Below are 62,566 nucleotides of genomic sequence, written 5' to 3'. Positions count from 1 at the left end.
CGGTTCTAAAAGTAAAGGTTAATAATTTTAAATACGTGTACCGTCGCGTAACTAACGCATCAGAACCAATTCGCAATAAATCAATGCTACGTTTGGAGGGGATACGGCTGATAAAAGCACCGTTCATTTGTGATTTGATCCCCGTAGAGAAACGATCGAGAACTTTATGGTTTAAGACATTTATTGTTCCATTAAGGAATTTCCACTGATATGGAACTTACAGGCTATTTTATAAAAAGTGGGTAACAAAATTGCATCTTAAAGCGTACAGTAAATATAAAGTAATTAAAATAGGCTAATTAGGTAAGTATAGCTTATATATATTTCTAATTTCTAATACAAATATTAAATGAAAATTATAATACAAATATTTTATAAAAATGATAATACTAGTGGGTAGTTTTAAAACACCATCGCACCAAAATCATACCGAGCCGGGCCGGTCGACGTCAACAGTCGACGCGAGCCACGGTTGAGTCACAACTCACTACACAAGATTACGTCGATTTTAGATTTTATAGAACTTTGACTTAAAAAAATGAACTCCGAGGAAGACTATCCACTAAGATAAATATAGACGTCGATTCACAACGAACTACCAAGACATAAGCGGCGTGGTTAGCTCAACCACAATATTGACCTGTTTGGCGCTCCATGACTTAACTGACCTACATAGGAAGACCGCATTCAAGCTTGCCTTGCCATGTTGAACAGGCGCAGAAATAAAGAAATTAAGGGAGAATTGTGACGTTAGATGAAAGGTGGATTGTCGGGAAGGAAGGAGGAAGAGATAATCGCAAATGAACGTCATAATGCTGCTAATAGATAAGTCATGGTAACTGTTTGGTGGCCACTTCATGGTGTTTTTTTATGAAAATAAAGGACGAGATGAGCAGGACGTTCAGCTGATAATATCGGTAATTGATATACCCTGCCCATTACAATGCAGTGCCGCTCAGGATTCTTGAAATTTTCAAAAATTCTGAGCGACACTATTATTGTGCTTGTCACCTGGAGGCATAAGATGTTAAGTCACATTTGTCCAGTAATGTCACTACGGTGCCCCTCAGATCGAAACACAATAATGTTTACACATTACTGCTTCACGGCAGAAATAGTCATCCTGTGCTGAGGAGCCTCCCACTAGTAAACTACTGTAGCTTCAAAACATAGCAGCTGATGTATATTGTAGTGTTGCCCTATTCTCGTTTTGTTACGAGCGCCCTTGTGTCAAAAAGTTAAAGTATCGTATTCTTCTAACACAAATTTGTGATGAAGTTACGTTCCGATTTAGGGAAATTGTATGTTTCTCGTCACAAGATCGAACGTTAATTTTAGGCGTATTCCGCAAAATAATAATTTTAACGGTTTGACAACTTAAAATGTCAATTTATAGAGCATATAACCGAAACAATATGTTTTTAAAGTGATAACCCTCACCTCTAGGATTAATACACAAATAAAAAATTTGAAAAACAAAATTTTATGAACGATGCGGGACTGCGATGAAGCCACAACCTGAGAGTTGAACAAAGCAAACAGAATTTTATAGCGAGGCGGTACTCGAACGGTTAGCTCAGTTGGTTAGAGAACCGGCCCGGAACGCCGGAGGTCGTAGGTTCGAGTCCCGCATCGTTCATAAAAATCTAGTTTTTCAAAATTTATTTGTGTATATTACCTTTTTAATAGTAGTAGAAATATTTAAGACCAAGAATAATATGGGTAATATCGAGCGAGTTTGTCATTCTTATGTCGTTGACACGTAGCTCCGATACAGTTGTGGTGCCGTTAACATTCGGGAACGGTAAATGAGACGAATGCGAATCTAGAGCAACACGTGGCTAGGATTGGAACTTAACAAAAAAAAAATATTGAATGAGGCGTTACTTTGCGGAAATCCATAATTATACAAATGATTGAAGTTTTCTTAAGTGTTTATTCCGCCAATATTTGTTTTTAAAACAATTCGACACGTGTTTCTCGTGCCAGATTTTGGCGAGACAACACGTCCTGAGGATGCCTCGTGTAGAGGCGAAACACGTGTCGAATTGTTTTAAAAACAAATATTGGCGGAATTAACACTAGAGAAAACTTAAATCATTTGTATATCGGAACTTAACGACAACGATTTTGAAAAATACAAAATTTATGAACAATGCGGGACTCGAAACCGCGACTTCTCGCGTTCCGTGCAGGTTATCAACTATAAAGTAGATCCTGTAGATGAAGCCTCAACCTGAGAGTTGAACAAGACATACAAGATGTATCAACGAAACGTCACTCGAAGGGTTGGCTCAGTGGAAGAGCACTCGCACGGAAGGCGAGAGGTCGCGAGTTCGAGTCCTGCATCGTTCATAAATCTTGTTATCAAATCTAATTTGTGTAAGTAATCCCAGAAGTGAGGGTTACCACTTTAAAAATAACAAATTGTTTAGGATTTAAGAGGATATGGCATAATAAAAATATTTTTTCGTATTACAGCGCGAGGCACTGAGAAATCGAGCGCGGCACTAAGAAAAAGGTAAATTTTGTAATTTCTTTGTTGGTAAATTATTAGATTTTGTTTTCAAATAACGCTACTGAGTACAGTAGTATAGAAAATTAAATTCCTTATACAATAACGTTAATTTTATTTCAAAATAATCATCCAGTATGGAGCTGGCTAGACTGGCTAGAGATATTAAAAAAAAAAAAAAAAAAAATCAACTGACTTCAAAAACAATAGTTATATAATATGCACAAAAAATTATAAAAATAATAATTTTTGTACTATCAATAATCTTATTCTAGTTACTATTCACCCAGTCGAAAGTTCTGGAGCTACCAAACATAAAAATAATACCGATGAATTGATAACCTCCTCCTTTTTTGAAGTCGGTTAAAAATAGAATCACATTTAAGAACGAATATAATAATAATAATAATAATGGCTTTCACGTAAAAACGTAATGATACTGACCTTACAAAAGAGTTGTTTGAATTTTTCAGTAAATAACGACAATTGCCGATAACCCGATATTCCAATGAACAATAATTTATTGTAAATATATTTTTGAACATATCAATACTTTGCGTTTCTCCTAATCGGCTCTAAAAATTTTGGTAAAATATGGTATATAAGAGTTTTTAGATCTCACCTTTGGAAAACGCGTAGGTATATCAGAGTTTTCCAAATGAGCAGAGTCCTGTCACCAACAAACTTATTTATTTACATTTATGTGGGTAGGTTATGGCTTGGAAAATATGAGATATAACTTGATATACTTTTTAAATACTGTTATAAAAGAAAGAAAAGAGGACGCTGTAACAATTTGTATGATGTCATGATTTATATGTATGATGTATCAAACATATAAATTCTAAAAGAGGTATTTAATTGGTATCGATAGAGCCCACTGACAGACAGACAGAGTAACAAACATCGAAGCATAAGTAATTGGGTTCACAGTTCGCTAACACTAAAAATGTTGATGTGAAATAGATGATTAGTAATTTTAGATTAAATGTATTTTTATTTAAAACTAAAATCACATTTTTATCGATAATGATTTATTATGAACATCATACCTTCCAAGTTCAATTCAAGTATTCGTGTATAAATAAGGTGCGGTTACTCTCTGAATCTTGAGTGGGTCTGCATCTTGGAGTGCTCAAATTCAAAGTCAAAATTATTTATTATAATAATAATAATAATATAATAATATATCTTTATTAAAAGGTATACACCCAGTTAAAATTACAATAATATATGTATAAAGTAAAATTATATAATACAATTAAATTTAAAATTAAATAAATTAAAATACAATTCTGTATTCAGGTCTATTTATTTCCTATTAGCCTCCTGGTGCACTGAACGCCAATGCTTGTTAATTGAGCAATCCAGACACCCGGCCAGCGTGCTCAGGATCTCATTCTTGGATTCTCGCAATCGGCTCCAGAATGTTGCGATACGCGATCTCATGATCGCAAAGAAATCCGGTACTCTGGCCTCGGCGAACATGGCCGACGCGCTACAGAACCGAGGCAACTTCATCAGGATACGATACGCATCATTGTATTGCACCCTGATGTTGATGATGGCACGCATGGTGTACTTCGCCCAATGTTGGCATGTATAGAAGCTTAGACAGTAAGCTCTACAACAGCGTCACCTTCACTGGGTCAGTACACTTAGCAAAGCGACGCGACAGCATATTACACCTAACAGACAAAGCACGTCTCTCCCGTTTAATATCTTCGTCGTCCTTGAGGTAGTCAGTCACAATGTGACCAAGATATCTGAACCGCTCAACCCTCTCGAGTTTGTCTCCATCCAAGAAAACCTCGGGGATCGACTCTGGACCTCTGCCTGAACGGAACACCATCGCAACTGTCTTTTTAACGTTATATTTTAAGCCGTGTTCTACGGCATAGCGTTCGCAGATCGCTAACAGTTTACGGAGACCCTTGATTGAGGGACTCAGAAGCACCATGTCATCAGTGTAGCTAAAGTTATTCATACACGTGGAGCCTATGTGACAGCCGACCCTGGTGCCTCTCAGTTCCGCAATCAGTTCATTCACGTACAGGCTAAAAAGGTCGGGAGAGCTCAAACCTCCTTGGCGCACGCCGCATTCTAGCTTATATTCGCTAGAGGTCGCTTCGCCCCATCTTACACTGTTTGTTTGGTTTCCGTACCTATTGGTGAATCTGTTGGGATATTTCCCAACAGATTCACCGTTTTCGTTGGTACATTCGAGGCGCGTAATTTCTCCCACAGTAAATTGTAATTTACGAGGTCGAAAGCACGACTCAAATCGAGAAAGCATGCGTAAACAGATGTTGCTCTACTGACGTAATGGTTGATGGTTGCTTTAAGACAGAAAATTGCTGGGTCGGAAACCAAACTGAGCATCATTTACCTCGATGCCTTCCTTCAGACTTGGATGAATCATACTTTCCAGTATTTTCCCTATCACAGTGCCTAGCGAAATCGGTCTGTAGTTTTTGTCACTAGAAAGGTCTCCCGTTTTGTTCTTTGGGATTGGAACTACCACAGTATTCATAAGCTGTTTCGGTAAATAACAAAAATTTATACAACTATTATATAGGTTGGCTAAAACCCCATATATTGACTCACCAGCATACAGAATATGTTCCAGACTAAGTCCGTCGAGACCCGGAGATTTTCCCCTCTTCATCTTTCGAACCACCGTAGCCACGTCATTAGTAGTAAAACATACATTGTCAGTATCACCAGTAAGTCGCTCATTGGGCATACAAGCAGTCCGGGCCGATATCGGGTTGACCCTGAAGTGATATGAAAATAAGTTGGCAATCTTACTTCTGTCATTTTCACCTTCGACTGTCATAGGTACATTGTTTTTGTAGTTTAAAGAGTTTGTCGATCGCCAGAACTCAACAAAAATTTTATCGGACCTCTGCATTGCTAATACGTCTAGTTCTATTCTCTCCTCATTATTTTGACACCACTTCAGTTTGTTCTTAAAGGTCTTACGACTTTGCACCATGTTGTCATATAGCTCACCTCTACTGGGCTTACCACTACAGCTCCACCACTCATAATACACTTTAGCCACTTGATGAATATCTTTGACATGGTAGTTCCAACCAAAGATTTTCTTAGGCGTCTTCAGTGCACCAGTTAGGCTACCCACACTAATTTTAGCGCCCGTCTGAAGTACAGAGACTATCCTATTATAATATTCGTCAATTTTATAGAAATGCTGAGTACACTTAAAAACTAAGCAGTTATTACAATGACTAGATATATTTGGAATCCTTAAATTATCACAGCAATACTTATTGTAAACATCAATTTGAGCATCCCGCCTATGCCCATTTGATACCTTGCAAGGAGTCAAAGGCCGTTAAATTAACTTTACTTATAATAGCACTCATCTCACAAGTTATCACGAGGGGCAAGTGGTCCGACCAGTAAACACCATACTCGACATGCACGGTTTTGACAGTGTCGCGGGCTGCACTAGTCGCCACACAGTGATCGAGCCACCTCCTACTGCCATGCGCCTCACTGATGTAAGTGTGTGTATTCGTTGGTAACAATTCGATATCAACACATAGCAAGGAGTGGTCCGAACAAAAGGACTGTAATTCACCTCCAAACCTGGTACCCGGGTGCGCGTTAAAGTCTCCTAGGACATAAACAGCTTCTACACTTCTTTCTTCAATTAACGCCGCCATACCGGCCAGACAATCTGTGAAATCAATCAAATTCTCTTCCGAGTCCGTCGGTAGGTAAACTCTTAAGATCAGAAGTTGACGACAGCCCAAATTAATTTCAACAGCCGCCAACTTTTCGTTCGCACAGGGTATCACAGTTACGTTTGAGAATACCCATTTTCTCCACAGAATTGCCAGGTCACCATACGGACGCCCCTTATTGACATAAAATCAACAGGATGCTCGTCAACGTCAATCACGAAAATTACAATTCATATACACTTTACCAGTGGGAGGCTCCATTGCACAGGAAGCCGGCTAGATTATGGGTACCACAAAATAAATATAGATTACCATCAGCTGAACGTCCTGCTCGTATCGTGACTTACTATCATAAAAAATGCTAATTTCAGAAAAGTTTACATATATATATATATATTTTAAAAATAATGCAATTCAGTAAAACAATACAAGGTTGAACCATAAAATCCATAAAAAATAACAACTATACTACTATTCAATTCCACATTGTAATATCGTTTACGTAATCATCAACACTGTAATAAGCCTTTGACATGAGTCTGGGTTTATAAATGATTTAAATTTTTAAGTATTGCATAGTTTTTATCGCGGGCCTTGAGCGTGGAGACCGAATCCAGAAATTCCGTAACGAAAATAACCTAACACTTACCTACTAGATCTATATAGATATTTCAACACTATCATTACAGATGCCGTGGCACAGCGATTATTACGTATGCTTTTTGTGCTGAAAGTCCCAGGTTCGAGCCTGGGGTACTTCTTAATTTTTTTGAAATTTCTTTATTTTTTTATCACGTTTTTTTTAATTTTTATTATTATGACAGGCATTTTTATTTAGTTTCACCTGTCCCATTGTCTGTCTGTAATCAAATCATGCAAACTAAATTTTAAATACTTCCCGTTTGCTTTTTTTAAATTAATTTTATCAAAAAAAAAATACTGCATAAATAAAATAAATAAATAATTATAATTGCATAAGTTGATAAAAAATGCTATGAATTATCTTTACCGCGGCAGTCCCCGAGTGCCACATGTCTTTTTTTTTATTGATAATTCAGATACACGTTTTGGTAATTAACTGTAAAATTTAATACAATGGCATGCAAAAGAATTGTTTATTTTACAAAGCCTTTTAGTGGGTACTCAGAGGGTTGCCGAATACCATACTTTACGTCAAAAAAAAGCGGCCAAGTGCGAGTCGGCCTCGCCCGTGAAGGGTAGTAACATAATATAGAAGTTTTTTTTAATAATCATAATAATAATAATCATATTTGAGTTTATTGAATGAAAGGTAAACTGCGGTTTTAGATTTATGACGTATTAAAAAATACTACTTTCTAGATCTCGTTGAAACGAATTTTTAGTGGAGGTTTGGATGGTAATTAATGTACATGATATATTTTTTTTTAGTTTTATCATTATCCTATTTTAGAAGTAATACACGCATTCTACCATAACTATTCAGTTTATAAAAAAAGGATATTAGAAACGTTTATTCTTCTATTTTTGTGTAAACTTAATGCGGTTCCTTAACTTACCAAGTTTCAACAGTATAGTTCCTATAGTTTCGGAACAACGTGGCTGTGACATACGGCCGGACAGAGATACGTGACCAATCCACAAGGGTTCGTTTTTTGCTATTTGGCTACGGAACCCAAAAAACAACACATCAAGCATCAAGTTGACGCCTGGCATGGTACAACAGCCACTTTGTGGAATCAATTACCGGGTTCAGTTTTCCTGAACCGATACGACTTAGAGACCTTCAAGATTAAAGCCTCTTGGCTGTTTGCCTCCTATTACATTCAAAAGAACAAAAAAAAAATATTATTATACTCATAATGTTTCACACTAGCATTTAAAAGAAGGTTCATTCAGCTTAGAATATTTATACAATCATGTCGGCCATTTGCCTTGACCTTTGAATAATTCTTGTGCTTATATTACTATAACTGTTTTCCGTTTTATGTTTTCGCATCTCCATAAAATGGAAAGGTACCCGACAGTGTATTGGTCTGACCGTCTATCACCACTCAATTTATCAGAAACGCGTATATTGTATCGTACTAAATAATGTTGGAATTATTATACAATTTTAATTAAGCTGGCTTGAGATATATCCAATAGCAAGACCGCAAATAGCAATCATCATAACTTCAGCCGAAAGACATGGAGTATTGCAGTCATCTCTGGTCTGGCGCACCCCAGTATCTGCTCGATCCATTTGACCGCGTGCAACGTAGAGCAGCTCGAATTGTCGGGGACTCAGTGCTCTGTGAACGGCTGGATCACTTGGCGTTGCGTAGAGACTTCGCTTCATTGTGTGTCTTCTACCGCATTTATCACGCCTTCCTGCCGCCGAATTCCACCTTCGCACGACACGCCACAAGTTAGGATATCATCCCCACCATCTGAATGTGTGGCGGTCCTCCACAGTGCCGTTTTCAAGGACCTTTCTCCCTCGTACTACAAAGCTGTGGAATGAGCTTCCTTGTGCGGTGTTTCCGGGACGATACGACATGGGTACCTTCAAAAAAAGCGCGTACACCTTCCTTCATAAAAAGACATCCACTGCTAGACAAAAGCCTCCCCCAAAGATCTCCCTGACAATTGCTCCTGCGCAGCCCTTTCAGTTCCATTTCAGTATTCCAATAAGCCAGAGCGCACTACATTGCATGAATGCTGTTTTTACGCCAAAATGATAAAAATTATCCTGAACTGCAAAATGACAAACGGTGGTGTCTTCTAGCTTTTTTAGGCGATATAACTGAAAAGCTTAACAGCATATATCGAAGCTTGCAAGGTGGAAACAAAATAATTTCACAAATGGGAAATACAATGTTTGCTTTCGAAGAAAAAATAAGTACTTATTACGAAGAACTTCGAAACAAAATACTGCAAAATTTTCCAACCCTCAGAAGTGTTGTTGTGCGAACAAAACTATTTGATAATTTCAAATTATATATCTGCTCTTACAGACGAATTTAAAAGGAGACTTCAAGATTAAGAAAAAATATTACTGCTTGTAGAAAATCCCTGGCATCTAAAGAGGATAATTTTTTCATAGATGCCCTCAGTTTTGGATTGTAAATATGCAAACTTGTTTAACGAGTTGATTGAAAAGAAAAATTATACAACTTAGCAGTTATTTTTAAAGAGAAGAGAGAGAAGGACGCAATTGGCGCTTTCAGAGTTAAAAAAAAATGTATTCGTGCAATATGCAATGCACACTGGATTGATAGCTGCAAGCCACTTTTTATCAAAACGAAAATATCAACACTGACCTCTTTGTATATTCGGGATATGTGTGTATTTGTACATAAACACCCGGAATATTTGACAAAATGAAAGATCACTCTTCTAGGAACACTCGATACCCAAACAAATTACTTGTGTCCAAATTTGAATTGACACTCTGCCAAGAAAATGTTCATTACATGGCGATAAAAATATATAATAAGTTACCCGACCATTTAAAAGACATGACATGTAATAATCTTAAGAATAGGTTAACAACATGGCTAACAAAAAATTGTTTTTATTCAATAAATGACTATTTAAATTTAACGAAAATTTACATAATTATAAAATTTAACATGAATATTACTGTTTTATTGGAATTATAATTGTATCGCTTAGTTTATGGTTAGGTTCAATTTTGTATAAAATAAAAGTTTATACTACAAATATTTGCATGCCTTGTAGGTAGAATAAGAGAAACATAATCTAAATAAAATAAGACCGATTGTAAAACTTACCTTATTCAAATGCAAATTTTGTACTGTAAAAAAAAGTGCTAAAATTCTGCTTACGTTGTTTGCATCGATATATCTTTGGGAATCATCTTATTCCAAAATGAAATGTGCAAAGAACGTATATAGAAACCGACGAACGGATTCTCATCTCGATGACACATTAAGGGTAGGAATGCCAATAATTACGAGCCAGATCTCGATAAAATAATAAAAAATGTTTCCAATATCATCGTTCTCACGAACATGACAATTAAACATAATATATTTTTTATTAACACTCAAATAACAGATGAGATTTATGTTGGTAGCGGCCCGTGCTACACAAGTAAAATCTGAAATTGGCTCAAGAAAAAAAAAGTTTGAGTAGCTGCTCCACACGTATTGTAGATCATATAAATTTTTGAGTTTCAGTTTGACTAAGTAAGGGGGGTACCCCTAAAGGGAATAAGGAAATTGTTTTTTTTTTTTCTGTTTTTGTGTGAAAATATTAATGCGGTTCACAGAATACATCTACTTACCAAGTTTCAACAGAATATTTCTTATAGTTCTGGAAAAAAATGGCTGTGACATACACGGACAGACAGACAGACATTACGAATTTACAAGGGGTCCGTTTTTTGACATTTGGCTACGGAACCCTAAAAACAGTTCAAATATCAGCATATCCAAATTTAAAAATGATGGAGTGTACGTAGTTCAGGTAAGTGCCCCTTAAAAATAAAAAAATTGTGTAACTAACTTCACGTTTTTAATCGTTTTGCTAAATAATTACATTTAATTGCTAAAACTAAATGATCTTGCCTCGTGTTCGCGTCCGTTTAATGAGTAGACTTTGAACATTACTGCCACGAAATAACGTATTAATTAAAATAAATGTTTTAATATTATCTGTATAAGTTAATGTATATATACAACGGCGCTCGGAAATTTTTTGACGACCTTTTAATAGGCGATTGGGAATCTAGTTGTTTGTAGTAGGTAAATGACTTCATATCTATACATATATTATATTATAAAGAAGTAAAGTTTGTCAGGATGTAGGGGGTAATCTCTGGATCTACTGAACTCATTTTGAATATTCAGATCCCAATAGAAAGCTACATTATTTGTTAGTATCATACATATTAACCCAAAATATGAAAAGAATTTTCATGGTAGTCAGATTTGCAAAATAAGTCGGTGAAAAAACGGCCGAACGAAAACGTTTCTTACGAACGCTGCTTTATCTAATATATAAAATTCTCATGTCGCGGTGTTTGTAGTTAAACTCCTTCGAAACGGGTTAACCGATTCTCATGAACTTTGAGTGAATATTGGGTAGGTCCGAGAATCGGACAACATCTATTTTTCATCCCCCTAAATGTTAAGGGTGGTCCACGGATTTTTTTTTAATTTGTTTGATTATGGGTCAGCATTAAAAAATACATACAACTTCAAATTTTCACCTATCTACGATCAACAGTTACTTTTGTATCGGGATTTTAATATCGGCAATACAATGCGACGTTTGCTGGGTCAGCTAGTATTATATAAGATTGTTTTTTTGTGTGATTGGTGTGATTTGTGTGTGATTGTGTTTTGAAGTGAAAACTTCTTTATCATCGTTGCGATTTGAAAGTTGATGAAACGAAGAAAAGCGACAGTAAAAAGAGACAGACACATAAATTCATAAGATTAAACGTGAATGATGAAAATGAGATAGGAAGCATCATACAGTGTTTTGGTACCAGGCGATCATAGTTGAAGAAGAGATTGTTATATGTATGACACGAGTATACCTTAATTAATATATTCTGACGTCATGCGCACTGCGTATTACTACAAAGACACCAGGAGAACATAAATATGGTAGCGGTGATAGTAATGTCTTTCATAGCGGTTGAAATCCTGTGTGTCATCCTAGCAACACGAACCAGGACTTCATATGCAGTTTAGAGGTTCATGCACAATGCAGGTTTCACTTCTGATATGTGTACTTTGTAGTTTGTACGTACGCATTTTTTATAGGTTTATTATGCATGTATTATGTTAGTACTGGTAAATGCGAGCAAAGTCGCCGTTAACAACTAGTATACTATAAATACCTATTTGCCTCACTTTGTCCCTGTATATCCTAGCCAAGATCACCAGGAAACGTAAATGTAATGTTCGATTCAATTTAAGAAGACATCGTCCATTAATTTTGTAAGTACTTTGGATGGTAGCTTTATATTATTTTGGCGAGAAATGCTCTCTGACATATTATAATGGAGGTTGTACAATGCCCTTTCACCCAAGATGTCAGGTATTCTGTAGGTTATGATGAATCAAAGCCCTTTATAGCTGCTATATTCTCATATCTTTAAGGTTCGATATATGTGTTAATTGCAGTCACAAGACATGATTAAAGGCGATGCCCTCCAATCTATACATTTATGTCGCAAATGGCCAGGTGAATCACCCTTTATTTTAGCGTAACCAAAATATCTTAGTCATCCGTTTCAGCGCCGGTATTCCGTAAATAAGAGACAGTGGTGGCATAGTTCTTTATGTTTATATGCTGCTGAATCCTGAGCGGCACTGCATTGTAATGGGCAAGGCGTACCATCAGCTGAACCTCCTGCTCAACAAGCTTTAAAAAATACAACATTAAATAATTAATAAATATATTCCAGTCACGGACGAGTAAAAAAACAAGTACTTCGCGCCGTGATTTTAGCACGTGAAGCACCGTTATGCAAGTGTGTGTGCGGTTACGGGGTATATCATTTACACAATTTTTTCTCCTTTAAGTAATCATATATGGCCACAAATACTTTTATAGTATCATTTTTACACTTTTTCACAACGCACGACGGCATTTTTAAAATATTTCATTGCGACGCAAACTGATCTGTCAGACGATGGAAAATCTCATAATGGCGACCAATCGGCTTGTATTAGTGTATGTGTGTGCGTGTATCGCTCGGGGCTATCTATTTACCGCCTTGTTTTGGTGCTTCACTGTTATGTAAGGTCCTTCTTTTTTAACTCGTCCGTGATTCCAATAAGTTCATAAAAAAAAATCAATAAATAAATATGTGTGGGTATTTATGTACGCACGCAAGTATACTTCTCTGGCGTAACAAAACAAATATCTGTATAAAAATTTTATTCCTCATCAATTCTTCGTAGTATTTTACGTTTGTAGAAAAAACAAAGTTGTAGTTATAAAAGAAGCGCAGATGATTCCTGCGCTTCTTTTATAACGCAACTGGTAGGAATCCATAAACGACAAAGTTCTCATGTGACAAACATAAATATGTTATTAAAATTCTGTTTAAAGCGATACAATAAGAATAATTAACGTATATATGGCGAATAAGATTGCTTATTACTTAAACAAAATTAAAATATAATTTACAAAATGTAAAAAATCTAATTACTGGTTTAATAATTAAGAAATAAGTAACTAAGTAATGATAATATAGTACATAATTGTACTAATTTATTACAATCTTAACCTTCATACTGTCTTCGCGTCAATTTTGACCCAATGACCTTGAATGAAATGAAATGAAGATTTCTCTATGGTTAAATACTTTTGAGATTTGATGATTCATAACTTTTACCAAAGTTTTGAGGTTATTATAGTAAGTATACAATTGTATAGAAATATCTTTAATCTATCCTGCTACATTTTTTTATACGCTCACGGTCCTCGGATCAAACTTCACCAATTCACTGCCGACCGTTAGTTAGTTAGTAAACATTACTGTGTTTCGGTCTGAAGGGCGCCGTAGCTCGGGAAATTACTGAGCAAAATATGAAACTTAACAAGTTATGACTCAAGGTGACGAGAGCACTTGTAGTGCCGCTCAGAATTTTTGGGCTTTTCAAGAATCCTGAGCGAAACTGCAGCGGCAGAGCGTATGAATTACCATCAGCTGAACACCCTGCTCGCCTCATCCCTTATTAACATAAAAAAAAACCTAACGTCGATGACGTCATATCGTCGTTTTGTTACGGTGTGCAAAACAAGCATCACTAGGATATTATTAATAATAATAATAAGCAAAGATTTATTTTGTCATTATTATAGATTGATGTAAAGGTTTTGTGTTGTGATGCATATTATTATTATATTTATAATAATAAAATCAATGAAAGAGGTTAAGTAAAAAGTATTAATTTTTCTGACAATACTATTATAGCGACACAGAACAACAAAATCTACAGAAGTATTAACAACAAAAGTCAAAACTTAACAATGAAATCCGGTAATGAAACTGCAAACCGTACTGATAAAACTGGATGAGCGCGATGGGGTAAAGGGGGGAACGGGGAACTTCACGGTCCAGCGAGGTCTATAGATAATGTGGCTATGTCGTAGACAGGTTTAAGTCAATAATTTTTTGGCATAATATCTGTCATAGTCTTAAACATCTATAAAAAGTCATAATAAAACAAATAACACTTATATTTATTTTCATATAAATTGATAAATTTCGTAAAATTGGTTCCTGGAAATGGATTTACAAATGTCAGAATAGGTAACAATGAAGTTTGAATGGCGAATCGTAGCAACAGTTTTAAGGATGCCATTTACAAACAGCCGACGTTCTGCGGTTCATCTGTCGTACAAAGTATTTGGAGAAACTGACGTGGATCCGGATGAACCACCTATATTTCTCTTCCACGGTCTGCTTGGCTGTAAGAAACATTGGGATGCCTCGGCAAAAACGATGGTTAATGTTATGTAGACGTAGTAGTAGAGAAGTTAGAAGAGTTTATTGAAAGAAGATAGTGTAAGATGAGTTCTTAATGTATGCACAAAACTTTCTATTAGGATAATACTCAATATATTTATTGCTTCTTCTTCTTCTTCGTCGGATTACTCTTCACAGAGCAGTCGTGGTCACGTCGAACAACGAACGATTCTTGCCAGTCATCCCTATCCGTTGCTTCTCTGGCACATGTGTTGAGGGGAGTGTTGGTTAGAGCTTTGATCTGGTCTGTCCAGCGCATAGGGGAGCGTCCTTTTCACCTAATGCCGTTGCCCTTCCCTGAACAAAAAGTCTCTCTATGGCATGCTCTCCACGTCGCGTGGCATGTCCGAAGTATCTGAGGATACGCGCTATGACTATAGATGAAAGCCTTTCTTTCACCTTGGGTTCAAGTATCGAGACGTTTTTGCAGCATTGTGTCCAAGATACTCGCAGCATTCGTCTCCAACACCAGATTTCTAGTGCGTCAATCCTTTGACTCTCTCGTTCTTTGACTGTCCATATTTCGGCACCATATAGTATAGGAAACACTAGAGATCTCACTAACTGGACTTTAGTTGCTTTGATGATATTCATTGCATTCTACAATATTGTATGGTGTATATATCCAAAGTAGTACAGATATTGGAGACCCTGCCGGAAACAGCAATTTTGTAAGACTTAAATGTCTTATTTTCTATTCCTTCGTTAACACATTAATCATTTAACTAAACATGGAATGTTCTTAATAATTTTAATTTTCTATACACAATTAGTTTTTTTATCTCACTTTAATATTATTATTAATTTGTTATAACGGTATCACATAAATATTCATCTACAGAAAAGATTGTTGGTTCTTTCGGACTGCTTAAGCTATCACTATTATTTCCCACTACTATACTTCCTCCCATTAACAACCCAATTTCTCAACATAAGCGAGCAGAGATACGCAATTCGATCATTTTAGAGGCAATCGCCACAAAAATAGACCTGCATGTTTGAAATTGAAACCTTTTACCTGGTATAATTTTTGTTTGACAAAGAGTGCTGACACGAAATAAATCAAAAATAGCAACAGATGGTATGTGTCAATCCTCCTTTTCCCACTACTATGCAGTGATAGTAAGGATATTGTTACAACTTAAATTATGCTTTGCTCAGCGATTGCATTCGTCATCTAAGTCTCAGCATATCTGTTTTGATATCTTGCGCTCATCAAACATAACAAATAGTGTTACTATTCGACTCCAAACAGTCTTGTCGACAAATTAAGGTGCTGCTATGTCATTCATCTCGCCAGCATCATGATAAAAGAATCTCCCAGCCTAGCGAAGCTCTCTAAATAAAGCGGTTCACTCGATTTTATGAAACGTGCATCGATTGATATACTGACAGATGACGGCTATAATCTTGTTAAAACGGAGATAGCCGAAATCCACTACGTTTTACGGCCGTTTTCAATAACCTATCTATCCTTACTTTAACTTACTAGAACTAGACAATTCTATCCTCTTACGTTTAATCACATTTCAATAACCTATCGACAGATAGCATTGAACTATAGTTCTATATTGGAAATAACTATGGATACATAAGATCTTGTCACTAACCTATCCATAACTAGAGATACGTTATTGGAAACGGCCGCTAAGCAACTGTTCGCCCACATTGTAATTAGTATTTCAAACCTATGTCAAATCTCACTGTACGTTTCAACCTAGATTAAATTTAAAGGTAAGTATGACCAGACGAGCTGTTGTTGGTGTGGACCTTCGTAACCATGGCGACAGTCCACACGTTTCTACGCACAGATACAATGATATGGCTGAAGACATTCTTCTACTGTTTGACAAGCTGTCCGTTAAAAAGGCGTCGGTAGTAGGACACGGAATGGGCGGAAGAGCTATTATGTATTTATCGTTATTAGCTGTAAGTAAGTAACCTTTTGGTATTCTTAATAGCTCATAATATAAATACAAAAAGTATTTGAGAAGCCGTCAGCATAGTAGAAATTTTTTATTCTATATTAGATCAGTGTTAAACTTTGACTTCTTTTCATAAGCTAGTAATAAAACCGCTGATAGAAAGCCAAAAGAAACTTCTATCTTCTATTGAGAAGTTTAATGAAATGGGTTTAATTACTATTGTCCTATTCAATAACATTCAGAATTCAAATCGAAATAGATTCATGTCTGCGGAATATGCACTTACAACGTCATTATTTGACAATTCTGCCCTCGAGTGTCTCATTAAGTAGTAAGATACTTTCTCTCGAAATTTCGAGCAACTGATCACCTGCAGACGCAAATCTTATTACAAACTGGTTATTATCATTAAATTCAGATAATACTTCACGCTGGCCCCCAGATTAATGGCCTATTAAGCGCGAGTCCTCTTCAGACAGGACATTTCTATCAGCCCTTATCAGGTACAAACAGGTACAGGTTTAGTTCTTGTATCAGCTACAACAGTTTCCACTTTATCTATCAGGGCTTATAGCTTACTAGCTGACCCGACAGACTTTGTTCTGTTTATAGTAAAAAAAAACTCTTGCGGATGGAATTTTGGAAAATCCGTTCTTAGCTGACCTCTACTCGGTGAAAAGAATATTCCTACCAAATTTCAATTCTACGCCTTATGGTTCCAGAGATATCGTGATGATATCTCTATATCTCTATACGTGGATATCTCTTATTTATATAGATTGACGCTGAAATACTCATACCACTACTGATGTAAATTAAGTAAATTTATATAATTCAGCGCTAAATCATGTAATCATGCCGTGGAGCTAGAAAATTAGTATTAGTATTTAATATTGAGGGAGGGTTCAACATAAATAATTTGAAATAAACTTTTAATGAATCATGTAAGAAAGTATTTCACGAACCCCATGTAAAATAGAAGTAAAAAAAATTTTTAACAAAAAATTTAACCGACTTCAAAAACACGTATTTTTACACAATCTTATTAATTAATCTTATTCTAGTTACGATTATTGTAATTGTCGTTGTTTTATTTTGTTATTTATTATTTTATTTATTGATTTTTAGTGAATTTGAAGTACACCAACCAACGATTTGTCAAAATATGTGTAGATTTACTAAATTTTCAATGCAGCAATGAAAAATCTAAAAATAAATGTAAATGTATAATCCACATACGTATAGCAAATTTAAGACTTTTATGGTTTTCTCATGGATGCCACTGTCAGATCTGGACCAAATTTCAATGGGACAATAAGGGAAGCACCAGCTTTCAAATAAAAAATGTATCATCAAAATCGGTTCACCCAGTCGAAAGTTTTGAGGTAACAAACATAAAAAAGAACCTCCTCCTTTTTTGAAGTCGGTTACAAAGAATAGCGTGATTAAAACAATATAGACCAAACGAAAAAAAACGTTAGTGTATGTCATTGTTAAATTTTGTTTACACGCAAATTTTAGATGCAAACGGCTGGCATTCGAGTCAACAGGAAAAAAGTAAAAAAATCAGAATTGTACTAATTGGCCTAGACATATTTAAATTAGATAATAACTAGCAGATATTTTCTGTAGTCCACAGAATTCAATGATAGTCATTTAATCGTCGTTGGCAATGAAGCAACATGATTTACATAGCGGTATCAATGTCTCTAGCGGAGATCAATAATAATTTGTTTGTAGATAGAAAAACCTTACAAATGTAGGAAGATTCGCTCATCAATAATATCTCACATCGTGCTGTGGTCACAGGAAAACATCCAGATTGATAAATTCGTGTTATGGCTTTCATGAAAACGCTCACGAGGCGTTGTGGTAGGGTGGTTGTGGCAACAAACTGCGCACAATGTTTACACGCTGTACTATGGGGCGACCAAATAGTTTAATACCTTTTATTAAAATGAGTTGTTAGAGTCACCATTCAGGCTAGATTAGTCCAAAGACTCCTCCGTCTTCAGTACAAGTTCCCCCGCGCCGCGGTATACCGTAGATCGGCGCCATTTTGGCGCGCGCGCAGCATTTATTTTAGCGCATTTATCTTACGTGTAATAATAGATAACTTATAATTAGGATAATATGAGAGAATATATGAGAAAACTATTGAAACAAGCTATAAGACCATGCAAAATAAACTATCTTATAAAAAAAATGAGAGTCAGAACTTGGTCAGGGCGCAGTGTGCCAAACGACACTTCCGATTTTAGTGTATATGAAAGATCTAGTGCCAAATGGCACTACTCAATTTTTAGAGGTTTGATTAGCTTGTGTACATAAATTATCAAATGCAATAAATAATAAAATTAATAAATAAAATAAAGGCATTTATTTCTGGCATAATGAGACCCATAGTTATAAAAAATATTAGACACTGTAAAGGGGTGCCAAGTTAAAAGAAACATTAATGTAACTAAAACTATATATTGCATATATTCGTGCAGTCATTTTTTGTTCTTGTCCATGTGAACAGAGATACTCATAGCTTGCTGCGAAAACGTTATCCGCAGCTGGCAGGTGTAGTGTTTCTCTCCCTCTGTATACATTTTCAACATAAGTTACTGGTAAACATAACCTTCAAACGTGTCTGTGTTTGACAACTGACAGAAATGACAGATAGTCTATGGATGAACAGTGCTGCCAGTCGTTAAAGTAAATTACCAAATAAAGAAAAAAATAAAATCTGTGACCGGATCAGAATAAAAGGGGGGTGCTCATGTCTCTCGACTTGCCATGCCCTTTTACTTGTGCTCATATAAGCTCTATGGCGTTGTATTGGCAGTGATATGTAGGAATCCTCAGGACGATATGACCATATTCTCCTGCCATTTCACCGATCACAGACCGTTTTGGATTCTTTTTGGTTTTTAATACTTTTATCGTTCTATTTTTAACATAGGATCGTCCACATTTTCTCTAAATTTGCGTATCCAATTATTAATTTAATGTTCCTTATTGACAATATGGCGTTGGCATTTTGTCAATTTGCCGAGAGTGGTAGATCAGGTTATCAGTAAAAATTATTGTTGGTTCTTCCAATGATGAATTCTTGAATTTTATAACTACCTAGGTAATAATATTTTTTAACAACGTGTATGCGTTATTATATATTAAATACTAGCTGACCCGGCAAACGTTGTTTTGCCACATAGAGTTAGACCGTTTCTTGGACATAGCAACGTTACTCCTTATTACATCAGCTAGCTGCCAATAAAAGTCCCGTCAAAATCGGTCCAGCTATTTCAGAGATTAGCCGGAACAAACAGAGAGACAAAAATTTTAAAAAAAATATTTTGGTGTAAGTACCCTATATATATTCATATACATGTAGTAAAAAACGGATATTTCAATATTACAAACAGACACTCCAATTTTATTTATATGTATAGATGACTCATATATTTATACAAGTGCGAATTAAGTAATAAAATGTAGTACTATTAATAATGTTTAGATATAATTTATTATTATAATTAATTTAGATTCATATTCTAAGTTTCATGGGAACATCATTTGGCATTGTTATTGATTTTATTAATTTTCTTAAAAAACCTGTTTTGTGTTTTTTTTTAAATGGCGGTGAATAGTTAGTATGTATTTAAATGGTAACGTTATTAATTCTCTAGACATCACTTAAAATTACTATTTTTATCAATCACGTGTAGCGAACGAAAAATCACAAACAAAATAAGAAGCGACAGGGCTTTGCAAACAGAAACAACTGAAGTGCAAGCAATAAGTGGCGGTCAAATATCACAAAAATATTGAATGTTTTGTTGCTCGGGAAGACTCTCTTGTTCATAAGCATTTACTATTAATAGTGCCTAATGGCATCTCCAATAGAGCCAACTCATAGTTGAGCCCTGATGTGTGCTCATCACCTGGCGCCAGTCCCAACGCCAATGTATTTATGCTTAGATCATCAAATACGTCTAGATTGACTATGACAGCTGTGAAAACGACATAATAAATTGAATTTAGAACTAAGTGGTCTAGATGAAGAAAATGTGGATCATTTGTTCTTCATTTGTCTTTTAATGCAATCCTCTTTATACATTTTTATACCTGCTGAAGTACCCCGCCAAACTTCCTTTAAATGTCTCCTCTCCCTAGTTTTCACTCCTTTTGTAAATATTTTGTGTAAATATATTAAAAAGAATAAGATTAATTATATTTGTGCATGTCCCTTTTTAGTCTAACAGCTTGTATATTTGTTTCAGGTACAAAATAAGAAAATAAAACTTGTTTATATCTTTAGCACCGATCACTACCAATGAAATTAGAATACAAAAATTCTCTAAGCTTGGTGGTCTACTTTAACGTGACATTGTCAAACTTGTGGTATACCTTCCGCAGGAGCCATAGTAGGAATAATAGAATAGAATAGAACTAACCTCTATTTTGAGCAGTTCACGCACACTAACACAAAATGAAATACGAATCGCTAGTGTAAGAACTTATGTTTGTTTTGATTACGATAAATTGTCTGGAAACAGGTGACTTTGGATAAAAAATCAATACTTTTGGGATAATATAAAAATTTTTTTGAGTCGAACTTGCAGATTATATTGAAAACGTTAGGTGAAAAGTAATACGTACGCGTGGAAGCTAACACCTGGATTTATATGTTAGTTACGGCTTTGGCAGCAAGACACACTACACCTAACCAAAGTGTTATCTATTGTAAATGGGAATCCGTATATCACACCAAATATGTTTGAAAACAATAAAATCACAAATATACTATTCGCAAGCTAATCGTCAACCAAATAGAGCTGAAATGAATGAGAAAAAGAGCTGTCATGCTCTTTGTTTGTTTCTCTCAAAGTTGACATTGAGACAAACAATAAAATGGGTTATGCGATAGAGATGCAAGATCAATAGCTTTGTCCCATTCTATCTCAGCCTTAGTTGTATATCGCTTGCCCTCTCTATTTGTTATGAAGTTATCGACGCTACTTCTGTAGTGTCTAATTTCTTCTCTCTTTTAATTCTGTAATTATAAGGCTATTTCGGATTCAAAATGTGGAAGTTAGTAAAAGAATTAATTTTTATTTTTAAATTTCAAGCCTGATAGAATATCCGGGCTTCTTGTTGTGGATATATCTCCGGTGTCCTCGTGTATACATTTCACCGAGCATATGCTAAAAGTAATGATGGCTATGGCAGAATTTTCATTCAAGAAACAAAGCAAAGTTGACGAAGCGAAGCACGAAGTCATGAGAAAGCTGAAAAATGTTGTGAGCGATGAACTAATAATGGACGCAGTACTTTCAAATGTTATTAAGAAAAAGGAGGGTAATATTGGCTGGCGATGCAATGTTGAAGTGATGATCAAGGATTATCGTTATATCGCGACATTTCCAAAATATCGAAACAAAAAATTCTTTGGGCCAACACTTTTTCTTGGAGGGCAGCTGTCTGAATACATTCCGTACGTACCAACATTATAGTTTATTTACGTTCTTCAACGCGTTATTCGGATGTAAACAATCCCTACTAATATTATAAATGTGAATGTAAGTTTGTTTGTTACGCTTTCACGCCTAAGCAACTGAACCGATTTTGATAAAATCTAGTACAGAGATAGACAAGAGCTTGGGAAAGGCTATCTTGTATCGTGAATAACAGGCTTGGCGGGTTGGAAATGGGAGTTTGTATGATAGTTCGCCATTATCGAAGATAACATCATGGAACTTTGTATTTAGGAAAAGGGAGATGAATGTTGTATAGTTGGTAGCTTAAAAATGTACTAACAGCAGTTTGTTGTGTATTATTTTCAAAGTGAGTATATTAAAAAATACCTACCCAAAGTTACTATTGCACGCGCACGAATTCGCGGTAGCTAGTAGTCAATATACAAAACTTTGACTTTTATATATACCGCGAATAATGACGTCATAGCTTACAACAACAATCAAGCTCTCCAATTGTTTAAGTTCTTCAAATTCCCACTGGCCAATAGCGTCGCTATTTCAGTAATTATTTGAATGTCGCAGAAATTATTGCTATTTAAAAAATAGTCTTGCTTAAAATTCAATTATGATTTACAATATTGCAAATTGCAAGTCAAGTTCGTTAGGTAAAGGGTAAAAATCGGACCATATTTTCATAATTCATATTGGCAATTAAAAACTAGTTGTGTATTAAACACTAGCCCCCTTATTCATAATGGTCCGCTAACTTTAAACAGCCGCTTAGAAGTGTTTTTTCTCATTCTGACTTAGGTCAATAGAAGAAGACAGACTGAGTAGGTATTAGCAATGCTTTAAGTTAGCAGCCTATTATGAATAAGGGGGTAGAAAGATAGCCTTAGTCGACGCGGCGTGTGTCATTTTAGTTACGATTGTTGACAGCAAAAAAAATATATTACACATTTCCTTCTAGACTATTGAATATTTACATAAGTGCTTTCTATTTAATCAATAGAAGCAATTGCCAATGACACAGCAGGCAGCATTATGCCAACTCAATGGACTCCCCTAGGTAGCTCTAGGACACACATGCTTATTGTGCGCTATTATTGTAGGCAAAGAATATAAAATCCGCAAAATCAATTAAAGAAATAGGGACTCTTGCGGTCATACAAAAGGTGTACTCATTCCAGATCGCACGGCGCAACTAAGGTACATTTCTATACACCTAGAAGTTGCCTCTCTTGCTATCGCATTACTCTAACCTCTTCTGACGAAATTAGGGTTTACTTCTTTACCTAAAAGTGTACTAATAAGGTCATGTTATAAAAATCAAACCAACATCAGCTACATCATATATAAGAAGACCACGAAATAGTCAAACCTACTTAGTATATATGAATGGTAATTTCATTAAAATAATAATCACTTTAGATTGTTTCAGCGTCTTAGGAAGCTTAAAAAAATTAAATTCGATCGCAATGACCTTTAATATGCATTGCTTTATTTATGTTTCTTTATTTTTAAAATATTGGTCGGAACTGTGACAAGTAGGTGACAACACAGCGCGCGTGCGTCTCTGCTCGCTCATGACTCATGAGCCCCGACTGGCTACCTTACTCTGTAGGTCTACTCGCAAAATCGACAACGATATATACGGAACGATCCGACAATAGCACGAATATATCGCACCTACCCTACTCTAACAAATGTTCGTATTCCATATCGTTTGTCGTAACAACATCGTAACCATAGACTAATATTTTGATTTTTTTACGATGTTAGTGTGAATGAATTATGCGCAAACTATGTATAATCTGTGCTATGTCGCTGCTAAGTGTCAAAAGTCAAAACATAGCTTTAGATAGCTTTAGATTAGGACCATGCCAGACTCTACACCACCAATTTGCATCGTTTACACAAAATGTAAATCTTCCAAAATTATGTAATCAATAGAATATGACCATTTAAAATTGAAAAAATATTACAAAACTTGCGGATAATAAAATGAAAAAAAAGTAACTCAACCCTTCTCGTCGACTTCCTATTTCTCAGGCGGCCATTTGCATTACTTTCTACGCATACACGATCAACAAAATGACTTAAATTACTTGGTAATTAATCCTGTTGAATAGTAAATCACATATAATTATTTTAATTTTATTGATTAAGTATGTATATTGTATGGCAAATATATCTATACAACTTGAAACGATAATAGCAACGACAGCTTAGAAGGTGTCGTTGAGATTATCGTAAGAGTGACGTTTGATTGTTTGTCGAATTCGAATATTCGTCTGTGACATTTTCAACTAAGAGTAGGGTTAGACCGATAATATCGAAATATGTTTTGTTCGTAAATTGAATACGATGTAACTAAGAGTAGGATTCGACACGACCAATGCCACGAAATATCGAATACTCCTAAAATCGATAATATGGATAGGTCGCCGCACGTACTTACGATTTCGCTACCTACACGGGAAGTGAGACAGGCCTGCTGCAGGTATTAATTTAATGTACCTACTTCAAATTGACGTAAGGTAATCCAGTTCATATTTTGTGTTAATTTGGACATGTACTTTACGGATATTTTTTGGATATGTACGGTTACCTTTTACATTTATTTTTGTGTCTTAGGTGTATGTATGTTACCACAACAATTTGATGTCACAAAATGTGTTGAATGATAAACGAATATGTATACTAAATTATTGCAAGAATTTGGCAATGAAGAGGTCAATTAAGAATAATTTGCAAGTGAATGAAGGTTATCTTTTTAGTAATTCGAATGTTTAAGTGGTGACTGGTGAATCTATCTAACTGGTCGTAACGGAGTACGGACCAGACTTGACCGGTGCGCGGCGTGCAGTAGTGCCATGTGACATGTCGCTATGTACGATGGTTTGCAAACCGGTGAAATAATGAGCAAGTCACATGGCTATTGAACAAACTATATATTTATATAATAATTACTTTCCACTTTTTAAAGCGTGTTTTAGGTTTTCAGCTATTATTAACTTTTTCAGTATTAAAAAATGAACAGTAGGATGTATTCATAATTCAGTTAGGTCAATTTCGTTTTATGACGTATGAGTAGCTATCGATAATTTTTTAATTAACCTGGTTGTCCTATTTGGGATACAAGACTAAGGTTTTGAAAATATTTTATTGTCATCGGTCCTTGATATGTGTGCAAATTCTTCAAGTAAATCGGACGGTTTGAAGTTGGTGATTATCAGGTGCTAAGGTTCTGTTACAACACAGATATATACCCACGTCATACAGGCGAAGCATAGATATATATGAAAATAGGAAAATGTATATTTCTTTCATATTCTTATGTATATTAAATGTATATTATTTCAAAGCGTATCAAATTACCCAAGCCGGATAATATTTTACCCTCTTATTCATAATAGACTGCTAACTCAAAGCATTGCTAATTCTCACTCTGTCTTCTTCTATTGACGACATTTTTCGATTGGAATTGAGTTCCATGCTTCGACAAAAGCTTCGTAGAGATCTTTTTTACTGGAGTTGCGTTTGTTTGGAACTTTATTTTTAACGATATACCACATATTTTCAAAAAGGCTTACACCCAGACTATTTGCAGGCAAGTCTAAGACGGAAATACGCTGTTCCCTAATAAGATATTTGACACTGTTGGCCGTGTGTTTAGGATCATACCATGAATGATCCAGCCCCAGGTTACAGGCAAATGGTCGTCAAGGTAGGGAATAATTATGTCCTATTTTTTGGTACTGAAAATGATTCTTCAATATTTCGAAAAGGTGCAACTCCACATACGGAAAAACATATTTTGTTTTTACAGCCACCGTGCTTAAATATGTATTTATAAATGAAAGCATTGTTTATTAGACGTCTAACACAGCGCTTTTTTTCATTCTTGTACCGTCCAATTAACATATTGTTTCTCTAATAATAAACGCTTCTCTCGGTGTTGCGTGGTAAGAAGCATTCCCTTTAGAGAAATCTTCCCAAACAGTCAAGCTTCCACTAATCTTTGGCGTACCAGTTTTGACGAGACGTTTCTGGGGTCATCAGGCGGAAAACCTTCATTTTTAATCTGGTTGGAGACTTTAAATGGGTCATGTTTAGCAACACTTACGGTTAACATATCTTCTCTGGTCATTCTAAGAACATTTTCAATAGTTCCGTGTCTTCTATAATGGTCAATATCATAAAAAACTTTCCTTACAGAACATTTAAAATGGTCAGCTATTCTCCTATACGTCCACTTTTGATCGAAATGCAAAGTAACAATTATCTGTCTAGTTGAACCGCCAAAACTCTATTTGTGCCCATTTTTAACAAAACTTATTGTACACAAAATTCCAATGTGATGTTCATTTGCCGCCAAATCCGTATAAAGGCAAAGAAAGAAGTTTTTTTTTAAATTCCAAAATGGAACAAACCATGGCTGCTTATCTAAATCGTTTCTAATTATCCATCCAAGCGGTCAGTAACATAAAATACACGTAGAAAAGTTTAAACGCTTTTTGTGATTAAAGGTTACATATAATTTGGTTTTTTATATATTTTAAGATTATTTTAATTGAGTGGCTATGTTCTTGCCTTATCATTTATTCATTTTTGGGATTAACGTATTTTTTCACGAATATTGCACGTTGATTTTATACTTCCAGAATTCATATGAAGTGTTTGTAATAATATTATAATATAATAATGATAGTTTGATGCTAGACAATTATATTATTTTATTTATTTGAAAAATAGCCATAGAAAATAAATTAAAAGATTATTAATTATGTGTACTACACACGTCGAAACGAAAGTTATCTTTCTAGGGTTTTCGGTTCCAACATACAATCATATGTACCACAGCTTGTAAAGTCTACAACACAATGAACACAGAAACCTAACGCGGATGGTCGAACGCTCGAAGGCTTAACTTTCTAATAATTTATGTTAATATATATGTTTCATGTTTCATTTTAGGCCAGATGATCTAACTGGTATACGAGAGCTATATCCTCGCGCTGTCATCTCATATATTCCACAATCTGGACATATTCTGTATTTAGAGGATCCGAAGACTTTCTTGGAAATATCTATAGCGTTCCTCAAAACGATACGTAGCATGTAGGACCGTCTTATGAAGTAAGTTTATATCAAAGTTATTTTGAGAGCTACGTACTAAAGAACTTAGTTAAGGATTGGTCTCCGCTGCGCTCCAACTAGATACCGCCCAATACGACGCTCAAGTGGGTGCGTACTCGAGGCAAACTCGAACAATATGTGACGTTGACGTGCCAGATGTTCTGTTAAACTTTGCTAATACTTGAACTAAAATACCTGGTTTCTTAGTTAAATTTTGTAAAATTAATACTTTACAAATTTAGTGATCACATATCATCCGTAAGTATTTTGTATTTTAATAATTTCAATGTAAAATAGCACAAAGCGCATGTTACAAAATTTGAATGATGTCATTGAGTGTCAAGATGCCACGCACACAAGCATCTAATAGTTGCCGTAATAAAAAAGCTGCGGTAACTAGCGGAGACTAATCTATAATCTAAGAACTTCCTATTAATTTAAATATACAAAATATTCTTTAAGTCGAACTTTATATTTATTAATATATATGGTCCAACCACAGAACAGATTTTTTTTCTCTTCCGAGGGTCCAACCTACCTCAAAATTATTGACATGAAATGAATTTTTATTGACGTAAAACATGGCGTGATGTGTCAATTGATCGCAAGAAAAGGTGTTAAAAGATATTTACGCGCATCAATTATGAGGGCATGGAATGAGTTTAATATGTTTCACGATTGCTAAATTACATTCGAGACATTTTATTCATATTATAACGAGAACTGCCGTTGACTTGGCCTACAAAGTTCACGGCAAAGGGAGTTTCAACAACGATACGCCCGTTATTGTGATACATGGCTTGTTGGGTATGAAGAAGAATTGGGAGAGTGTATCGAAAAATATAAATGAAAGTATAAATCGGAGTGTTGTCGCTGTAGATGTCAGAAATCACGGTCATAGTCCGCATACAGCAACGCACACATATCCGGAATTAGCAGCTGATATTTCCAAGCTTATGGAGAAATTGTCCATTAAACGGGCAGATATAATTGGACACAGCATGGGTGGCCGAACCGGTATGGCTCTGGCCTTGACCGAGGTACAGTATCAACAAAGTTTCATGAACTTTTAACCCGTTATTATTACATTGAACTTTAGTCATATTTAAGTGCTTCATTTTCAATTCCTCATAATTTTTATGAGTTGTTTTACCTCGAGTAAACAATAATGGCGAAACACGTTATTGTTGAAAAGTAAAACCAAAAAAAAAGTGTATAAAGTTTACTATGCGAGGCACTAAAGGGTTATATACGAGGTGGACGCGCAAACTTGTATCTTCTTAAATTGAACAAGGTTCCTTAAAAAATATGTAAATATATCTTTATATATATAATTCTTGTGTGCGTGTGTATGTCACTAAACTCCTCCTAGACGGCTGGACCGATTCTAATGAAACTTTCTGTATGTATTCAGGTGGATTCGAGAATGGTTTAGATTCACAATTGAACTACCTCCTAAACGGCTGGACCGATTTTGATGATATTTTTGTGCGTTCCAGTGAATTTGAGATTGGTGTGTGTCTTCAGGTGGATTCGAAAATGGTTTAGATTCACAATTAAACTACCTCCTAAACGGCTGGACTGATTTTGATGACTTTTTTGTTTGTTTCAGTGAATTTGAGATTGGTTTAGATTCTTAATTCCGCCCATATAATATAATTCTCCTGCTCATGTGTATGTTAGTGAACTGCTCCTAACGGCTGGACTGATTTTTCAAATTTAAAACATGTGTACAGGACAACGTCTGTTGGGTCCACTAGTACCTATATAATATACTAAACTACAATAAAAACATGACGTTGTTTCCACGGTTACATAAATACACACATCAAAAAAGTCTAAGCAACATGTACTAATTTAAATTTTAGGATGGTTTTTTCACATTATAACGTTGTATTTTATTTTTTAAATAATATTTTTAGGGTCCTATGATGTAAAAATAACAGCTGTTGTCTTTATATGTTCTTTTAATAACAAAAATTTACAATATTAGAATATACTGCAGAAACTAAGGCACATACGCAACTAAACAATTTTTTAACAAAATGAAATTTCTAAACAAAATGAATTTATTGTGAAAGAATAGGATAATTTAATATAAAGTATGGCCTCCTCTGCTATTCAGAACTTGTCGGCAACGATTCTTCATTGAATTAATGAGACTGTTTATGTCAAATTGCGGTATTCGCTCCCAATGGAATTGTAGCAAATCCTTCAGCTGTTGGGTTGCTGTCACTCCGTCCTAGTCCATCAAAACACGTCTCTGGAGCATGTCCCATGCGTGCTCGATGGGGTTGAGGTCTGGCGATTGTGCAGGCCAGGGCAATACCTGGAAGTTCTCCGTTGCCAAGTATTGACTGGTTCGCGAGCTGTATGTGAACGCGCATTGTCATTTATTAACGTAAAATCGGAGCCAAAGGTTTATGCAAATGGATGGACAGCGTTCATGTTTCCATTTACAAAAACGAGCTCCGTTCGCCTGTTATTCATAATACCCGCCCATACCATAACTGTTGAGCCGCTGTATGGATGAACTTCCTGAATGCACCTGAGTCTTTCAGTATTTCCGGGCCGACGGTACACTCGCACCCTTCTTGTATCGGGCCTAAACCCGAATCGCGACTCACCGGAAAACATAATTTTATCCCATTGTTCCTGGGTCCATGTTCTGCGTTCTCTACACCATTCATTTCGACGAGCGCGATTTCCGTGACGTATCGGTGGGCACCTAATTGGGCGTCGAGCTCGTAGGCCGTAATCATGCAATGATTTCGCACAGTTTGGGGACTTACATCAACACCACTTGAATTTTGTAGCCTCAAACTTATATCTCGAGCGGTTAACATCGGCTGGCGTCTTGCAGTGAGTGGTATGTACCGGTCTTGGCGTGGTTGTACTCCTTTTACGGCCTGAATGCTGTTCAGCGGGTTTCCTTGTATTATTGTAATATCATGCATGTTGCTTAGACTTTTTTCATGTGTGTGCGTGGGAATTTCAACCCTATTAATGCCTTACGACTGACATCTTATTGTCACAAAGGTTTTGCAAAGTTATACATGCAACTACTCGTTCAATCGCTTACACCCAAAGATATATTATTATAAAGGTGCCCCTCACCAAATTTTTATGATATACATATTTAATACTTAAGGCCGGCAGTACATCTCTTGACACTTGACACTTCCCAGCCCGTGAGTCTCTTACCCCCTTGCCCCCTTTCATATAAAAAAAATACAGGGGCACGTGACAAAATCAGCGTAGCAATTGTGTCCACACGTCCGATAACGCTGCAGTTGCTTTGCTTCTTTTGGATGAGAGAATGAATTGCGGCGATGAGTTAATATCAGTAGACCCGCAAGATAAATTTCTTATTCCTTGAACTACGTGAAAAACATTTATATTGACATTATATTCAATTTATTGCAGCAATCAAAAGTTAATCGCCTAGTCGTGGTGGACATATCTCCAGTTTCAACTGCAGGTGTTCTAAACAATTTCTTTCCGAAGCTAATTGATGTCATGATCTCCATCGACTTCCAAGATGTTGAAAACATCAGCCAGGCACGATCTAAGGCTAAAGCAGGGCTCGTTGCATCGGGGATTGTCGAAGCCGACACGTCTGGATTTCTTCTCATGAACGTTGGGTTCAAACCGGATAATACCATAGGTTGGCTATGCAATCTACAAGTCCTGAAGGATTATTTTACGGATATAGCAAACTTTCCTAAGGATTTACTCACGAAGAAATTTGACCGTCCAACTCTTTTTGTTGGCGGAGGCGAATCAAATTATATTCCGTTAGTATGGCTTACTATAAAGATAAATAACTGTAATAACAAAAATTAACTTAAATTAAATTATGTTAATTTTTAAATTAAACTAAACTAAAAAGAGGGTAATGATTTTTTTAAAGTTAATTTAACAAATTGTTTGGATTTGAAAAAGCGACACCTCAAGTCATTTTCCCCATAAGCAAATATCCCCAATATTAAACAGGTATATATATATATTAAACAGGTTATCAACTGTAAAGTAGATCCTGTAGATGAAGCCACAACCTGAGAGTTGCACAAGGCATACAAGAATTATCAACGATATTTCACTCGAACGGTTGGCTCAGTGGAAAGAGCGCTCGCACAGAACGCTAGAGGACGCGGGTTCGAGTCCCGCTATGTTAAATTTATTACAAATGATCAGTCCAGAAACTTTCAGGATGACCTACTTCTACTATATAGTAGAAGTAGGTCATCCTGAAAGTTTAATTATATAATTATACTATAATTAGATATAAATACATATTTTAGCATATTTAAAGTATAATATTATGATATATGTATTATGTAATATCATATTATAATAAAAATGTGTTTGTCCAACACACATAGGAACAGATAACGCGCGAGTTGAATGCAGAGTTCAGGAATGGGATAGTCATGTGACCTAATTATAATTGATGACCATAATCATGAGTGTCGATAAATTTTAAAAATATTTCAAGATTACCATTTTTTACCACTAGGTTATTTAAATTATTCTATTAATTTTGTCATAATTTTATCCTAATAGTACAGGATCCCTGGTAGTAGCTTCTTTTTGACGAGATGTTGGAGAGGGATAAAACCTTACCTTTTTTGGACAAATATTTTTTTACGTTATTTACATAAGTAATAAGTATCTCGATAATTAACAAAGAATAATTCGGTTAGTAATATATTTTTTAATTCGTCAAATCAACATATTTCGTCCTTATTATTAATTTGATCTAAAATTTTCGTTCTGTCTTTCTTCGACACTCATGTCCAAAATATTTTACTTATCGCCATTTCTCGTGCTTGGCGATGAATAAAAACTCGTTTTTGGAAGGGAGCTTGATGGACTTGGAACAGCCTAAAATCCAAAAAGTTACACGGGATCGCAACAACGTATTTACGCCATAGCACGGTAAGCGACGACTACGGTACAACACTACACTGCATGCGTGCGGACAGCGGGAGGAGATGTTCCCGCTCTTTACCCCACGACTGCATTAAACTCGCGCGCTAACTGTAGGTTTTTTTTGTTTTGGAAATCAAGCAATTTTGATACAGTCTGAAATCGAAAAGCTTTACACCTTCACACGAAATTGTGATACCCGGCTAGATTGTATGCTAGGTTATCCCTATACATACAAAATGATCATAATATTATGACACTGGTTTACAAACAATTGAATGAACCTTGTCCATTATTTATAAGCAATGTAATGCATGTGTGTGCTTTATTATCATAATTGTGTCAGTAATATTAATCTTTAACCTTATATGCGCTTTGTTCTATAATAATAGGGGTTAAAGTATGAATTTGCCATTTTATTGTAAATAGGTACTTCGAATTGACATAGAATCTTCATGGCTTAAGATTTTTGAGTGAAACTTTTTTCAAATGTTACCTATGCAGCTCTTCTTTTAAAAAACGTACAACATTCGATTATCATCTTTCAGTTGTTTTTTTTATTTAGCTTAGACAAGAAAGATGGATACTTCCAAAGTACGAGTGTCTTTTTGAGTTCCGACGCGAAACTTACGCGGCAAAAACAGCTCGCAATATGAATGTTGCGTTTGGAGTGTGGACTGCTAGTGAACGCACCATCCGGTTTAAATGCTTTCGTGATGGAAACTTTGATTTGAAGAACGAACCAAGTTGAAGAACGCCCACACAGGAGAATATCGATGAATTGGAAGCCGATCCGAGCCAAACTTCCCAGGAATCAGCGGCATGATTTAACGTTACCTTACCAATAAAATTAACTTAGGTAACTATTTGCGACACATAAAAAAAATGAAAAATGTGTTTCCTTGTTGAATCGATACAGAAATGAAGGAATATTGAATCGGATTGTGACATGAAAAGTGGATTCTTTAAGATAACCGTAAGCGAAAAATGCAATGGCTGACCCCACGTGAAACGCCGCAACAGTGTAACTGTTTGGTAGTCTCAGCGTGGTGTTATTCACTATAGCTTTCTCCGATTTAGTCAAGCACTAACGGCAGATGTCTACTCTCCCGAACTCCGAACAGTGATAGCAAACTAGCAGCGAAGCAGCCCCGACTCATGAATCGATAGTATTCACCATTATTGCTCCATGATAACGCGAGACCTCATACAGCACGAGAAACGGTCTTCTCTACAGATTTACAGTGCAATCAGAAAGCATACATCACCCTCCGTATTCGCCAGACTTTGCTCCAACGGACTACCATTTTTGTCGTGATTTGGACAATTTTTCACACAATTTGTCGAATCTAGATCACCACAATTCTATTGCCAATTGATTTGAAGAACGAACCACGTTGAAGAACACAGGTGTATATCGATGAATTGGAAGCCAATCTGAGCCAAACTACCCAGGAATCAGCGGCATGGTTTAACGTTACCTTAACAATAATATTAACTTAGGTATTTGCAACACATAAAAAAAAACAGAAAGCATTCATCACCCTCCGTATTCGCCAGACCTTGCTCCAATGGACTACCATTTTGGTTGTGATTTGGACAATTTTTCACACAATTGTCGAATCTAGATCACCACAATTCTATCGCCAAGGCAACAATGTACAGATAATAACAGTTAAATATGTTCATTAAATTTAATATGTTAGTATGTTAAATTAAAAATCGAAATTCAATTTCGTCGTGGTGTCGGTGTCGTTATTGCGCATTAATATATGTAGCATATTTTGTTAAAAATTTTGATGAATCTTTATATGAATTTTATATTCATTACGATGATTGGTTTTTAGCATAATATTGTGACTGGTACATATTTCATTTTATGTACTTGTTGAAGGCCCATCCGTCAAGCGCAAGAATTAAGTACCTACCTAATGGAAGAGCTTTTTGCTCTCTCAGCATATCTCAGCACACCATTTCTATCCAACTTGTCGTTAATGCTTTAATTTACATTAAAGTAGTTATTCTATGGGAATCAATTTTAAGAATATGAGAAAATGACTTTTATTATTTGCACCTGAAATAAAACTAATGTAAAGATATTTTGTTTCGTTATTGAGACATTATTATAGCTCTTTAATATATGTTTTACAGAAACCTCCGTAACCCACATTTTCCAGACTCTCAGGAGGGTTATGGCTCTTTTCGTTTCGTTATCTTTGAATATTTGTGCAACAAAGATTAAAACAGCCTTAATTCAATTTCAGACATGAAGATTTACCGGGAATAAGAAATCTGTTTCCAAATGTCCAAGTTAAATACGTGGCTAATGTGGGCCATAATGTTCACGCTGAAGACCCAAAATCCTTTCTCAACATTGTCATACCATTTTTATCTAAATCTTAGAGAAAATATTATTATTTTATTTATTCTATACCTATGTAATTTTGTACGAATGGTTGCATGTAAGATATCATTATATTTATTATTTTGGAATAGAGTGGTTTTGTTGTTTAAATACATAGAAATCTAAAGGTTATGTACCTAAATTAAAAAGTATAATTTGGCAGGAGTAAAAGGTAAAAAGCAAGCTGATAGGGTCCCAGATGATAACGATAGTACTCTTATTAAAGATAGTGGTATTTTTCATGAAATTAATTATAAATCAAATAAAAAGCTTAAACGAAATGTGAAAATTGGCCGTTGACAAACAAATTGTCCTAGTAATTGCCATCCCACTGTTATCAGTGCCCAGTGATAATCAACCTTTGTTTTTTTAGAGTTAATGACGGCAATCGTGCCAATAATAATAATAACAGCTCTGTGGCTAGTAAAAACTCCCTGAGAAACTGGGGAAATATCATAAAATCTGCTGCTGATCACAGGCTATATATACATCGAATAAACGACATTGATACCTTTAATTTTGGGACACTTTCTCCAAAACATTCCGAATTTGGACGTTCCAATTTTCTTTTGATGGTACCCATGTCGTATCGTCCTGGAAACACCGCAAAAGGAAGCTCTTTCAACAGTTTTGTTGTTGGTGGAAGAAAATTCCTTGAAAACCGCACTGTAAGGAATGGCGCATATCCTGATGGTTGTGATGATATCCTAATTTATGGGGTGTCGGCAAAAGGTGGAAATCGGCGGCAGGAATGGGGTCCAACAGCTCTTCAGACCATTGCCCGAGATAAATTCGGTAGAAAGCAAGTAATCCATTTACAGAGCACTGGATACCGACAGTTTGAGCAGCTCTGCGTTGCACCCGGTCAAATGATCCCCTGATAACGGGGTGCGGCAGACCAGAGATGACAGCAATACTCCTTATTATGTAGCCGGACCTACACTTTGTAGAGCGCTAGAATGTGGTCTGGCTTGAATTATAGCCGTGCTCTATTTATGATGCCTCAGCTCTTTGGAGCCAATTTGGCTTTGCCTTCCAGATTTGGCAATTGCTCAAGATTTCGAGACCCGTTTTTCCGATTACGCATTGATGGAAGCGTTGCCGAAGAACGGACAAAGTCAAAGTCAAATAAACTTTATTCAATTTGGCTTAAATTAAGTGCATTCGAATCGCCACTAGAATAAATATCTCTTTTAAATTACTGAGTGTACCATGTTTTCAGAGAAAGTAGAGCTAGTGAGAAGAACATACAAGAAACTCAACGGCCACTTTATTCAATCAATAGAGTATCTTACAATGGCCGTAACATACAAATTAGTTTGTAAGGTGCTGTAAATAGGTCGGTGATATAAATGTTTACGTATAACTTAGAAGCAAAGTCAATAATTTATATATCCCAACATGCGTTACTTGTTTATAAATTATAAAGCAATTGGATGGCACCAAAATATGTTTAAAAAAAGATTTTAGATTCCGTCTCCCGAAAAAAGTCTCGCGAAACTAATTAAGTTTTGTTTTAAAATGTATATTAATTTATACAAACAATAGAAAGAAATGTTAAAATGATACCTTTTGAAATTTTGGGGGATTTAAAATATACGGAGACCAATGAGTATTATATAAATGAGCTGCCTCGCTTGCTAAATGAGCTGCCCTTCAGTGAGCGGCAAAATTTAAATACTAAAAACATTAATTATAGAATAAAGGATTACCTATTACATAAATTATAGCAGCTAAGAGAATTTGAACCTGCTAAGTCATATTTATAAGTTATATTTATTCGTTTTTAAGTCTTTTAAAATATTTTCACTGTCTTCATTTAATTTATAGCATAAGTTGTTGTTGAGTTGTGACGTATTATTAAGTGTTATTAGCATTACTTGTTAACCTTTGTGGTTTTTTTTAGATGCTAATTTGACCTAGTTTTATATCGGTATATGTAATATGATAAATAAATTTAAAATATATATATATATATATATTAGAATCACGAGCTAGCAATATTTCTTCGTATGACCGTTTGCATTTTTATGTTAAAATAACAGTCACTATTTTTTTTTTTTTTAATTTATTTAGTGGCACGGGATGCAAGTCCATAGGCCTAACAGTCACTATAATACATAGTATTGCCATAAGGCACAATAATAATATTGTATTAAATTTTATCCAATTCTTATTATTGACACTGCTACATTTTTAAACAGCGCCTATATGAATTACTAACTTTATTTTCATTTTATTTAATTGTTATTTTTAAATTATTAAAAATAATTTAAAATTAAGTATGTTGAACTTTCAAACCAAGTTTTTGTTTAAAATGTTGGTTAGCACTTCATTTTTAATTTGTTTCCCTCTTTTTATTTTTATATTGACGATGAAGCCATCAGGTCAAACGAATATATATTTTCAGACAAGAATATGTAAAAACAATATATTTTTACAATACGGCGATTACAAGAATTAACGCTCCTCAAGTATATATTTTTCTGTGTTTAGTATCCTATTAGTATTTATATTAATTCATTTCTCTTTTCGAGCATTCATTCTTTGGTAGAACTTAATTTTGAATATATTATGGTAAAACTAACATCACTTCTAACAGTTCTATTGCAGGATCCGCGTATTTGCAGTGCACTAGCATTGCAGTCTGCAGAGAAGATTAGTGGAATACGTCAACTATACAGCCTTTTACTGCAACTGCACGATTGAAAAGACAAGCATAGCAGTGCACATGCAGTTTTCAGAATTATTGCCCTGCAGACTGCGAATGATATTATGTAGTATACTTATATGTGTATAGAACATTTTTTTAAAGGATTTTTGTTTTATTACGCGAAAGAAAAATATGTTCTTGCGTTCGTACATAAGTACACTCACAATTTTTTTTTTATTTTATTTGTCACATGTTACATCCACATAGTCGCGAATAGTGTGTTTTTTGTCACATTCTACTTACTATCTAGTAACAATATTACTGGGTAGCATTTTATAACAATTTCAGAAGAAAAGGATGGATTTAGCTAGCTTTAGTATTAGAAAAATGTAGTTATTTGATGACAGCGAGATTATTTCAAAGCGACATTCTGGCTGAATGCGCATACTGTGCAGTGCCAAAGAAATAAAAAAAAACCTTTGACATTGATAGTTTCACTGTCACTTTACTTTTTTTTTATTTTTTCATTTTACAAATCAAAATACCATTGAATATTTGACTATTGACCTACAATCAAAATTCAAAAAAATAGTATTTATAATACGATCTAAATTTACAGTTTGTAATATAAAAAAGTAATACTAAAATAAATTAAACTATCTCTATAACTTATAAAATGTTAAATGATCCTTTAACTAGTATAAGTTCAAAAGCCTAAATTATTGATACAATTTTTGAACTAAATTTTATAAGATGTTATTTACTAGATTAAAACCCATATTCTGGTCTCGTTTAAATCAAGATTTAATTTTCAAAGTATCCAGATGTCTGAAATGTGATTCAACATACGCAGAGACTGTTGAAGTAGCATACTCAACTTATGAAAGTACCGATGTCGATACTTCTAAACAACCACCCTTGGTAATTTTGCATGGCTTATTAGGATCAAAGAATAACTGGAATAGTATGAGCAAAGCAATCCATAAGACAACTGGACGGAAGATCATTAGTATAGACGCTCGTAACCATGGAGACAGTAGACATTCACCACAGCATTCTTATATTCATATGGCCCATGATGTTATGAAGCTATTAAGAAAACTAGAAATATCTAAAGTATCAGTTCTTGGACATAGCATGGGTGGTCGAACAGCTATGGTTCTGTCGCTTCTCTGTGTAAGTTGTACGTAGATTTTCAGTCATTTAATCAGAATAACCAAAATATAACTCTCCATGTTGGTACTTTACACAATTCATAACAATGTTAAAATGGCCATATCTAATAATTTTTATAGCTTGTTTTCTATTTATCTTAGAATTATTGTGAAATAAATCTAAAAATTCCTGTTCAAGTATTACTTATCAGGACCATATGATTCCCATCACAATATAAAATTGCAAATTATTATTTTATTTAGTGATAGTGTGTAACATTAGTGTTAAAGTCTCTTTCAAGGTTTCTCATTTTTGTTCTCAAATATTTTCTATAAAAATACATAAATTATACAGTATATATATCAAACACTAGCAGATGCTAAAAGATTTTATTTTAGTATTTTATTATTATCTTTTATTTTACTTCATATGCAACTGTACATATTAAGTTCACGAGTTTAATTCACATCACATCTGTATATCCTCTAGTACAGTGTCTCCCAAACATTTCTCTGCCATGGAGCGGTAATTTCCACACAGCCCCTTTGTTACCTTACTTTTAAACCCAAGCCAAAATAATATACATTTATCAATAGTAAAAAGGTTTTTTTAGTACTAAATACTTTATTATACCTATTTAGTCACAAAATTTTAGTGTGAAGAATGTAAATGGACTTTTTTTAAAATTTTGCATCTAGGTATTTTATTTTGATAGCCCGGTACCAATTTGCGACCCAGTATATGGGAAACCCTGCTCTAGTGTTTGGAAGCATAAGCATCCTGAAAATTAATAATTATTAATTTTAATAAAAAAAACTATAGCCCAATGTCTATTACAACTGAGAACCATCAAGATTACATCAGCTTTCATTCATACCTACCTCATACGAATCATTCATTTTGGAGCTATGATGCAGGAGTAATATGTTAAATTGCAACCTTTGTAACAACCCTCTTGTGCTGAGGGTTATATAAAAACAGTAGCAATCAAATTCGTTTGTGAATGCTTTTATATTAGTCTTGCATGTAATGATGCATTATACCATTCCCAATTATAAAATTTAAACACACAAGACAAACTTACAATATTCTTTACAATACCAATGTTACAATGATATAAAATGTTTGTTACAGTCGGACCTAGTGTCGAGTTTAATTGTGGTTGACATATCACCAGTAAAAACCAGTCCACAAATATTCTCAATGATGAACCTTTTTGATGCAATGGCCGCTGTCTCAATACGATCTGACATTGCCATGTCAAAGGCAAGAAAATTAGCTGATGATCAACTCAGAAGTATTACACCGGATGTCAACTTACGAAACTTTCTGATAACAAATCTGATACAAACAAATGCGGGAACGTACACATGGAGGGTTAATATTCCGGCATTGAAATCCAACTTCCAGTCAAATATTTCTAATTTCCCAGTTAGCTTAAAAGGATTACAGTATTGTGGACCAACTTTATTCATTGGTGGATCTCTCTCCGATTACATTGGGTAAGAAATCAATCACATGGTACAATTGTAGTATCACACCCTTCAACTACTTTTCTCTTAATGCCATGCTTTGTATCAGAATATTGGGTCTCGAAATCTCAAGTGTTTGCCAATTGCGCTGTCATCTGGATGAAACAGCCAAATTTGGTGTGGGCATCATTAATAGAGCATGGTAATATGGAATATTGATGTCATATCTGGTCTGGTGCACATCAGCCTAGTATCAGCTTGAACCATTTGACCGCATGCAACTTAGAGCTGTTAGAATTGTCGGGGATCCAGTGCTCTGTGAATGACTAGATCATTTGGTGTTGCCTGAAGAAGTTGATAAATTGTGTGGCTTCTATTGCATTTATCTTGGGGAGTGTTCCAGTCTCACAAGTTTACCAATGCACCCATGGTCAATTGGTATACAATAGACTTCAGGTTGCGGAAAATAGCCCGTGTAAACCCTACATATTATTATAATGCTTACAATTTCATAAAAATTGTATTCTTTTGATATTTTCTTTCGCCAATAATGTTAAATGTAGGGAGACTAGAGGTAACAATGCTGCTTAGGTTAAACCTCCAGAAATTTCCATAACAAGCACAGATACATGTGCTTAGATGAATTAGATGTTGTTTAATTTTAATTCTTTGTCTAATATTTTTTTATAATTACAGAAAAGATGATCTTCCGGAAATCAAAGAATACTTTCCTCTTGCAGACCTCGTGTTTATTGAAGGAGCTGGACATTGGGTGCACAGTCAAAAACCAGAGAAGTTTCTAGAAACTGTATGCAAATTTTTAGAAGATAAATGAAATTCAAACAAATTAATATAGCATGGAATTTTATTTTAATATTATTTGAATTGTTTTACAAAAAAATAGTTTATATTAGCTGTTGTTATGAATAAATATACAATTATTCAAGGTTGAAGTTGTTATTTTGATGGTTAACAAGGCAATTTTTTTATTAAATGCAACTTTGTTGTTAAATATTAACGCTAGAATATTCTAAAATTTAACTAATGTTTTAGTTCAAATTATGTTCTTTGACATATTTTAGCCATAGATAAAAACACACAGATACCACATAGAATGTGTTCATCTTACCATTTACTAATGGGATGCTCCTTTCCACAGGATGCCGGCTAGATTATAGGTACCACAACGGCGCCTATTTCTCCCGTGATGCAGTAATGTGTAAGCATTAGGTACTGTGTTTGAATTCTTAGATGTCCGCCATGCGAATTAAAAAATGGTTAGGTATACTTAGCTAATTTGCTAGTTCTTCATAAATTTCCGGTGTATCCTTAAGCGGGGTTTTCACCGTCCGTGCGTTCGGTAATCGGGCGTTACTCGTAGTATAAACACATGATCCAGATAAGAGTCTGAACTGAGTGCAATCGGATAAAGTGTTTATCTACACCCATGCTTTAAATCCTCTATTATAGATTCTAAAACAGCTTATTTGCAACATTCAAACACCCAATGTCCTAATAACCATTACAACATCCAAACGATTGTTGTTATGAAAGTCAGTACAAAATTATAACATGCGTTTTCATAATAACACTCCTTTGGATGATATTATGGTAACAAGGTTTCTGTTTCAGAATGTTTTATAGAGGATTCATATTATGTGTGTAGATAAAGTCTTGTATGCAACTGTTGATAATTAGGTATTAAAACACTCATGTGATACTATTATCACCCACATTCGTGTTTTGATACCCCTTATTACACAACAGTTGCAAAATAACTATTACACTATACTAGTACCGTCCCAGGTGTACTCGTAATTATAACAGTAAGTAGCCCGCAGTAAATGATGCCAACATTTGACCTCTAAATCTAGAGCAACTATTTCATAAGCGGAATATTAGATCTAGAGCAGAAACATTACCTAGGTATTTATCATTAGGATAGAACATTATAGGTCGTATCAGTGCTGTCATAGTTCAAGCTTAGGGGGTCCATAAACACTTTTGAAACAAATAATTACTACAGCCTGGGACTACTTAGATTATGATATTTTTATTGCAATAGCAATTTTAAAGAAAAAAGCGCAAAAACAGAATGCTGGGAGAGTTTCTTGCGCCGTTTGTTCTCTCTCAGAGCGCCATTTATTTCCGAAGCGGTTGTAGTATCGAGTATAGGTATTAGAAATTACATCAAAAAAAAATCTAAAGGAATCAATTTTGAGAAAATATACGCCTTTTATTTAATTTATATGCGTGGAAAAATAGATTCTTGACAACCTTACTGTGGAGGAACACGACTCATAATATTGACACGAGAGTGGGTCAGAGACTGGAAATAATACTCCGCTTATAGGAACGAGGCTTTATTTGCGTTCACTTTTTTCTGAACTTGCACTTCGCTGGTCTGCCGCTGTTCCTTTTGTGGGCGCCGGTACCTTCAACGCGTCACACTGCACCGAACACTAAGTCTCTTCTGTCTTCTTCTTCTTAGAACACTTCCACTTTTCACTACTTCTTCTTTTCTTCTTCTTTTTCTTAACACTTTCGAGTCAGAACTAGAACTACCGTAGGCCACGCTTAGTACGTACGGCTTATATACCCGCGGATCTGTTCTATTTTCAAAATAATTTTCCCATTCCATCTTTAAATTTAAATTGTACTAGAAAATTCTTTTAACTATTTTTATGCTGCTTACACATTTTCAATCCCTTTTTTTCAGTTCGATTTGATCCTGAACTTACTAGAAATTTCCACTAACTTTACAAAACCCAAAAAATTCCATACACCGGTAGGTGTATCGTACCCGAGTCTACAGCGTCTAAAGTAAACACTTTTCCAATAAAGCTACGAGTATTGCTGACGGAGCTGTTGAAATTATCAATGTCTTGAAATTTGTCAACTCTCGTAATGTACGTTGCTGCACGATATGACGTTAGACAACTCTCGTCATATACGTCGTAGCGTTGCTATGCGACACTGCCCCCTCCCAAGACATGATCGTCCCGATCATCGTTGCTTCCGTAGTACTTAGCCACCCGATCGACATGTACGATTTTCGGGGCACTGCGAGGGGTACGCTGGATTCTGAGAGTCACATCATTTATCCTTGTGATTACTTTGTATGGTCCCTCCCAACTTGGTTGAAGCTTCGGAGACTTCCTCTTTCGCCTTATGGGATTGTGTAACCAAATCAGGGTTCCTTCTTCAAAACTAGGAACATTAGCTCTTCGATCGTAGCGCGTCTTCATCCGTTCACTTGCCTTAAGCCCAGTTCTTCTAATTTCCTCGTAGATGTCAATCATCTTATTCCGTAACTCATCCACATATTCTGTTAAACTTTTCGGAGTATCCGGTGGACAACCTGAGAGTAAATCAGCTGGCAATCTCAATTCTCTTTCTCCTCCTGACGAATGCAATGTTTGCATTCCATCGGACAAGATCTTCTAGATAACGCATCTGGATTTCCATGGCTTTTTCCTCCTCGATGTTCGATTTCAAAGTCATACTCTTGAAGTTTCTCAATCCATCTGGCCACTTGTCCTTCCGGATTCTTGAATTCTAGTAACCACTCTAGGGCGGCATGATCAGTCCTTACGAGGAATTTGCGACCCAACAAGTACTTTTTGAAATGTTGTTATGTCTTTACCACGGCCAGTAACTCCCTACGAGTTACACAGTAGTTTCTCTCCGGCTTCGATAAAGATTTGCTAAAGTATGCAATTACAACTTCTTGATCTCCTCTCTTCTGAGATAGTACACCACCAATTCCGGTGTTGCTAGCATCAGCATCCACTATGAATCTTCCCTCTGTGTCAGGATATCCGAGGATAGGTGATTCACATAGTCTTTTCTTCAACTCTAAGAAAGCGTGTTCGCATTCTTCATCCCAGGAAAAGGCTCTTTTCTCCTCCGTCAGTCGATGTAAGGGCTTAGCAACATTGGAAAACCCTTTCACAAAGCGTCGATAATAAGAGCATAGTCCTAGAAATGCTCTCACATGTGTCTTTTCTGTCGGCGTCGGCCAGTGCTTGACAGCACTTATCTTGGCAGGATCCGTCGCAACGCCTTGCTCCGAGATAACGTGCCCCAAGTAATTCACCTGACGTTGAAAGAAGGAACATTTCTTTGGACTCAACTTCAAGTTGGCACCCTGCAGTTTTGCGAAGACTTTTTCGAGCTTCTTATGATGATCTTCAAAACTTCATCCCATAATCATTATGTCATCCAAGTAGACAAGGCAGGTTTCTCCCAACATACCTGCCAGCACATGCTCCATCAATCTTTCGAAAGCAGCTGGGGCGTTGAATAATCCGAAGGGCATTGTTTTGAACTGTCATAACCCTTTTCCGGTTGAAAAAGCCGTCTTCTCTTTGTCTTTAGGGTCCAGATCGACTTGCCAGTAGCCACTTTTCAAATCCAGAGTAGAGAACCACGTCATGCCACAAAGTGAATCTAATGTGTCATCGATTCTTGGTAATGGATAACTGTCTTTCTTAGTTACATCGTTCAAACGCCGATAGTCCACACAAAATCTGGTTGATCCAACCTTCTTCTTCACCAGAACCACTGGAAAACACCATGGACTCGAGGACGGTTCTATCACACCATTTTCTTTCATATCCCGAATCATGTCTTCCACTTCTTGTTCGCGTGCAAATGGAATACGTCTTGGTCTTTGCCGTATCGGAACAGTGTCTCCTGTGTCGATCTTGTGTTTCACCAAACCAGTTCTTCCGATGTCCCCGTCGTTCTTCGAGAACATCCCGGCGTAGCGTAGCAAGAAATTTCTCGCTTTTATTAACTGTAGCTTGGTAAGATTGTCTTTACAGCCATCCAGAAGTTTCTGTATGTTTACATCCTGGTTTGCAGCTACGGTCTTCCTCCCTTCTTCACACTTTCTTAACCAAGCTATCTCCTCACAAGCTCCGATCACTGTTCCCTTCCTAATGATTTGCTTGTCTTCATGAGGATTAAACACGGGAACCATTGCTATTTGGGAGTTTCCCACAACAGTCCTGGCTGAGATTATGTCGTGTCCGATGTCTCTCTTTCTATTACAGCGCATTTACAAGGTCTTCCTCTGTCATCCCTTGGCAGGACTACCGGGATTAGGGTCTACGATCTCGGATTTAAAGTAGTGTCTCTTAAGCACAACACTTTCCCAAAAGTTCCGCCTTTTATTGGAATTTCTTCACCTCCATGCTTCAATACACCATGTTTCATGTAAATGGTACACTGATGATTTCGAAGAAAATCCAACCCAATGATGCAGTCATCTATGATATCCGCGATTACCACTTTTTGCCAGTACAACGTATCCCCGATTTTCATGGCCACGATCTTCGCTCCATGGACTGGTATGCGCTGGACGGTAGCTGTTGTGAGTGTTAAGTTTACATTTTCTCGCATATGTCGTCTTCTGATGCTCTCTAGTCTTCTTTGGCTAACAACTGTACGTGAGGCTCCCGTATCCAAAGTGAAACGGCAAGATTTTCCATTTATCATTCCTTCTATAACTAAAGTGTTTCTGTCACATGTCTGCTTAACGAAGATCCTTGGGGCTTTGCTTCTAGCGGCCAGCGCCCACCCCACTGCCCTGGCCTTTTCTAGTTTTCCTGCTGCTCCAGCGGTGATGTTGAGACCGCCGCATCCTTCCTACCTTGCGTTATGCTCTCACGCCTGGGGCAAGTGCTCCTAATGTGTCCTCGCTCCCCACACCCATAGCATACTGGGTTATATGCTTGCCTTCGGCTGGAATCTGCTGGTACAATTTTGCGGAGTCTCAACGCCCGAGAATCGTGGCGAACCGCTTCCACTTCCAACGCATGTGCCACCGCTTCCTTCAAGCTAGTATAATGACTCAATCGTACGGCTGCTCTTACTTCGGCGCCCCGTATTCCATCGATGAACATTTGGAGCAACATTTCTTCTATTGCAGCTGGCGGTGACTGATATGCTTTACGCACTAGCCTCTCAGCTTCCACGGACCACTGCTGCAGATTTTCGTTGGCCCTTTGACTGCGGTCCTTAAGTTGCGCCCGATACACATGCTCAAGGTGTTTATCGCCATAACGTTCCTCCAACGCGTCAAGACGGTCCGTGTAGGTTACTTCCTCCTTCCCAGCGCCGAGTGCTTCCAATACGGAAAGTGCTTCGTCACGAAGTGCTAGTGTGAGGGCAGAGTGTGCTTCTTGGTCACTCCAACTACTTGCTCTTCTGACCATCTCTAATTGTAGCTTGAAGGCGGCCCAGGAAGACTTGCCGTCGTAGAGGGGTACTTTCAAACTTCTGGTCGATGTGATTCCGCAGGCGACTCCTGAGTTTTGACACACGACCTTCCTATTTAGCTGATGAATGGTTGCTTCCATCTCCCCCATCTTCCTTTCCACAGTGTCTCAGATCTCCTTTTCTACAGCGTCAATCCGGGCGGAGTTTTTCTGCACCACGGATAAAATTTCCTTGGAGAGGCCTTCATGCAGACCTCGCAGCTGCTCCTTCTGTTGGAGTGCTTGCTCTTCCTGTCGGCGCGCTTGCTCCTCCTGTCAGCGCACTTGTTCCTCTTGCAAGCCCCGCAGCTGCTCCTCCTGTCGGCGTGCTTGCTCCTCCTGTCGGCGCGCTTGTTCTTCTTGCAAGCCCCGCAGCTGCTCCTCCTGTCGGCGCGCTTGTTCTTGCATCATGGCGGCCATCTGCTGCATGAGCGCGCTGATATCTACGGCAGGAGCCTGCGGTGCTGACACGGTCGCACTGAGTCCAGAGCCGGATGCTTCTTGCGATTCGTCCTCTGCCACTGCAGCTGCTCCCGCTCGCGTGGTCACTCCCTTCTCGTTCCTGGGCACTAATGGCATCTTTCCAATCCCACTTCTGACACCAATTGACACGAGAGTGGGTCAGGGATTGGAAATAATACTCCGCTTATAGGAACGAGTCTTTATTTGCGTTCACTTTTTTCTGAACTTGCACTTCGCCGGTCTGCCGCTGTTCCTCTTGTGGGCGGCGGTACCTTCAACACGTCACAATTTATATGGTGGGGATCATGTGAGGATGATGGTTTTAGTTTGTCGCATGTGGTGCGATGTTGTTATTTGGCGGCAGGAATCATATGTGCATTAATCTTATTGAACTTAAAGGGAACTTGGGAATCACAGCGACGCATTTTTCTGTCACAGTGTTCTCAGTAATGGAACATTAGCGTAAGTCAGCTGTCTCCTTGAAATTTATACCTACGTCTGGGCGGAGCGCTAGAGTAAGTACATACAAATAGATTGTCGGCACGGACGCCCCGGTGCAGCTTATTTAACTGTGACATCGACCATTCTCGGCGGCGTTAAGCGTGGCACTCAATAGTCTGCCTCCCAACATTGCTTAGCGGCCGTGTAAATCGTGTGTATGTGTGAGTGCGTCGATTCTGCGTATGAAGTTAAAATACTGTTCTATTACTGTATTTTGGTAATAGTGCGAAATTACGAGACTTATGAATACATAGGCTGCACTAAAAGTATCGGGAATGGAATATTTCCACTGTTCCTGTAATATTAAAATCTTTTTAATTGAAATCTCCTTGGTTTTAAAAATCGAATACCATTTATTTATTTAAAAAAGATTCTCGGTCTTGTCAAACTTGTTTAGTCGTTGAGAAATGGAATTGACTCGAGAAAATTCTAGAGCGATGAATTATTATGACTTTCGAAGTGGTTTAACACAATAACAGTGTGTTGACCGGATGATTTCTGCATTTGGTGATGAAGCCCCATCCAAAACCACAATTTATCGCTGGTTTGCTGAATTTCAACGTGGACGTGTCAAGCTCAGTGATGATCCGTGTCAAGCTCAGTGATGATCCGTGTCAAGCTCAGTGATTTTCCCCGTCAAGAGGGCCTACCATCAACTTTTAATAAGCGATGCGATTCCGATACAGTTCAGTTTACGTACATAAACTGAATCACTGAAATTCGTACCATGAAGTGCCTTTTACTGAATGGTGTTTGGATCGCTTATGAAGAATGAACGAAAGAAATTTGTCTGTGGTCCGCGGTGTGAGAAAGAGATGACGCTCTACAGTCGTTTGTCTCTCTTACTCGAACCATGTGCGTTACGTTTCGAAACCTAAAATGACATGATTTTAGCGGTTTTTTTGCATAGAAAATACTTAAAATAATTTTTAAAAATGCACTTTATAGCTTCAAATTATTAACCATAAAGCCCTTTTTGTACTTATTAAATAATAGTAATATAAATAAATATAGTTCTTTGAATTACAAATTAAATGTTAGCTTAGGTGTTTTTGTAAAAAAAACAAGTTATGAACGCGGGGTGCGTTGATGTTTGATTTGACAGAGTACATTTTTTAAATTCGTTTAAACAAGAGAGTTTTTAGAGCACGAAAACAAAGATTTATTAGACCATCCGCCGTACAGCCCCGACCTAAGCCCTATTCATTTCTATACTTTCCCTAAAATAAAGAATAAATTGCGTGGTCAGAGATTTTCATCATCTGAAGAAGCTGTGGACGCCTACAAAACGGCCATCTTGGAGACCCTACTTCCGAATGGAATGGTTGCTTCAATGATTGTTTCCATCGTATGGTAAAAAGTGTCAAATTTCGCGGAGAATACTTCAAAAAGCAGTAAATACATTTTTAAATAGTAATGTTGCGTCACTTCCTTGCTTCCCGAAATTTTCAGTGCCGCCCTCGTGATGCCGCTCAGAACTTTGGAGGATCATTGCAATACGGGCAGGGCATAGTTACCATTGGATGAATATATTGTTCGTGTACATACACTCTCGGTACATAATACAGGTCTCGCGAACATTCTCTATCTAATAAACAATTTACAATTCAATCTAAAATACGGAAACGGAATAGCGAGCATGATAGCTAAGTCATAACTACTTACTCTATAGGATGATAACCTCTGATTATGATCAGACTACAGGCAATAAACAAATGGTTATTTACAATTACAGTGCGGTTTTCAAGGAATTTTCTTTAACGAACCACCAAACGAGAAAGAGCTTTCTTGCTTGGTGTTTTCAGGTCGATAAGTACCTACCTTCAAATAAACGCATGCACTTTTCTTAAAATCCGGCAACGCTCCTGTGATGCCTCTGGTGTTGAAAGATAATGTGGGCGGTGGTGATCACTTAACTTCAGGTGCCCATACGCTCGTTTGTTAACTCCTACATAACAAAGTAAGAAATAAGAATAATATTTACATTTGTTTATTACATTTAAATTAAGTAGCTGTATGGAATGTAATGAATGATTTTTACAGCATGATATTATACAGTCATTAATTTCAAGATCCCTGTTTTTAATAACTTCTTGTATTTCGTACCAATTTGTATTGTCTGAAAGGGATCACTTCATACAATAAGACCGCCGATTGGACATTATATCTAGTTCTGTAACTAGGTTAAATCTTTTTCGTACATTTTTAAGTGTGTCTGCATTAAAGTGTCCATCTAAGTGTTTTTTCATTTTATTGTTAATTATCTTCCAAAAATTTGCACACAGTCTTTTCAAATATTTCTGGCTTCTCTATATGAGACCAGTGGTTACCTCCTTCTATATAAACAACCTCTGCTGCTGGGAAAGATTTTCTAATTTCTGGCATGTCTTCTATACTGTAATAAAATAATTAATAAAATTATACTTTGAATTACTTTTTGTTTTTCTTATAAAATAATAATATTGACACATTATTGCAGAAATTATCTTGCTTATAAACTAGGCATATCCTGTACTATGGTTGCAAGACAACGATATATTTAATACATTATACTTACTAAGACAAACATAAATACATATAAACATCCATGGCTTGGCAACAAACATCCTATAAATGTTTGCACCTACCGGGATTAGAACCCGGGACTAGACTAGTCTAGCTAAGTATGCAGGTTTACTAACCACAGTAAAACCCGTTTAAGACGATTTCACAGGGACCCAACCAAAAAGTCGTCATAAGCAACAAAGCGTATTTTATGAGGGATAGGGAAAATAAAGAGTACCCTACTACATATAATTATATATTACTAGCTGATGCCCGCGACTTCGTCCGCATAGATAAAGGGTTTTTAAAAATAATAAGAAAGTTTGAAGATAATCTCATGTCCTATTCTAGGTCCGGTTCCCGTTTTCGCTCCTGTTTCCAACATATTGTATGAATCTTATTTCGAGGAATATTCCTTTCCCAGCTAAACCTACTATTGGTATAGTTATAGCTCATCTTATTATTAAATTTTTCACAAAACTTGCGGGAACGATGGATTTTTACGGGATTAAATGTAGCCTATGTCCTTTCCCAAGTTCTAGTGTATCGCTGTATAAAATTTCATCAAAATCCATTCAGTAGGTCCGGCGTAAAAGCGTAACAAACAAAATTACATTCACAATTATCTTATCATTGGGGATGTTCTAATTTCGTATTTGTAAGTATTAAATTATACACTTATAAAAAACATTATAATATGCTAAATGTATATTATACTTATGTTATTATAATTAGTTCATAATCATTTATTTTGGCTTGACAGGAATCATTAGCCATTACAAGATTTTCAACAAAGAAGCAACATACCGTCTTACAAAAGTAAACAAGTAAACTAGTAGTAGTAGTAGGGCAGTAAAGTCCTCGAATCGCAACTACGTATCGGAAGACATAGACGTAGTGTCGGGAGGGCCCCCACAAGATGGACTGATGATCTGGTCAAGATCGCCGGAATACGTTGGATGAGGGCAGCCCAGCACCGATTGTCGTAGAGATCTTTGGAGGAGGCCTTTGTCCAGCCGTGGGCGTCTTCCGGCTGATATAACATGACAGAGGTTTAGGTCACAGCCGAGCCCTTTGTCCACCAAGATACATTGATGGATCTTTTTCCATTTTTATGTCCACTTTGATCCATTAATAAAGACTGTACATAGTGGATATTTAAGCACAAATGAGTGTCCAAAAATCCATTATTAGGATATAATACACCAAGCGATTAAAAAAATATTTTTTAGTATAGTGTTTATACCCAATTAATATATATACAAGTATGAATACTCTCCAAAAAACTGAAATTCCGAAGACATATTATAACTAGCTATAATTGAATTATTATAATGATTCTGATATTATGGTTCATAATCTGTTAAGAAAAACGAATTCATCTCTTTGTTTTAAAATTTGTTAGCTAAAGGAATAAAGTTAGCATTTTTCCTGCTTTTGGAATGAAACAATAATAAACGCTGTCAGAAAATATAAACGACTCGAATGAAAAAGGAACCCTCAGTTAATATGCAATATCACTACGTCTATGATTGACTAGACTGCGACCAACTGCATCATATCAACAATTTCTACATCATCTACTACATCTAATCAGGCAATGATACGGAGGCTCATTTCTATTCAGTCCAATTGTCCAAGATTTCATGCAACGAACAATTTTAAGTGACCATTACTCTGAGCTGCAGACAATTTTGGACGATTCGATTGTCCAAACGAATGTGGTATAACAAACTTTTAGCCTTCTTCATTTGGCTCATGCACTAACTTGTATGACACACATCTCGTGGAGCATATTTATAATAGTATTAGAGAGAAGAAAGCGATTTCGCAATGAAGTTGTCACAGGAATTAGGAATCTTGTGGTCACGAGAAGTTGTTCTACCCTACGGCGTCTGACGGTACCATTTCTACTTTTGAAAGAATCTGTCTCCACAAACTCGTGAAATCATGGACAGATTTACAATTAAATATAAAGCCATAATTGATTTTTGGAGGCCTTGCTGCAACAAAATAACGTTTTTTGCGTTTCAGACGTTTATATTCCAAATAGAAAAATGTGTTTGAAATAAAAAGATTTTACAAATTGAAATTTTACAATGGTAACATAAAAAATTACATTATATTACAAAAAATAATGTAACACGGGTATTATCACCAATAAGAACGCTAGAATCGGAAAAATGCAATTTCCTAGATTTTCTTCTAATGGTGCAAGGTTCTGATAGATTGTAGTAATATAGTTTATTTGAGTTTTGTATATCACCACCCTAACATGTGCAATGGATTATTTGACACTCATTTGTGCTTAAAAATCCACTATGTACAACAGGCTTGATAAATGGATCAAAGTGGACATAAAAATGGAAAAAGATCCATCAATGGATCTTTTCAATGGATCTTAGTGGACAAAGGGCAACCGAGGACCCTGAGCGGTGCTGCGTTGGGCTTAACGCCTTTCTCATTTCATTACTCTTTCTCATAAAAAAAATACTATGAATTATTGATGTACAATGTTGCCTCAGTTCCTCATCAGCTTGGTCCACATATAACGAGCGACACCGAAAGATAGCTACGAAGGAAAAAAGAAAGAGTGTGGCGAGGCGAGTGAAGCAGACCTTCCATTCGCCGTTAATCTTTGAATGTGGACATTGCCTAAGAGATAAACAAATTGACTTCCAAAATACTCGATTTACACAACATTGGCTTGACGTAAAAATGTAAAAAATAAGATATTGATAGTTACAAAAAACTTACTCAACATGATTCGAAAGTGCTCCAGCAATAAACGTCATGGGACCACTATACTGGAGTCTTAACAAACTCGTAGGAAACTTATACAAATGCTCCTCGAAATTCTTCCTCAAAGCCGGAATATTAACTTTCCAGGTTTGTGTACTCGTATGCGAATTAATCAAGTTCAATATTAAATAGTTTCTTATCTTTTCGTTCGGTGTAACTGTTTTTAATCTTTCGTTTGCCAGTTCTCTCGCATCTGACGTTAAGACACTAGATTCAAACGATATCGAAGCCATAGCGTCGAGAAGGCTATGTATGAAGGGCAAAGAAAGTGGAGTTTTAATTGGTGTCACTTCGACAACAGCAAGACTTGATACCAGCTCCGGCTGAAAACATGAGATTAAATTATAGTCTGATTATAGTGTATAAGGGTAAAAATCTATGCAAAAGGGTGTCAGAAAAATCCACGGACTTGCATATGCAGGTTTTTTTGCAGACGAGTTGAGCAAGACGTTCAGCTGATGGTAATTGATACGTCCTGCCCAACTACAACAATGCAGTGCCACTCAGAATTCTTGCTAGACTGAAACACCATAATGTTTACACAATACCTACTGATTCACGGCAGAAATAGGCGCCGTTGTGGTACCTATAATCTAGCCAGTACCTATAATCTGGAAAATTTGTAAGTTAAATAAAAAATAAAATTATTAAAAACTTTTCATCCACACACAACTCAATAACGAAAGTCCACGATATGAATATCAGTGGTCAAGAGTTTTTGGTCTTTCATATTATGTGAGTATGCCTGAACATCCGTAAACCATATCGTCATACTCCAGACGGCATATGCTCCACAAAGAGGCTTGCATGGCAAAGAGTATTTTGCGAAACACGTTATATGCCAGTCATGGCATCCTTTATACGTTTTGACGTAAGGCTTCGGTGCAATAGAAGTATCCAGACGTTAACTGCACAACTTTAATACTACTAACAAACCTTGTCTTATCCTACATTATAACCTATATAAGAAAATGGCTCATGGGCGTCGCGGGCTTTCCTGCCCAAAATCGGCAAGCCGAATTAATCTTCACTAAAGCATTAATGATCATCCACAGGGCGTTTGCCGCTCTTAATATACCAGCTATTTCAGAACCATATAGTATTAACCGCCGCTATGGCAAACCTCCTGATGGAATGACCCTAGTGGTTAGGGCACGGGGAAAGGCGCTGGTGTGGGACGCGACTTGCGCCGACACCCTGGCTCCTTCTCATGTCCAAGTTACTTCAGTTGGGGCTGGGGCTGCTGCTTCTACTGCCAAAGTCAGTTAACGTCGCAAATGTCGGTCTCAGTGATTTACACCTTTGTGCCAATCGGTGTCGGTATTGGGTGGATACTGGAAACCCAGACGCTAGCAGCTATTTGGTCAACGGATTAGCTAAGCTATCCAATACGAAATTGCTGCCAGTATTCTAGGTACACTTCCCCGTAATAATAGTTTTATTTTCATGTGGGTAATAATTTTACCAGTAGTACCAGTCCTTTGTACGGGACGCCGACGAGGTAATGGTTACCACAACGCCTATTTCTGCCGTGAAGCAGTAACGTGTAAGCATTACTGTGTTTCGGTCCGAAGGGCGCCGTAGCTAGTGAAATTACTGGGCAAATGAGACTTAACATCTTACGTCTCAAGGTGAGAAGCGCAGTTGTAGTGCCGCTTAGATTTTTTGGGGCTTTTCAAGAACCCTGAACAGGGCGTATATGTAAATATTAAAAATTAAAAAAACATATAAACCTCGAAAACTTACAAAGAGAAGGGAAAACGCCATTGCTGTTCGACCACCCATACTGTGTCCAAGAACTGATACTCTTGGTATTTCTAGTTTCTCCATTAGTCTTTTCAAGTCGTGTGCCATATGGATATAAGTGATCTCTGGTGAGTGTGGACTGTCACCATGGTTACGAGCATCAACTGCTATTACTTTCCTACCAGTTGCTTTGTTGATAGCCATGCTCATACTTTCCCAGTGGTATTTTGATCCCATTAACGCATGTAATACTACCAGAGGTGGTTTGGTGGTATCTTGGTAGGCATCGTGCACCGAAAATGCAGTGTCTACCGTTTCAATGTTTGTGAAATGATTGAGACATCTAATCCTGTCCGACTGAAAAAATGCACGAAATCGCATGCCATGATGAATTAACTTATTTAGGTACATTTTCTCTTCTTTCAGCACCTGAAAAAAAACAAAAAGCTATAAGAAGATGTGGATATCTTTTATAAATAGAGCTTTGCGTGGTTGTGAAGTAGTAGTAGTAGCTTTTCTACTTATCCCAATTTTTACTGGAATAAAACCGTTTTCGGTTTAAGTTATTTAAAAAAATATTCGTATTCTTTATTGGTATGTATGTATACTTTAAACAATAAATCAAGACAAAGCTCAGAATGAGTGAACTAGCCTTGTATTACAAGTAAGCCTGCGTAACTTTACAAACAAGTAAACACATTTTAAGTAAATTAGACTAACAATAATAATCACAAAGCAATTAAGTTCTTTTACGCAGCTTACAGTAAGTAGCACGAAATGGCGTAGGAAACTTACGTAGCGAAAAAACGTAATGGGAAATTTCCCTCTCATTGACGGTTTAATTTATATATCGTACCAATGTGCGTGGGATTAACTAAAGTGTGTGTACCTACTTTTGTATGCACGCAAGAAGTCATACTTCTTTGGTGTTACAAAGCAAAAATCCTTAAAATTATTTATTCCTCCTGCTATTCTACGTTTGTAGAAAGAACATTATTGGTAAAAATCTTGCAAAGATGGCTTTGACAATTACTTATTAAATAACGGCTGTATGGGCTTGAACCCTTTGCCTGTCCTAATAATGGACGAAGAAACCAAAAAAAATAACGAATGTCGCAAACGTCAGAAAATTTTCGGCACCAACTTCACCCTGTTATTCACTCTCATAATTTTTTCATAACGCGCCTAAAGAAGTAGCCTATAACTTCAAAAAAGTAACAGATTAGCTCCATGTTCGACTTTTGTTGTTTCTAAAGAGACTGCACTTCATTCTATGTAAGAATTGGTGCTAGATGGACGGACAGTTTATTTTCCATAACATTAAAAAAAATGTGGAATGGAATTGTAGCAATTCCAATTCAATTGGGCATCAAATTTTATTTTTTAATAATAGGTACTTTGCAAAAAATACACACACAAACAGCTGCGGCTAACTATAATTTGTTTATTTTAAAACATTTTTATAAAATACTTTATTTTGTTTTTCCATACTTTGCTAAAACATTAAAATTTTGCTAGTTTGATACTCGCCACATAAAGTTTGTGAAAAATATTTTTTTCTTAACGTAACCTGCTCCTGTAAGATACTTTTTAGCGTTCGATTTTTTTACATTCATCAGTTATTTCATATTTCAAAAACGCTAGAACAAATATTTATAAATTTCTTATCAAGTACCTATATACAAAGTTTCATGGTGGCAACTTCGATAATGACGAACTTCCATACAAACAAACTTCCACCGTTTGAACCCCTACAAACTTCTTCATGATAAAATGTAGCCTATGTCCTTTTGCATGTTCTAGTCTATCTCTGTACTAAATTTCATAAAAATCGTTTCAGTGGTTTAGGCGTGAAAGCGTAACAAACAAAATTAGTAGGGATACATACTTTGTGTTTCTTGGCTCAGCTGAGCCTATGAGACGGCCGGTATGAGATGACTGTATTTTAAGACACTCCCAATAAACATATTTCTTAAATTAATAAGATAATCGTTATTTTAAGAATTCTGCATAATATTATACAAGTTTTTAATTAATTTTAGTAAAAGTATTTTATAATGCTGATAGTTTAAAGTTGTTTGTGATTTGTTATCGAGTAAATTCTATGTTATCGTGTTTACAAAAGATAATGGCTACATAGAGTACTGAACTTTAACATAATATATTTAATTTATATAATATTGTTGACTAGCTAACCCGGCAAACGTTGCAAATATAAATTATTTTTTGATTTAGAGCGTTTCTTGGGCATTTCAACATAACTTTATTTTTCTAAATTTATATAATATTGTTGACTAGCTGACCCGGCAAACGTTGTTTTGCCATATAAATTATTTTTAGAGTTAGACCGTTTCTTGGACGTTTCAACATTACTTTATTTTTCTAAATTTCTAAAATAAACGTAGCCTTAGTTACCCCTTACAACATCAGCTACCTGCCAATAAAAGACTCGACAAAATCAGTCCAGCCATTGATGACAGCTGATGTAATAAGAAGTAACTTAGGCTACGTTTATTTTAGAAAAATTCTTTTATTTTAAAAAATAAAGTAATGTTGCTATGTCCAAGAAACGGTATAACTCTAAAAATAATTTATATGGCAAAACAACGTTTACCGGGTCAGCTAGTTAGATATATTATGATTTAAAAGATGGACTGGGAGTTTGTTATCAGTTCTTAATCCCATGTTATCTGATGTATGATGATGAACCCTTTACGAAATCATGTCACTAGCTATGGTAAATAAATATATTTCTATCCTATTCAGTTTTAAACAAATGTTAGAAACATTTTATTCAAAAGAATACCTAAAACTATACCTACTTTAGAACGACACACTTTCTCCGTTTCCGATATACCTAACCTTTAAACACCACGTATTTACACCCATAACCCCTGTGATTTTTCTGGAGTTGCAACAGTTTGAGCATTTTATGGTTCCGTTTTCCTAATTCACAATAAGTGTATTGAATATTAATTACATACTTACTAGACAGGCTTAACTTTCACTGAACGTATCAAGATGAACAAATAAATTTTCAATAAGTTCGATTGAAGATAGATATAAAAATAAACTTAATGTAAGTAAACGTTTTCGTTTAGCTTGAAGTGATGTTTTAGTTTAACTGAATGTATTATCTCAGTTTCATTTTGATAACTGGATTGATTTCCTGACATAACTTGAATGGAGCTGATTAGACTCGCCGTAGATGTGTTAATTATTATAATGAGATTAAACATTTATCCGCTTCTTCGTCATCTTGGACTAATAATATTCATCTCGGCCTGTTTTGGTGTTTATAAATTATTTTAATTTATTGATTAATTGAAGTTAAGTTTTGCAGTTCCCCATGGCTGTGTGCTATAATCTCCTACACTGTTTCTTCCGGCCACGTATGCACTAGTTTTTTGACTTTCAATAAGTGATTTCACATCCTATTTTGAATTAAAATATTTGAATTTGAATTTGAATTGGTCTTTGGTCTGGTGGGGATCCCCATTATCAGTATGAACCATTTAATTACATGCAATACAGAACTGCTTAAAACATAGGGAAACCAGAAGTCTAACACAGAGAGCTCTCTGTGTTAGACTTCTCAGCAAACATATTTGACCCTTTCAACATAAATACAGTAGCATACAGCCAAGTTGGTCAAAAAAGCAGTCAATATAACCACAGCAATACCTCTTGTTCAAGTAAATGTGCATAATTTCAACGAAAATGTAAGACAATAAGAAAAACCGACATATATGGAAATAGTACATCAGAATATTCATGGTTTTCTCAGCGAAACGTAAACAAAAGAACTATTTTTAGAAAAAGAAAAAGTAGACATCCTATTTGTAACTGAACACCGGATGAAAACGAACACCAGGTTTTTAATATATCTAATTATTCATATTTTAGTGTGTTCAATAGAAAATAGTGTCAAAGGGAGGATTCATTCTGTTAAAAAATGACCTAAACTGTTAGTGCAGACTGTGGCATTCCTCTACAGTGCGGTTTTCAAAGACCTCACTGCCACGTACAACCAAACTTTGGAATGAGCATCCATCCTTTCATGGTGTGTTCACGACGATACAAAGTAGTTTTTCCAAAAGCTCCTATGATTCCTATGGTGTAGCAGGATGCGGTGATCACTTAACAGAAGGTGACCCATACGCTCGTCTGTAATTTTCTCGTATTAAGTAAATCTATATTAATTATTTCACACTAGGTATATAGAATGGTTTGCCCCACGAAACATGTTTCCAGGCTATTTTCCTGCCTACAGCCACTTCGTACTTGTCAATCGCTTGATGTCATCAAACTGTAGTGCACCCTGTGTGCACAATGGATAACTACACAAGGGGAATAATCCCAGGATTCAAGGTATACCTACATATTATGTATACCAGTTTTCACGAAATCCATTTGAAGTTACGTGAGTAAGTAGATATCTCTCCCTTCTTTGTGGTTTAAATTTTGAACTACTTTTTTTTTTAATGTATTTAATTATAAAAGTATGCACAGTTGGTACTTAAATTTTACATCTCGCCAAACTGTTGCAACAGTTTGTTGGCGAGTTTACGCTCTTAGACTATATTAGGTATAATATCGTGCATCTATAATAAATTAAACTATACCTAATTTGTAAGTTATCTACACTATTACTAATGCACACATATGCACACATACACATGTTAATAATTCATAGTATTCCTAAAAAACATAGTAAAATCTTACCTGTATACATATAACAACTAAACTAAACTATACTCTATACTACTAGTATAAATAAAATACATAAATACTAATTAATATTAAGGCTTACGTGGAGACGTTAAGGAAGTGCTCTTTTAATTTTTTCTTAAGGCGACACTAAATGCCAGCGACCTTGAGCGATATGAGTTCACGGCTGCCGGCCCGCCATCTATGTAACAAAGCGAATATTTTCAAAATTCTTGCGTCGAAAACAGTTTATATGCTTACAATCCTCATTATTCACTACTAATCTGAATAAATGAACCTATAAAAAAAAGTACAAGCTATAATAATAACTTTTCTGAGAGAAGTACCAAAAAAATGCGTCACGCCATGCCAAAAAACTTGTTTAGTTTCAAAGAAAAGTGGTAGTTCAAAAAGGCTCGGCAGTGTTACTATAACCAACAGCAAGCATTAGCAACCTACAAATAAGACTTAAGGATATGTGTAACAGGATTAAATAGTGTTCATAGCTCGAAATACTTTCACCACAAAACTTGTCTAAAAACATCATGTTTGCGTGTTTTCTGCTTACTCTTCGCCTTAAGTACTCCTTTACAGTCTTCTTTATCCTCTCTTAACCATTCGATACTGTTATAAAGTTTAGGTACAACATATTCCCTTAACTTTTCCCCGTAATAATTACATATTTTGGGTATTCTATATTTATTCCTAATATTGTGTCTTAAATTGTCTCTCAGTTGGATTGGGTTTTTAAATCTATTTGAATAATAATTTTCTTTTGTAATTAAATAGTTAACTTTGTTAGTTACTGGCAGTATTTTTAAGTCTTTAAATATATTTTCATAATTTTTTCTGTATTTTGCCTTTGAATTTTTTCAATCTCGTGTAAGTCTTAAAAGTTTTTCCGTAAATATTTAGACCATAGTAAATACTACCAGTTTTGTGTGTATGCTCAGCACGGGCTCAAGATGATAGAACTGCCCTAGAACCGATCGTAGTTTAGCGGTATTGCATACCGCTGTCACATGTGTTTTGAAATTGAAGTTACAATCGATATGCAATCCCAAATACTTATAATTTTCTACATATTGAAGAAAGCTACATGCGCACGCATATTTATCTCTGTGTAGGCAGTCGTAGCTATGCCCCACTATATCTTTATCTTTGTATCTGAAACCTGATGCAACGCCATCTGGTGGGGACTTACGACAACTTGAATGGAAACGAAAACACCTACCAGTGTTATTATAGAAGCCCCAATGAATAAAAATTAACTTGGAAAAGTTTTATCGCATTTGGATTTAAGGTATGATAAGGCTTGAACATACATTTTTATATATTAGTTATGGTGTTTTTCGAATTAAAATGGAATCACAATATTAATATAATATGATAATTAGCTTTGCTAGTTTTGGTTGCTTATCACGTTTCTGTGGTCAGTCGCAGTATTACACAGGAAGTAACAATCTACGTTTACTACTGTTAAATAATTTTGATGAGAAAATAGCTATTTTTAATTGCAATTCCGATCGTATGATCCATATTCAAGAAGGTTCTGTGTTCATAAACGTGCCACAGGTTAAATATTAACCCCCTTATTCATAATGGTCCGCTAACTTTAAAGAGCCGCTATGGAGTGTTTTTTCTCATTCTGACTTAGGTCAAAAAAAGAAGACAGAGTGAGAATTAGCAATGCTTTAAGTTAGCAGACTATTATGAATAAGGGGGTAAATGTGTTTCCAAAACGAAACGACACACACAAATAAAATTGGAAAACAAAATTTTATTAACGATGCGGGACACGAACCCACGACCTCTCGCGTGCGACTTCTCTTCCAACTGAGCTAACCGTTCGAGTGACGTATCGTCATAAAATCTTATATGCTTTGTTCAACTCGCAGGTTGTGGCTTCATGTTACGATACGATATAACTTAAAGGCGCTCCCGTGGTTCCTCTGATGCAGGTTTCAGGAGAACGTAGTGGTGGTGATCACTTAACATCAGTCAACACGTGCGCTCGTTCCCCTCTTCCATAAATACACAAAACACATAATTATACCACTTAGGTACCAAAGAAATCTAAATAAGAAACGTTGTTTACATTTGTAACGTAACTAATAATGTAAACATTGCTGTTTCAGTCTGAATGGAGCCGAAGCTAGTGAAATTGCTGGGCAAATAAGACTTGACATCTTATGTCTCAATGTGACGAGCGCAGTTGTAGTGTCGCTCAGAAGTTTTGGGTTTCTCAATATCTTAAGCGCCACTGCATTTGTAATGGGCAGGGTGTATCAATTACCATCAGCTGAACGTCCTGCTCTTCTCGTCCCTTATTTTCATTAAAAAAAAACTATGTGTAATTATATATAAACAACAATACCCACACTTGATCTTAGATCAAAATCTACACGTATTTTTCTATTTTATATATTTCGCAACCCCAATTTGATGTACGATATTCGTCTCTCTCAAATAAGCAGCATTTCAAAAATCTACTAACGCCAATGAATATGTATTAGTACCTACTACTAAAACCCACTATTAATGCATTATTTGGCAACAAAAACAAATGGTTCGGGTTTAACATATTGTATTAATAATAATATTATATTTATTAAAAGGTATGAAACCAGTTAAAATTACAATATTATAATATGTTACTAGCTGACCCAGCAAACGTTGTATTGCCGATATTAAAATCGCAATACAAAAGTAACTGTTGATCGTAGATGGGTGAAAATTTGAAGTTGTATGTATTTTTTAATGCTGACTCATAATCCAACAAATTTAAAAAAAAATGTCAAAAAAATTAAAAAAAAAAAATTTTTTTGTGTGGACCACCCTTAACATTTAGGGGTATGAAAAATAGATGTTGGCCGATTCTCAGACCTACTCAATATGCTCACAAAATTTCATGAGAATCGGTCAAGCCGTTTCGGAGGAGTACGGGAACGAACATTGTGACACGAGAATTTTATATATAAGATTGTAAAATAACATTTTAAAAATTTCATAAATTAGAATACCTACAATTCTGTATTTAGGACTATTTATTTTCTATTAGCCCCCTTGTACACCGAGCAATCCTGACTCCTGGCCAGCGTGCCCAGGTACACATTCTTGGATTCAATGGCAAGTGGGAGGCTCCTTTGCACAGGATGCCGGCTTGATTATGGGTAGGGAGGCAGTAATGTGTAAGCATTATTGTGTTTACACCGTAGCTAGTGACATTACTGCGCAAATGAGAATTAACATCGTAAGTCTCAGGGTGACGAGCGCAATTGTAGTGCCGCTCAGAGTTTTTGGGTTTTTCAAGAATCCTGTAAGGCACTGCATTGTCATTACATTACAATTACCGTCCATTGACGGGCGGATCAATTACGATCAGCTGAACGTCCTGCTCGTCCCGTCCCGTATTAGCATAAAAAAATGTTGCGATAGATCTCATGATCGCAAAAGAAATCCGGTACTCTGGTGCCGGGAAAAATATGACCGACGCGCTTCAGAACCGAGGCAAGTTTATCAGGTACTATATGCATCATTGTATTGCAACCTGATGTTGTTGATGGCACCCCTGGCGTATATCGCACAAATTTGACATGTATATAAGCTTAAACAGTAACCTCTCAACAGTGCCACCTTCACCGGGTCAGTTCCTACACTCAGCAAACATTATT

At 36.0% G+C, this 62,566-nt stretch overlaps 3 protein-coding genes across 6 annotated transcripts; 2 read left to right on the top strand and 1 right to left on the bottom strand.

The window, feature by feature from the left end:
* Nucleotides 1-14,526: 14,526 nt before the first annotated feature.
* Nucleotides 14,527-34,670, top strand: LOC126967186 (protein ABHD11-like). The gene is made up of 7 exons (XM_050811667.1): nucleotides 14,527-14,689; nucleotides 16,445-16,639; nucleotides 21,756-22,120; nucleotides 27,084-27,245; nucleotides 27,772-28,285; nucleotides 30,672-31,042; nucleotides 34,442-34,670. The coding sequence occupies exons 5-7, from the start codon at nucleotides 27,902-27,904 to the stop codon at nucleotides 34,578-34,580; spliced, it is 894 nt and encodes a 297-aa protein (XP_050667624.1). The 5' UTR covers nucleotides 14,527-14,689; nucleotides 16,445-16,639; nucleotides 21,756-22,120; nucleotides 27,084-27,245; nucleotides 27,772-27,901; the 3' UTR covers nucleotides 34,581-34,670.
* Nucleotides 34,671-37,771: 3,101 nt separating this feature from the next.
* LOC126967126 (protein ABHD11-like) lies at nucleotides 37,772-40,814 on the top strand. Its single transcript, XM_050811552.1, has 3 exons — nucleotides 37,772-38,410; nucleotides 39,524-39,891; nucleotides 40,558-40,814. Exons 1-3 carry the CDS (start codon nucleotides 37,988-37,990, stop codon nucleotides 40,694-40,696), a joined length of 930 nt encoding a protein of 309 aa, XP_050667509.1. The 5' UTR covers nucleotides 37,772-37,987; the 3' UTR covers nucleotides 40,697-40,814.
* An 8,250-nt stretch (nucleotides 40,815-49,064) lies between these two features.
* Nucleotides 49,065-59,013, bottom strand: LOC126967165 (protein ABHD11-like). 4 transcript variants are annotated; one of them, XM_050811655.1, is made up of 4 exons: nucleotides 58,996-59,013; nucleotides 54,183-54,611; nucleotides 52,392-52,759; nucleotides 49,065-49,485 (listed from the first exon to the last, which is right to left on the bottom strand). In XM_050811655.1, the coding sequence occupies exons 2-4, from the start codon at nucleotides 54,591-54,593 to the stop codon at nucleotides 49,347-49,349; spliced, it is 918 nt and encodes a 305-aa protein (XP_050667612.1). In that variant the 5' UTR covers nucleotides 54,594-54,611; nucleotides 58,996-59,013; the 3' UTR covers nucleotides 49,065-49,346. The 4 variants fall into 4 exon arrangements, with proteins under 4 accessions (XP_050667612.1, XP_050667587.1, XP_050667604.1 ...); XM_050811630.1 differs by lacking the exon at nucleotides 58,996-59,013 and adding an exon at nucleotides 57,171-57,315; XM_050811647.1 differs by lacking the exon at nucleotides 58,996-59,013 and adding an exon at nucleotides 57,167-57,295.
* Between the last annotated feature and the right edge of the window lie 3,553 nt (nucleotides 59,014-62,566).

The sequence above is a fragment of the Leptidea sinapis genome, chromosome 1, assembly GCF_905404315.1.
Source record: "Leptidea sinapis chromosome 1, ilLepSina1.1, whole genome shotgun sequence".
Lineage (NCBI taxonomy): Eukaryota > Metazoa > Arthropoda > Insecta > Lepidoptera > Pieridae > Leptidea > Leptidea sinapis.
This window is presented reverse-complemented; position numbering and strand designations above follow the sequence as displayed.

Bases quoted from the DNA above. Each gene is read 5' to 3' on its own strand.
- LOC126967165 (XM_050811655.1), bottom strand. From the start codon at position 54,593: ATGTACCTAAATAAGTTAATTCATCATGGCATGCGATTTCGTGCATTT. The intron at 52,760-54,182 runs GTAAGTTTTCGA...TCATGTTTTCAG, and splicing joins TGGCGTTTTCCCTTCTCTTT to CCGGAGCTGGTATCAAGTCT. The intron at 49,486-52,391 runs GTAAGTTTTTTG...ATTTTATTACAG, and splicing joins GCACTTTCGAATCATGTTGA to TATAGAAGACATGCCAGAAA.
- LOC126967186 (XM_050811667.1), top strand. From the start codon at position 27,902: ATGAGTTTAATATGTTTCACGATTGCTAAATTACATTCGAGACATTTT. The intron at 28,286-30,671 runs GTACAGTATCAA...AATTTATTGCAG, and splicing joins TGGCTCTGGCCTTGACCGAG to CAATCAAAAGTTAATCGCCT. The intron at 31,043-34,441 runs GTTAGTATGGCT...ATTCAATTTCAG, and splicing joins GGCGAATCAAATTATATTCC to ACATGAAGATTTACCGGGAA.
- LOC126967126 (XM_050811552.1), top strand. From the start codon at position 37,988: ATGTTATTTACTAGATTAAAACCCATATTCTGGTCTCGTTTAAATCAA. The intron at 38,411-39,523 runs GTAAGTTGTACG...TGTTTGTTACAG, and splicing joins TGGTTCTGTCGCTTCTCTGT to TCGGACCTAGTGTCGAGTTT. The intron at 39,892-40,557 runs GTAAGAAATCAA...TTATAATTACAG, and splicing joins TCTCTCTCCGATTACATTGG to AAAAGATGATCTTCCGGAAA.